This window comes from Pseudophryne corroboree, chromosome 1 (assembly GCF_028390025.1).
Source record: "Pseudophryne corroboree isolate aPseCor3 chromosome 1, aPseCor3.hap2, whole genome shotgun sequence".
NCBI lineage: Eukaryota > Metazoa > Chordata > Amphibia > Anura > Myobatrachidae > Pseudophryne > Pseudophryne corroboree.
The window spans coordinates 979,364,184-979,436,272 of NC_086444.1; the positions used below are offsets into that span (position 1 = coordinate 979,364,184).

General features: G+C 44.8%; 1 long non-coding RNA gene and 3 pseudogenes across 1 annotated transcript; 2 read left to right on the plus strand and 2 right to left on the minus strand.

Annotated features, from left to right (window-relative positions):
* Positions 1–34,217: 34,217 nt before the first annotated feature.
* Positions 34,218–34,335, minus strand: LOC134945549 (5S ribosomal RNA; annotated as a pseudogene).
* Positions 34,336–34,983: 648 nt separating this feature from the next.
* On the plus strand, positions 34,984–35,101 carry LOC134945556 (5S ribosomal RNA; annotated as a pseudogene).
* Positions 35,102–40,830: 5,729 nt separating this feature from the next.
* On the minus strand, positions 40,831–44,331 carry LOC134980436 (uncharacterized). Its single transcript, XR_010190400.1, has 3 exons — positions 44,061–44,331; positions 42,247–42,268; positions 40,831–41,245 (listed from the first exon to the last, which is right to left on the minus strand). It is a non-coding gene; the product is annotated as an uncharacterized LOC134980436 (long non-coding RNA).
* LOC134947287 (5S ribosomal RNA) lies at positions 43,093–43,213 on the plus strand (annotated as a pseudogene).
* Positions 44,332–72,089: the final 27,758 nt, after the last annotated feature.

Genomic DNA, 72,089 nt, shown 5'->3' on the forward strand with positions numbered 1-72,089 from the left:
ATAAATTTTAATTCAACAAGTTCATAATTTGCCAATTCCACCATATTTTATTACAATATCATTAGTTAACATTATCACTCATTTGGATTAAAAGAGAATAAATTGCTAGACAAATTCCCAATGCACAGTAAATCTATCAGTTTGCCTAAATATTTATATTTGAACGTATGTTTATATTGCTAATTCAGGCATAGAAGTACATTTCGATGTCTAATGATGCAAAAAAAAAAAATAAAAAAAAAGGGGGGGGGGTTAATAAAGAGTTATACTTACAGAGTGCATATACTGACAAAAGTTTTTTGCCTGCCCCTGGTAGGAACGTGTACACATTGTATCTTAATTTACTTTTGCCCATTGGGCATTTGATAGAGGCACTGCCAGTACTAAACATGCATTTCTCATGGTGGAGTCATACTCATTATCCTTAGTTCTGCTCCAACTTAAACTTCTAGTTCAGACAGCACCATGAGAAGGTGAAGGGAGAGAACATCAATGTGGTCGTGAGTGCAAGCCTATCATGTAAATACAACATGCATTATTGAATGCATCTCATTGTATCATCATCATCAGATAATTGAGCACCAGTATTATGGAACTGAATTCTATTGGCATGTGAGGGTAACACTGGTACTACCAAATGACTGAACTGTTCTCTAATATGGTGCTTGATATGGTCATGGACACCGGCAATGCTTGAGGTAGATCTATAGATGCCAATTACTTTAAATTAGGATAGAATGCCCAGACCATAAAACATGCTGAGGAAGTTCTGTTTCTGAAGAAATCTAGTTAATGTGGTTTTACTGCCATGGATCAGTAGGAACAACAAGCAGCTAGCAGCTGGGGCAACAGGGTGGCGTGAAGTTATTGATAATGGCAGGGCACTTCACTATATCATGCTTTCTCTGCTGGGGCATCAGAGAACAGTGGGAGGTAATCATTTCCCCAAATTCTAAGTTCATATTAATTATTGAACTGATGAGTAACATTAATCATCACTAGGCTAATCAAATTAACATCAAAATCTTCCCTTCAGTTCACACAAACAGGGGATTCTTTATTCATCTGACCAGTCCTTAGCTGACAAATGGACCATGTCTCCATTTCTGCAATTTCCAACATGTACGTTTTCACCATGTTTGCTTTAGAGATGAGCAGGCTCAGTTTTCTGAAAACCAAGCCCACCTGAACTTCCAGGATTCGAAGCAATCCGAACCATGGATCGTGATTTCCTGCCAGGCTCGGATTCCAAATTGAGGCAAAACATCATCATCCCAGCATCGGAACGCAAGTATACAATATAAATCCATACACAGTGATTAGGGCGCCATTTCACATAGAACAACAGGAGAATTGTGGGCTGACGGCATTTGCTGGGGATTTTATGACTGCAGAGCTGACCTACAGAGTCAGTCCACTCCAGTCCCTCAGGCTACACTAAATACAGTAAACGTTAGGCAGTTAGCAAATCATTGTTTTTGATTTTTTATAGTGCAAGAATTTGGAAGTTACAACTATTGTCTAAGTGTGTCGCACTGGTGCTGTATTTTTCTAAGGGTCACACTGGTGCTGAGCATTAATCTTTGGTGCAACTGCACACTTTTGTCACTGCCCACAGTACAGCTGCAGCTCAGAGCTCCATATAGGACAGCATTAACCCTTAGTTCACATCAAATGAGTGTATTTTTGTCATTGCCTGCACTGCAGCCCAGAGCTAATATAATACAGGTGCAGCTTTAACCCTTGGTGCATACTGGTGTTTTTTTTGTCACTGCCTAGTATACAGCCCAGAGCTACTAATACAGGACAGCAGCATTAACTCTTTTTGGGTGCATTGTGCAAGCTGGTGCCTGCAAACATTTTTGGTGAAAAGTTAAAAAAATATTAAAAAAGTCAACAAATAGTTAATTTTTTTTCACAACTCGGGTGTTCTGTGGGTATTGTTTCCCACTGCGTTCATATTAATATAAGCACTGTGACTCTACAGTGTGAGTTGTGACAAAAGTTTTTTTTTAAATTGTTGTTTTTTGTGCAACTTGTGTGTGTTTATCTATATGGATCACGATCAGTTGGGAAAAGAGCAGGAGCAGCAATCAACTACTAGCGCTGCAGCAGCTGCCACCAGTCTTGACAATACTAGTCCTACAATGTGATCTACTAAAGCCAATGCTCAAGGGCATAAAAAAAACAACAATATTTTACATTAATAAAGAAAACCCCCCCACCTCTTATAAAGGGAAAGTTTACTGCAGAAAAACATGCCACACAGTGGCAAGCAAAGGCTCAGCCCTTGGCCTTTATGTCTTAGTGGTGGTTCTGCAACTGTCAGTGAGGCATCTTCTTTTGCCTTTCATGACGATGCAAGACCTTCTTACTCAGAGTGTAGCCTCTGTAGGAACATGGGAGTACAGTGCATGCATTAAGACACACGGTACGAGGACACAATTGAGGCTCCCCATACATGTGCCATCACTTCACACTCCACAGTAATGTATGTATTTGAGGGTCCCATCCAGCAGCCACGTCCCCCTAGCAAATATGTGGCTAAAGCTTCTATGTATTCAGACAATGCAGCATTAAACAATTTCTTGTATTTAACTTCATTTTAAAACTGTTATTTTACCATGAATTCACCTACTGTATATTACATTTATTTACTAACTATAAAATGTTCCTGTGTTGTGTTATTTTGATATACTATAATGTTTCTTGTGTTAGTTTGCCATATTCGAAACTTAATTTCTGAGACTATTCTTCTGGATCTAATGCATATTTATTATAATACTTATTTGGTATAATCTATTCTAAATAGAGAGCTGAAATTTAATGAGACAATTATTCTGATGGTATTTATTAGAAGACTTTTATGAAAATGTGGATAAATGATTTTCTTGCCGTGCACATTTTGACTTATTTATTTATTGATATGTATTTATATAGCACCAACATACTCTGCAGCACTTTAAAATTAGGAACAAACATAGTAATAAAACAAGGCTGGATACTATCAAACAGACTTAGGGGTATATTCAATTGAGGTCGGATCCATTCCGACATTCATTTGTCGGAATGGATCGACTTGGGCTATTCGAAAAAGTCGAATTGAGATGCAGGAGCTAGACAGGAGAGAGCCGCGGGCAGACTGGGGAGAGCAGCGCTGCCACTGGTGCAGTGCTGCCCTCCCCAGTTTGCCCGCAGCTCTCCACCCCCCCGCCCCCCGTCTATTTGCCTCACATGTTTATCCGCTCCCCGTCCCCGCATCACAGTCACCGCTCACGGCAGCATCCACCCGGCTCCAGCAAGCAAGGTCTCGCTTGCTGGAGCCGGGTGGACGTTGCTGTGAGCGGCGGCTGTGACATCCTCCAGCACTGCTCTCCCCCCGTCTGGCTGCCCGCGGCTCTCCCGGTCTGGCTGCCCGCGGCTTTCTCCCGTCTCGCCGCAACTCCCCCCCCCCTCTCCTCCACAGTCCCTCATCACAGTCCGACATTTTTTTATGTCGGACTGAGATGGTCGGAAACGGGGCCAAATCCTGTCGAATTTGGCCCAGTTTCCCTCAAAAGTACGTGAATCGGCAGCTATACCGCCGATTCACGTACTATTCGACAAGGCGAAATCCCAGACTTGTCGAATAAAAACAGCTGACCCAATAGGTCGAATCACGATTCGACCTGAAAAAGTCGAAAACTGCTGTCTTTTCGACAGACGGCAGTTTTTGACCCTAATTGAATATACCCCTTAAAGATGAGAAAGCCCTGCTCATAAGCATAGAATCGATATGCAGTTTGTAATGAAGAAAGTATTTAAATTATGCCAACAAAAAGAGTCAACACTTATTTGGAGTCATTCCCCATGATTATGCCTAAACTGTAAGTAGAAGTAATAATCATAATTAATAAGATTTGCTATGTAATAGGTTTCTATCTATCTATCTATCTATCTATCTATCTATCTATCTATCTATCTATCTATCTATCTATCTATCTATCTATCTATCTATCTATCAGTCTGTCTGTCTGTCTGTCTGTCTGTCTGTCTGTCTGTCTATCTATCTATCTATCTATCTATCTATCTATCTATCTATCTATCTATCTATCTATCTATCTATCTACCAATGCATACAAGGTCCCTGGCACTCCGGACTTACGTACACCTTGCTCCGGTGCCCTCCCTGCAGATCACCATCTGTACATATATCCTTTGTATGGGCGGCACTCAGAGACTTTCACCAGGCAAGTTAAGTGCAAAAAAGACCCCACTGGGCCAATTTAATGGTGACGTTTCGGGGTATTATCCCCTTCCTCAGACAATTAAACAAGAAGCAAACAGTGATATTTATAAGAAAACAAACCTGTGACCCTCCTGTGCAAACCAGTGTGTGTCCCACGCTCCCGTCCGGCATCCCGCAGTGGCACTTCCTGTAGGAGGTGGTCATAATAATGTTACTCAACACTGTGTGTGTGTGTGTGTGTATATATATATATATATATATATATATAAAACAGCCAGTCAGGCGGCACTCCAATTACAACCAGGAATAAAGGTAAGCTGCCGGTGCCTTCCAATGGAGAGAAGAATAACACCTCCCCCAAGAATACAGCGTCTGTGCAGGCGGCACTCACGGCGAATGAAATGGGACAAGAGCCAAAGATGCTGTCAACGTTTCAATGTAAGTGATTACATTTTCATCAGGACAATTAAAACATACAAACATACATACCTACCTATATAGCCTCCTCTGATTGTGCATGAGGCCGCCCGCCCGCCGCGTCCGCCCGTCACTTCCCGCCCGGTCTAATGACGTCATCCACAGGCGCCGGCGTCCGGCGTCATGACAACCTGAACGAAGCACACCATAAACAAAAAAACAAAAAAACAAAGTGAACGAGTGCTACCACATGCAGAATACAAAAGAATACACATATTGCACTCCTGTAAAGAGAATAAAAGCTGTTTTACATATCAAACATTATAAATCCTATGCTGTTAAAGTACTTTATATTTAAGCGAACCTCATACTGAATGTATGAAACAAAAAATATAAAAAAAAATAAAAATGACAGCTCAGAGGGACAGTGTCCTGTAGGTGATGGCTAGCATAAAGGAATCACTAAGGTAAGGTGCAAATATCCTAACAAACGGCACAGCTTAATAGAAAGCATAAGAAATTGACTCATGATGATGCGGAGACCATACAAACTCCACACCAGCCCAAGTAATAACAACCAATGTAAATCAATATAAATCAAATTTTACAAGATACACACATCCCGTATTAGCAGTAGATACAGATAATCATAGAGCAATAGACCATAAGTAAAACAGGTGTGGAGAGCATACAGACTCCACACCAACCTGAGAACTACCAGCAGACATCTACCAAAGTATACTCGGTACAGACGTCCCCTTAGATAAAGCAATTGAGGCCCTGATGTTCATTGAATCCTCTCGGGGACAATGTGTCAAGCAAATGAATCCCCTTAGCTTCCCTTTTTAACAAAAGAAGACCTCTATCACCCCCCCCCCACGTCTTAATGGGGGAATATGGTCTATAATACGATATCGTAATTGTGCCAAGGAGTGGCGGGCTGTCACAAAATGCCTAGATATCGGTTGATCACTTCTTCCTGAACTGAGCGCAGCTCTAATAACGGATCTATGCGCCGCCATACGTTCTTTAAAGGCGCATTCCGTTTTGCCCACATAATGCAGGCCGCAGGGGCAACTCAGCAGATACACCACAAATTTGGTTGTGCAGGTCACCCGGTGGAGAATTTTAAATTTCTTTCCAGTGTAAGGGTGACAAAAACTGTCACCAGCAATCATATGGCTGCAGGTCGTGCAGCCTAAGCATTTGAAACAGCCCAAACGTGTCGGGTTAAGAAAACCCAATGATTTAACCTAGAGATGAGCGGGTTCGGTTTCTCGGAAACCGAACCCCCCCGAACTTCACCCATTTTACACGGGTCCGAGGCAGGTTCGAACCTTCCCGCCTTGCTCGGCTAACCCGAGCGCGCCCGAACGTCATCATCCCGCTGTCGGATTCTCGCAAGATTCGGATTCTATATAAGCAGCCGCGCGTCGCCGCCATTTTCACTCGTGCATTGGAGATGATAGGGAGAGGACGTGGCTGGCGTCCTCTCCGTTTATTGTTAAACTTGATTGCTTTATTGCTTAATTGTGCGGAGAAAGGAAGAAGAAAGAATGTCTCTTTGTTGGCCAACAAAGAGACATTCTTTCTTCTTCCTTTTTCGTGCATAACATATTTGTCTCTGGGTGCACCCTCGTATATCCAATAATTGGTTATTTTTGTACTGATGGATATTAATCGAGGTTTCTTTCTTGTAATTTGATACTATTCACTTTTCAGCTAGTGCAGAGCATATCCCATCTCCCCCATCCCTCTAATGCTTTAATTGTGGGGAGGACTGGGGAGCAGCTGTTAGGAGGAGTACAGTGCAGAGTTTTGCTGATAAGTGACCACCAGTTTTATCCGTTCTCTGCCTGAAAAAAACGCTCCATACCATATCTGTGCTCAGTGTGCTGCATAATATATCTGTGCTCACACTGCTTAATTGTGGGGACTGGGGAGCAGCTGTATTATATAGCAGGAGTACAGTGCAGAGTTTTGCTGACAGTGACCACCAGTATACGTTGTCTGCCTGAAAAACACTCCATATCTGTGCTCAGTGTGCTGCTTTATTGTGGGGACTGGGGACCACCAGTATAATTAATAAGATCAATTAAGATCTCTGCCCGTGGAGTGGACCAGGTATCGTCCAAGGAGGGGTATGAATCCCCAGGCTCTTACAGCAAATCGGGATCTCTCTGCTATACTGGGTGCCTGTGAAGATCCCTGTTCCCTAGTCCGTTATTATAATAGGGATGTTATGGCTGCAATTGATATTATCGCCCCTGTGCGTTTAAGACCTCGTAAACCACAACGTCAATGTTAGGGTCTCCTGCTCTGTGCTGCCACGTCGTCATGGCAACCGGGAGACAAGTGCTAGCGGAGTAACCTGAGCGTAGCTGATACTCCGGTTCGGGTCTTTTGCTGTGCAGTGGTTACAGGCTCTGTGCACGGCAGGGGATCCGGTGCTGGTTTTTGTGCTCACAGTCTGTGAGGTCTGAGTGGGGCGTGGACAGCACCTGCTATATAAACCCTCTTCTCATGTTAGGCAGATGCTGCTGAATCTTTGTTGGTTAGTCAGTTCCTGAAAGCTAGCTAGTACTGTGTAAACTTTGTATTTGTTTGTTGCTTACTGCAAATAGGCCTTGGGATTTGGTATTACACTCTGCCAATCCAGACCTAGCAGTAAGACTGGAGTCAGTCGTTTAACCTGCTGGGGTTCTTTTGCTACTCTGTGAACCTAGCAAGTTTGCGGCTGTATTCTCAGACTTGCCTGCCAAAATCCTTTCTCACTGTGCAAGGTGTTCAGGTGTCAGTTTAGTGTCAGTAAGCTGAACAAGTGCACTGCAAGTGAGGACTAGGATTGTGGAGACTCTCCTTGTGTCTATTATTCCATCTCTGACCAAGGAGTTTACTGCCACACCCGTTGGTAACCCTTTAGGGTTTTGCTGTTGCCCTTAGCAACAGCATTTCGGGTTCTCTACGTATTAAATCACAACATCTCGCTTCTTTCCATCTGAGCATTCCTAATACTAGGGAGACACCCAGTTTCTTAGCCTTTGGGCTTCTCTGTTCACTTTGTGTTTATTTTGTTACCCTATCACCTTCTATGTATGTAATGTCATATTCCCCAGTCTGTCTATGAGTTCATTTGTTTTGCATCCCTCTCCGTTCAGACACTAGTACATTCCTGCTGGCACTGGTGTGCATAACATATTCAGCAGCCCAATACTCCTGTTGAAATTTTGTGGGAATATGGCACATACCCCTCAAAATACTTTGCAACAGGTGGTCGATCAGGTGCAGGTCCTGACTCGACAATTTAATGATTTGTCCATTAAAATGCACACCTCGCAGGCCGCTGGCGGAGCTCCCGCAGCAGCAGTGCCTTCAGGGGTTAAGGAGCCGAAAGTAAATCTCCCGGATCGTTTTTCTGGAGATCGCTCGCAGTTCTTTTGTTTCAAGGAGAGCTGCAAGCTATATTTCCAGCTTAGGCCTCAGTCTTCTGGGTCGGAGATTCAGCGGGTGGGCATAGTGATTTCCTTGCTACAAGGAGACCCACAGGTCTGGGCATATGGGTTGCAGCCTGACTGTCTGTCGCTTAAAAGTGTTGATGCTTTTTTTACGGCACTGGGCATGTTGTATGATGACCCTGACAAGACGGCCTCAGCTGAGGCTCAGATTTCGATCCTTAAGCAAGGGCGAAGGCCAGTTGAGGTTTATTGTACGGAGTTTCGGAGGTTGGCCCATGATACCCAGTGGAATGACCCAGCCCTGAGACACCAGTACCGAAGAGGTCTTTCTAACCAGTTAAAAGACCAACTGGTACAATATCCCTTGCCTGATAGCTTGGATCAGCTCATGCAGTTATCCATTCGGGTGGATAGACAGCTGAGAGAGCGCAGGCTTGAAAGGGAGACCGAGGTTTCCTTCTTTCCCAAGGGAACCTCAGACTCTGAGGAATTTTCCGAGGAGCCTATGCAGATTGGGGCTACCCGCCTCTCCTCGCGTGAGAAGACGCGGAGGAGACAGCAGGGGTTATGTTTCTACTGTTGGAATAAAGGTCATGTGGTAGTATCATGCCTGAGGGTGATGGGAAATATCCTGTCAGGCCAGAAGTCAGAATTTCCCAAGAAGACTTTTATCATTCCGGTGACCTTGAAGATCCTCGGTCAAACTGTCAAGACTGAGGCCTTTGTGGACAGTGGGGCCGACGGGGTTTTTATGGACCGCCAATTCGCCCTGAAACACTCTGTTCCCTTAGTACCCTTGGCATCGGAAATTGAGATTTGTGGATTAAACGGGGAACCATTATCCCAGGGTAAAATTACCTCTTGCACTAGCCAGATTTCTTTGTTTATTGGAGCCACACACTCTGAAAAATTGTCCTTTTATGTGACTGTCTGTACTTTTGCCCCATTGGTGTTGGGGTTACCCTGGTTAAGGGCACACAATCCTCAATTTGACTGGGTCTCTGGGGAGATTCTTAGTTGGGGTACTGATTGTTTCAGGAGTTGCTTGAGCCTTCCAGTCAGGCTTTCGCAGCTAAGTTTGCCAGGATTGCCAGGATGTTATGCAGATTTTGCGGACGTGTTCTCCAAAAGAGTTGCAGAGGTACTACCTTCCCATCGCCCCTATGACTGTGCCATTGATTTGTTGCCGAATGCTAAGCTTCCCAAGAGCAGGTTGTACTCCCTGTCACGTCCTGAGACTCAGGCTATGGCAGAGTACATTCAGGAGAACTTGGCTAAGGGATTTATCAGACCTTCACAGTCTCCAGTTGGGTCGGGGTTCTTCTTCGTGGGTAAAAAGGACGGTTCGTTGCGACCCTGCATCGACTTCAGGGAATTGAACCGTATCACGATTAAAAACTCATACCCACTGCCTCTCATTTCGGTTTTGTTTGACCAGCTTCGTACTGCCACCATTTTTTCTAAGATTGACCTACGCGGTGCGCACAATCTAATCCGAATAAGAGAGGGGGATGAATGGAACACTGCCTTTAATACCCACTCAGGGCATTATGAATATTTGGTGATGCCTTTTGGGCTCTGTAATGCCCCGGCAGTCTTCCAGGACTTCATGAACGATGTGCTCAGGGAATATTTGGATAGATTCTTAGTTGTATACTTAGATGACATCCTAATCTTCTCCCATTCCCTGGAGGAACATCGGAAGCATGTACGCTTAGTCCTCCAGAAACTCAGAGACCACCGGCTTGGGGCGAAGCTGGAGAAGTGCGAATTTGAAGTTCAGCAAATCGCATTTCTAGGATATATTATCTCCCCAGAAGGTTTCCAAATGGAGGGTTCCAAGGTACAGGCAGTCCTGGATTGGGTGCAGCCCACTAGTTTGAAGGCGCTTCAGCGTTTTCTGGGCTTTGCGAATTTTTATAGACGATTTATCGCTGGATTTTCGTCTATAGAGGCGCCCTTGGTGGCACTCACTAAGAAAGGGGCGGATGTTGCTCACTGGTCTTGTGAGGCCAAAGCGGCTTTTGCCCGTATCAAAAGGGCATTTGTCTCGGCCAAGATGCTGCGACACCCAGATCCAGAGCGTCCTTTTGTGGTGGAGGTGGATGCCTCTGAGATGGGTATTGGGGCAGTGCTCTCTCAGATGGGGGTGTCTGATAATCGCCTTCATCCCTGTGCTTACTTTTCCCGTAAATTTTCGCCTGCCGAGATGAATTATGACGTGGGTAACCGGGAATTGTTGGCTATTAAGGATGCACTCGAGGAGTGGAGACACTGGCTTGAGGGGGCTAAGTTTGTGGTCTCAATTCTCACCGACCATAAGAATTTGGCATATTTAGAGTCAGCGAAGCGCCTCAATGCCAGGCAGGCACGATGGGCTTTGTTTTTTGCTCGCTTTAATTTTTTGATAACATATCGCCCTGGGTCAAAAAACATCAAGGCTGAAGTTTTGCTCCAATCCAGGAGACCACCGAGGAGCCATTGCCCATTGTGTCCCCATCATGTATTAAAGTGGGCATTACCCAGGACCTCTTGTCATTAGTCCTTAGAGCACAGGAGCAGGCTCCTCCAGACCTTCCGGTAGGTCTTTTGTTTGTGCCTCCTAGGTTAAGACAGCGAGTGTTCCTGGAATTCCATGCCAAGAAGTCGGCAGGTCACCCGGGTATTGCCAGAACTCGGGAGTTGCTATCTAGGGCGGTGTGGTGGCCCTCGGTGGCTAGGGATGTGGATCAGTGGGTTCGGGCATGTGACATCTGTGCCCGAAATAAGACTCCTAGAGGGGTTCCTGTTGGCCCATTACATCCACTCTCTATTCCATCTAAGCCATGGACCCACATTTCAATGGATTTTGTGGTGAACTTGCCCAGCCATCTGGGTTGTCGTTGACAGGTTTTCGAAGATGGCGCACTTCGTTCCATTGGTTGGGCTGCCATCGGCCAGACGCCTGTCTGAATTATTTATGCTGCATGTTGTGCGCCTCCACGGGTTGCCACTTGATGTGGTCTCTGACCGCGGATCCCAGTTTGTGGCCAAATTCTGGAGGGCATTTTGTTCCGATCTCCAGATTTCTGTCAGCTTGTCGTCAGGCTACCATCCGCAGTCTAATGGGCAGACTGAAAGGGTGAACCAGTCCTTGGAGCAGTTCCTCAGGTGTTATGTCTCCAAGTGTCAGACTGACTGGGTTGCTCATCTGTCCATGGCGGAGTTTGCCTATAACAACGCGGCTCACTCTGCTACAGGGATCTCTCCCTTCCTTTGTGTGTATGGGCATCATCCTAAGGCCAATTCTTTTGACCCCCAGGACTCCACGCCTGGTGGTTCCTCTGTGGTTTCGGTCCTTAGAGGTATTTGGAGGAAAGTGAAGAAAGCCCTTGTGTCTGTGTCATTAGTGACCAAAAGGGTTTTTGATAAGCGGAAAAGACCCTGCAGCTTCAAATTAGGAGACTTCGTCTGGTTGTCTACCAAGAATTTGAAGTTGAGACAGCCATCTCATAAGTTAGGCCCCCGGTTCATCGGTCCTTATAAGATCACTAGGGTTATCAATCCGGTGGCATTTCAGTTAGATCTACCCCGTTCTTTGGGTATCAATAAAACATTTCATTGTTCCCTTTTAAAACGGGCGATTTGTAATCCTTCTTCCAGTGGAAGACCTTCCCCTCTTCTGATACGTGGCCAGAGGGAGTTTGTTGTTGAAAGGATTCTTGACTCCAAGATGGTTCGGGGTCGGCTGTCATTTTTGGTGCACTGGAAGGGGTATGGCCCGGAGGAGCGGTCGTAGGTGCGCAGTTGTGATCTTCATCCTCCCAGACTGTTACGCTCTTTCTTCGCCGATAAACCCGGTGGTAGGGGTTCTTTGACCCCTCGTCAGAGGGGGGGTACTGTTAGGGTCTCCTGCTCTGTGCTGCCACGTCGTCATGGCAACCGGGAGACAAGTGCTAGCGGAGTAACCTGAGCGTAGCTGATACTCCGGTTCGGGTCTTTTGCTGTGCAGTGGTTACAGGCTTTGTGCACGGCAGGGGATCCGGTGCTGGTTTTTGTGCTCACAGTCTGTGAGGTCTGAGTGGGGCGTGGACAGCACCTGCTATATAAACCCTCTTCTCAGGTTAGGCAGATGCTGCTGAATCTTTGTTGGTTAGTCAGTTCCTGAAAGCTAGCTAGTACTGTGTAAACTTTGTATTTGTTTGTTGCTTACTGCAAATAGGCCTTGGGATTTGGTATTGCACTCTGCCAATCCAGACCTAGCAGTAAGACTGGAGTCAGTCGTTTAACCTGCTGGGGTTCTTTTGCTACTCTGTGAACCTAGCAAGTTTGCGGCTGTATTCTCAGACTTGCCTGCCAAAATCCTTTCTCACTGTGCAAGGTGTTCAGGTGTCAGTTTAGTGTCAGTAAGCTGAACAAGTGCACTGCAAGTGAGGACTAGGATTGTGGAGACTCTCCTTGTGTCTATTATTCCATCTCTGACCAAGGAGTTTACTGCCACACCCGTTGGTAACCCTTTAGGGTTTTGCTGTTGCCCTTAGCAACAGCATTTCGGGTTCTCTACGTATTAAATCACAACATCTCGCTTCTTTCCATCTGAGCATTCCTAATACTAGGGAGACACCCAGTTTCTTAGCCTTTGGGCTTCTCTGTTCACTTTGTGTTTATTTTGTTACCCTATCACCTTCTATGTATGTAATGTCATATTCCCCAGTCTGTCGGTGAGTTCATTTGTTTTGCATCCCTCTCCGTTCAGACACCAGTACATTCCTGCTGGCACTGGTGTGCATAACAGTCAAGCTCCATGGTTCGACAACAGTGTTAGTGAGCTCAAGAAAAGGGGGCGTAGACTGGAAAGACGATGGAGGAAGACTAACCTAGTGGATGACAAAATAAAACTAATAAAGCATAACGTAGAATATCAATCGACAATCACTCGTAAGAAAGCACAGTTCCTGTCAAATAAGATCACAGCAGCAAACAATAGGCCAGCTCAACTTTTCCGCACAGTGGAGATGCTTTGCAAGCCAGCATGCCTGCAGACTGATGAGACCCTCTCCCAGGCAAGATGCAACGAGTTTGCAAACTTCTTTGCAGATAAAATATCCACCATCCGGGCAGGAATCTCCACAGTGCCATCAAAGGATTGCCAAACTACAAAGCCTGCCAATATAAGCTACCTGCCTTCATGGACCAGCTTTGATCCAGTGGATGTAAAGGACACTGCTGAAATTGCTCGGATATTGCGTCCCACCACCTGTGATCTGGACCCAGCCTCAACCAAGCTTCTAATAGGTTGTATGGATATAATTGGTCCTGTCTTTACAAAAATTGTTCAATGCTCTTTGCAGACAGGCATTTTTCCTGGACCCCTAAAGGAAGCAATTGTTAGACCGCTTCTTAAAAAACCCAATTTAGATCCCGACTGCATGACAAACTACAGACCGGTATCAAACCTTCCTTTCCTAGGAAAGGTTATTGAGAAAGTCGTTGCAAATCAACTGGAAACCCGCCTGACAACCCATGATATTTATGATCCATTTCAATCAGGATTCAGGAGAAGACATAGCACTGAAACAGCCCTGGTGTGTGTGTTAAATGATCTTCTGATGGCAAAAGACAGAGGTGACTGTTCAATATTAATCCTTCTGGATCTCTGGGCAGCATTTGATACCGTGGACCATGGGCTTCTGATTGAACGACTGATACATTTCTGTGGTCTGGATGGCACAGTCCTAAGCTGGTTCAAATCATTTCTCACAGGCAGGTCACAGAGAGTATCATCTGGATTATACTCATCACCACCAGTGCCATTGCCATGTGGTGACCCACAAGGTTCTATACTATCCCCCATGCTTTTTGCAGTATACATGCTCCCATTGGGTGAAATAATCAGGCGCCAGGGCCTGGTCTACCACTGCTATGCAGATGATACACAACTGTACTTGTCCTTTGCTCCGGGCACTGATAACCCAATAGCAACCCTAAATGGCTGTCTAGCTGAACTACTGGAGTGGATGAGCGCCAGTTGGCTGCGACTGAACCCGAATAAAACAGAGGTCCTTATGATATGACTGCAACATCAAAGGACAAGACTGCAGCATAGCCAACCAACTGGACTTACACTCGGGGATTCAGAATTACAGACCAGTGATCGTGTGCGGAATCTTGGCGTTGTCCTGGATGGTGGCTTGACACTTAAACATCAGATATCAGCCACAAGCAAATCCTCATTCTTTCACCTGAGGAACATAGCCAGAATCAAGCACTTAATTCCCTCAGATGATATGCCAAAAGTCATACATGCATTTGTATCATCTCGTTTAGACTACTGTAATGCCCTCTACCTTGGTCTACCAGCAAAAGAATTGCAGCGCTTACAGCTGTTGCAAAACACAGCTGCCAGGCTATTAACCAACCAGCCCCGTTCTAGCCACATAACACCCATCCTCTACTCCCTTCACTGGCTGCCTGTACGATGGTGAATCATCTTCAAGATTGGCTTACTGAGTTTCAAAGCATTACATGACCAAGGTCCAAGGTACCTGAAACAGCTTCTGACCCCATACTGCCCCACTAAATTACTGCGATCTGTAGATGAAGGACTTTTAGCAGTACCTAGAATCTACCGTAATTCATCTGGGGTTCGAGCTTTTAGTCATGCGGCTCCGACTCTATGGAACTCACTTCCCCGCACAGTGCGAGAGGCCCCAACTATAGAATCCTTCAAAAGTAGACTCAAGACTTTTCTGTTTACTCAAGCATTTCCATAATGTCCCTTTTAGTATCTTCATGCTTCTGTATTTTATGAAAATGCACTTCATTATTTTCTGTACTATATTATGCTATGTATCTGTTAAGCGCCTTGGGTCCTATTGGAGAAAGAGCGCTATATAAATAAAATTATTATTATTAATATTATATAGGAGGAGTACAGTGCAGAGTTTTGCTGACCAGTGACCACCAGTATACTATATATAGCAGTACGGTACGGAAGGCCACTGCTGTACCTACCTCTGTGTCGTCATTCATTAAGTATACTATCCATCTACATTCTATACCTGTGGTGCATTTTAGTTTTGCAGTTTGCTGACACAGTGACCACCAGTATGCTATATGTAGCAGTACGGAAGGCCACTGCTGTACCTACCTCTGTGTCGTAATTCATTAAGTATACTATCCATCTACATTCTATACCTGTGGTGCATTTTAGTTTTGCAGTTTGCTGACATAGTGACCACCAGTATATTATATATAGCAGTACGGTAGGCCACTGCTGTACCTACCTCTGTGTCGTCATTCATTAAGTATACTATCCATCTACATTCTATACCTGTGGTGCATTTTAGTTTTGCAGTTTGCTGACACAGTGACCACCAGTATACTATATATAGCAGTACGGTAGGCCACTGCTGTACCTACCTCTGTGTCGTCATTCATTAAGTATACTATCCATCTACATTCTATACCTGTGGTGCATTTTAGTTTTGCAGTTTGCTGACTCAGTGACCACCAGTATACTATATATAGCAGTACGGTAGGCCACTGCTGTACCTACCTCTGTGTCGTCATTCATTAAGTATACTATCCATCTACATTCTATACCTGTGGTGCATTTTAGTTTTGCAGTTTGCTGACACAGTGACCACCAGTATACTATATATAGCAGTACGGAAGGCCACTGCTGTACCTACCTCTGTGTCGTCATTAAGTATACTATCCATCCATACCTGTGGTGCATTTCAGTTGTGCGCAGTAAATATAGTAGTAGGCAATTGCTATTGATACTGGCATATAATTCCACACGTTAAAAAATGGAGAACAAAAATGTGGAGGTTAAAATAGGGAAAGATCAAGATCCACTTCCACCTCGTGCTGAAGCTGCTGCCACTAGTCATGGCCGAGACGATGAAATGCCATCAACGTCGTCTGCCAAGGCCGATGCCCAATGTCATAGTAGAGAGCATGTAAAATGACATAATGAATCAGATTCACCAGTAAAGTTTACCTACAGCTTTGACCATAGGAGCATTAACTTTTTGGATGTATGCATTCAGATTGTTGATGGTAAAATTGATACTAAGCTTTTTGTCAAGCCCACAGACAGGAATAACATGTTGTTAGCTTCTAGTCATCAGCCAGTACCTCTCAAAAAAGGCCTCCCGTACTCTCAAATGCTGCGGGTGCGCAGGATTGTAAGTGATGAGAGGGCGGTAGAACAAGCATTAGATTCCATGGTTACTAGATTCCAACAGAGAGGTTACCCACTGGATGATCTAATTGCCACCAAGCTAAAAGTATTGACTACTCCTAGATCTGTTGCGCTTACTGCAGCAGTGAAAAAACCACAAGATCATTTAATTTGGACTAACAAATTTCACTGTTTCAGCAACCAGATAAATAGGTTAACCAAGTCCCTGTGGCCAGTGGTTCAGTCTGATAAACACTTCAAAAGCCTAGCCCATACTAGAATAATGCCAGCTTATAGGAGGGGCAAAAACATTAGAGATTATGTGGTGAAAACGGATATACAATTTCCGTTACCACATGAGGTTAAATCATTGGGTTTTCTTAACCCGACACGTTTGGGCTGTTTCAAATGCTTAGGCTGCACGACCTGCAGCCATATGATTGCTGGTGACAGTTTTTGTCACCCTTACACTGGAAAGAAATTTAAAATTCTCCACCGGGTGACCTGCACAACCAAATTTGTGGTGTATCTGCTGAGTTGCCCCTGCGGCCTGCATTATGTGGGCAAAACGGAATGCGCCTTTAAAGAACGTATGGCGGCGCATAGATCCATTATTAGAGCTGCGCTCAGTTCAGGAAGAAGTGATCAACCGATATCTAGGCATTTTGTGACAGCCCGCCACTCCTTGGCACAATTACGATATCGTATTATAGACCATCTTCCCCCATTAAGACGGGGGGGGGGGGGGGGTGATAGAGGTCTTCTTTTGTTAAAAAGGGAAGCTATATGGATTAATTTGCTTGACACATTGTCCCCGAGAGGACTCAATGAACATCAGGGCCTCAATTGCTTTATCTAATGGGACGTCTGTACTGAGTATACTTTGGTAGATGTCTGCTGGTAGTTCTCAGGTTGGTGTGGAGTCTGTAACCTCTCCACACCTGTTTTACTTATGGTCTATTGCTCTATGATTATCTGTATCTACTGCTAATACGGGATGTGTGTATCTTGTAAAATTTGATTTATATTGATTTACATTGGTTGTTATTACTTGGGCTGGTGTGGAGTTTGTATGGTCTCCGCATCATCATGAGTCAATTTCTTATGCTTTCTATTAAGCTGTGCAGTTTGTTAGGATATTTGCACCTTACCTTAGTGATTCCTTTATGCTAGCCATCACCTACAGGACACTGTCCCTCTGAGCTGTCATTTTTATTTTATTTTATATTTTTTTGTTTCATACATTCAGTATGAGGTTCGCTTAAATATAAAGTACTTTAACAGCATAGGATTTATAATGTTTGATATGTAAAACAGCTTTTATTCTCTTTACAGGAGTGCAATATGTGTATTCTTTTGTATTCTGCATGTGGTAGCACTCGTTCACTTTGTTTTTTTGTTTATGGTGTGCTTCGTTCAGGTTGTCATGACGCCGGACGCCGGCGCCTGTGGATGACGTCATTAGACCGGGCGGGAAGTGACGGGCGGACGCGGCGGGCGGGCGGCCTCATGCACAATCAGAGGAGGCTATATAGGTAGGTATGTATGTTTGTATGTTTTAATTGTCCTGATGAAAATGTAATCACTTACATTGAAACGTTGACAGCATCTTTGGCTCTTGTCCCATTTCATTCGCCGTGAGTGCCGCCTGCACAGATGATATATATATATATATATATATATATAAAAACTATACTCTTGCCATGAGTATAGTCTCGTAAAACATACCCACAACATAGTGTGGCCCCACTGGCGTTTCTATAATGGGTGCTGTGTGTGCAGTGCACATGGGCCCCTGAGTCCTGAGGGGGCCCCCACCGCACACACTGTGCCCATTTTCAAAATACTCACCCCCTCAGAGTCCCGCGCCGAAGTCCACGGTGGTGTTAAAACTCCATGAAAGTGGCACAGTAGAAAAATCACTGGGAAAATGTCCGCTGCGCCATTCCCGGAGATCTGCGCATGAGCAGTATAGTCTGAGCGCTGTAGTGCTCAGGCTCTAAGTCCTGCCGGCAGAGAGGAGGGGCCCGAACGGAGGAGGCTGCACCCGGGCCTCCTCTTCTCTTAAAGTGCCCCTGTGTGGCACACATTCTCAAACACAAAAATAGTTTAACGTACGTCTTTTCACTGCAATACAACACGCAATCAGCCCTCCAACATTTAATAGATTTATTATTATATCAGAATTGAGCTGTATTTCCCTGCAAGAAGTGACCTAAAGCATCCTCATCTGCAGCTGCAGTCTTCAAACAGCTAAATTACACATTTGTTATCCATCCAAACAATTATGCAATTATTAAAGTGATGTATGGCTTCACAGGATAGCATTTTATACATAGATACTAGTTATCTTCTTGTCTGTAATCTACAAGCTCCTTGTTGTGATTTATTTGCTTCATTAAGATCCAGCTTTCATTTCCTTCCTCAATATATCACGCTTTGCATACTAATTTCATACTTTATTTGCCATTTATCATGACGCACCACCATTCTCTGTCTGTTCCACATGCGCTATATTTTCAGTGAGGAAAGATAGATAAAAATGTTGTAACATATAATACAAATGCATTAACTTAATAATTTGTATATTAATTATGTATTCTTAAAGGGGAAAGCCAGGCATATCTATTACATTGCATTACGCATTGAGCTGCGGCACATGTGCACTGATAATGATGACAGCTATATAATCAAGCAAATGGTGGTTGGTGGACCTGCTGTAGAGATCTGTACAACTTAGCTTATGGGGGAATATAAGCATTTAATTCTGTGTGCGCAAAGTGGGAGCAAATATTGCCGACTTACTTACAGCTCTCCTTCAGTCCAATACCTTGATTTGATGTAGTACAGTTTTCTCAATATATATTTTAGCACAGGGCAGTCATGTAAACATACTAAACATGTGTATCCATTGGCGTTTCTATAATAGGTGCAATGTGTGAAGTGCACACGGGCCCCTAGGTCTAGAGGGGCCCACACCGCACACACTGCACCCATATTTTAAGATTTTCCTTTTCCGGAGTCCCCATCGGGCGCTGCAGCCAGAGCAAAAATTACAGCCAAGATGGCCGCAGCAAATGTGCAGTAATGACATTAGTCTCCGGAATATGGCAGGCACCAAGTTTACGGAGACCGGTGCATGAGCAGTAGACTGTGGCACAATGCCGGAGTCTACTGTGCCATGGAGAGGAGGGGCACACCCGGAGTCTGCACACAGACGCCCACCTCTAATAAAATGCCCCTGTGTGTATCACTGTATATTGGGGGTCATTCCAAGTTGATAGCTCGCTAGCAGTTTTTAGTAGCCGTGCAAACGCTATGCCGCTGCCCACTGGGAGTGTATTTTAGCTTAGCAGAAGTGCGAACGTTTTTATCGCAGAGCGCCTGCAAATTTTTTTTGTGTAGTTTCAGAGTAGCTCAAAACCTACTCAGCGCTTGCCATCACTTCAGACTATTCAGTTCCGGATTTTATGTCACACACCCTCCCAGCGTTCGCCCAGCCATGCCTGCATTTTCCCTGGCACGCCTGCGTTTTTCCGAACACTCCCTGAAAATGGTCAGTTGCCACCCAGAAACACCCACTTCATGTCAATCACTCTGCGGCAACCCGTGCAACTGAAATGCATCGCTAGACCCCGTGCAAATTTGCATCATTTGTTGTGCCCGTACGTCACGCGTGCGCATTGCGCTACATATGCATGCGCAGAACTGCAGTTTTTTAGCCTGATCGCTGCGCTAAGAACAAATACAGATAGCGATCAACTCGGAATGACCACCATTGTGCTCAGTGATCTCCCTTTTATTCTTGCATTGAAATTGTGATTGGAGACTGACGTATTGTTTGATCCATCAAATTCCACCACAATACCTAAAGGTTTCCATAGGAAGCCTTAATCATATCACTGGCATGATTAAAATCAAGCATACATACCTACATTTCAAGTCCATCCATTCTAAAAGGTGGTGACAGTGGGGTAAATTTACTAACATTTACTGGAAACTGATTGGTTGCTATGGGCAACATCCCATCTTAAATAGAACTCCCATCATAGTAAATTCATACATTTTTTTCCCCCACTTAATGAACACAACTACACATTTATTAAACAACATAATCAACAGTAGTCAAAAACAAGTTAAATGTACTCACTTTCAGGTACCTTTCCTCACTGTTCTGCTTTTGGAGGAGATGCTCCCTCACTATTCCTTCTTAGTAATATTCATGTCAGTGACAGATAATTAACTACTTTCTGCTGCATCAACACACATGCTGAAATACTTAGTACTGATGTGAACATGAATACTAACCATAATAAATTCATGCCATGTGAAGAATAAGCTTCTGCGGATTGGGCATGAGGTTGAAGCTGGGACATGTGTGGTACAAAGGTGGGCATGTAAAGAATAAGCTGTTGCGGAGAGGGCTTATGAGGGAGATGCTGAGGGCATGTGGGGCACAAAGTGTGAAATATGAGGAATAAGCTGGTAATGTCAGGGAGACAATGGGGGTGGTGGGGAGACAGGAATGTGAGGGTGAACAACCCAGATGGTCATATTCAGGGGAAGATTGGGATGGAAAACCAGCCCGGGAATTTTACAGAAGTAGGGTGGGGGTGCTGTATGTTGAGGGAGGACGTTATTCCTCCTCATAGGGCCTGATTTTACGTAGTTGCTGTCTTCTTGCGTATCAAGGGCCATATTGGGAAGTAAAAGTGGTCCTGTAAAATTCTGTATTACTGTGGGCAGCACAAGAGGTATAACATATCGTGTAGCCATGGCAGCATCACTGGATGGCAGAGTTGCTGTACTGCACAGATGGAATAACAGAATTAATGGGGACAATGCAGTGTACTGAGTGCGGTGGGTTTCCTGTCATGTGGGAGGTGGGGCCACATGACAACACACAAAACAGGCCTGGCAGACACGTCAGTATAACAGGAATCTTCCTGGTGAATCCTATGGCCAATCCACCCCTGGTCATATTTGTGGTCTCAACTGGTTCTCTTGCTTGGTTGCTGACTGTTCCAGCAAAAGCCTTTAATGTAGATAGGGGGTCATTCCGAGTTGTTCGCTCGCTAGCAGATTTTAGCAGCATTGCACACGCTAGGCCTCCGCCCTCTGGGAGTGTATTTTAGCTTATCAGAATTGCGAACGAAAGATTAGCAGAATTGCGAATAGAAAACTCTTAGCAGTTTCTGAGTAGCTCGAGACTTACTCCTACACTGCGATCAGCTCAGCCTGTTTCGTTCCTGGTTTGACGTCACAAACACGCCCTGCGTTCGGCCAGCCACTCCCCCGTTTCTCCAGACACTCCCGCGTTTTATCCTGGCATGCCTGCGTTTTTCCGCATACTCCCAGAAAACAGTCAGTTTCCGCCCAGAAACACCCACTTTCTGTCAATCACACTCCGATCACTTCAACGATGAAAATTCTTCGTTCGGACGTGAGTAAATCTACTAAGTTTTGTGCTAAAATACTTAGCGCATGCGCACTGCGTACCATGCGCATGCGCATTTTTGCCTTAAACGCTCCGTTGCGAAAATCGGCAACGAGCGAACAACTCGGAATGACCCCCATAGTTCCTTAAATTTGATTGCTAAGTATTACAATGTACTTAGGCCCTCATTCCGAGTTGTTCGCTCGCAAGCTGCTTTTAGCAGCTTTGCACACGCTAAGCCGCCGCCTACTGGGAGTGAATCTTAGCTTATCAAAATTGCGAACGAAAGATTCGCAATATTGCGAAAAGACTTCTCTTTGCAGTTTCTGAGTAGCTCGAGACTTACTCTTCCAGTGCGATCAGTTCAGTGCTTGTCGTTCCTGGTTTGACGTCACAAACACACCCAGCGTTCGCCCAGACACTCCTCCGTTTCTCCAGCCACTCCCGCGTTTTTCCCAGAAACGGTAGCGTTTTTTCAAACACTCCCATAAAACGGCCTGTTTCCGCCCAGAAATACCCACTTCCTGTCAATCACATTACGATCACCAGAACGAAGAAAAAACCTCGTAATGCCGTGAGTAAAATATCTAATTGCATAGCAAATTTACTTGGCGCAGTCGCAGTGCGAACATTGCGCATGCGCAGTTAGCGGAAAATCGCTGCGATGCGAAGAAAATTACAGAGCGAACAACTCGGAATGACCACCTTAGACTGTGTAGATTGCTGTGTATTATAAGGTACTTGGACTACACTGACTACTGTATATTATAATTTACCTGAACTGTGCTGATTAACATGTATATTATTGATTAAAGACTGAAGCATGATTGGAGGGATCAATGTTCTGGCATAAGAGCACATGATGAGAGGGCTCTCTCTGATCTGATGGCATAAAAATGGGCATAGCAGGAGAAAGCTTTGGAATATAAAGTATGGCCATGGGGGTCTCTTAAGGAATATGAAGGGGCTCTTATGTCATATAAAGTGGTATAAGGGGGATCTGGCATATAAAGCCATCCTTACCTATGACACAGGAGTCTGTGGCATGGGTAGATAGATAGCTAGCAGTTGGCACCAGTGGCTATGGGGTGGGCAGGCCGGTTGGACTGATGATCCATCGCTGATGTCCTGTCTGCTGCTGGTGCACCCGGCTGCTGATTCTCTGTGGCTTCCTGCTGACAGTGAGTACCGGCTGGCGATGTTGCAACGTTTGAGGGTGCAGTTGGTCTAGCTCTCCTATTTCAGTTTTGGACTATGCTGCAGATCTACCACCATCACAACTCAAGACCCCAAACAGTTAATGTTTTCCATGTCACCCAGCAGATGCACAGGTGTATCCATTACTCACTGACACATTTAAAAGATCCACAGGTAGAGCTAATTATTTCATTTGTGATTTTGTGAGGAGACCTGGAGAACATGAACTGTGTGGGGTAATGAGGATCGAGTATAAGAACCTGTGAACTAGAGAAAAGCATTTGTTCAGCATAGAGAAATATACTGTATAGTATTATAGTAGAGATGAGCGGGTTCGGTTAGTTGAGATCCGAACCCCCCCGAACTTCACCTATTTTACACGGGTCCGAGGCAGCCTCGGATCTTCCCGCCTTGCTCGGTTAACCCGAACGCGGCCGAACGTCATCATCCCACTGTCGGATTCTCGCGAGATTCATATTCTATATAAAGAGCCGCGCTTCGCCGCCATTTTCACTTGTGCATTGGAGATTGAACGGAGAGGACGTGGCTACGTTCTCTGCCTGAAAAGCTCCATATCTGTAATCAGTGTGCTGCAAATATCTGTGCTCAGTGTGCTGCAAATATCTACGTTCTCTGCCTGAAAAGCTCCATATCTGTGCTCAGTGTGCTGCAAATATCTGTGCTCAGTGTGCTGCATTTTGGTGACCAACAGTATATAGTTGTACAGTACAGTAGGCCATTGCTGTATCTTGCAGCTCCGTGTCACTGCAAGTCAGTGACGTGCGGTGAGGTCACTGGTTGGGGAGGCACTGGCAGCTAAGAAGCCCCCCCCCCCCCACCTGGAAAAAAAAAAAGTGTGGTCCCCCAACACACCAGTAAAACCAGCACTAGGCAGAACCAGCTAGGGGGAGTAATGCCATAGCAGGGGAGACACTCAGTGTGGGGTCCCCCTGCCATTACATTAATCTGCCCCCCAGCCAGTCAGCCCAGGGTTGGAATTACTCGGAAAGTGGGAACCCCAAAAAATAAAAATGGGGTCCCCCCTCCCGAGCAGTAACCAGCACTGGGCTGATAGCCCAGTGCTATGCCCCGCACCCCTGGTGGCGGTGGGTGCGGGGTTCATTGTGTGTTAATATTGTTCTTTACAGGTGGCCTACAGGTCCCAGCAAGCCTGCCCCAGCATGCTGGCACTTGGAGAACCACAAGTGCCAGCATGCCCGGACACAAAGGGCCTGCTGGCACCTGTAGTCCACCTGCAAAGAATAGTAATATTGTTCTTTACAGGTAGCCTACAGGTCCCAGCAAGCCTGCCCCAGCATGCTGGCACTTGGAGAACCACAAGTGCCAGCATGCCCGGACATAAAGTGCCCGCTGGCACCTGTAGTCCACCTGTAAAGAAAATATTAAAATAAAAACACCACACTATCTTGAAAATAAACTTTATTAAACTGGGTCTTCACCTGGGGGCGGCGGCCTTTAAGCTCTTTTGCGTGGCCGCCGCCTTCCCAGGGCTTCCGGCGTCTTCACCTGGGGGGGCGCCACCCCCCCAGGGCTTCCAGCGTCTTCACCTGGTGGGCGGCGGCTGCTAAGCTCTTTTGCATAGCCGCCGCCCAGCCAGGACTTCCGGCGTCTTCATTCTTCAGGAGCTCTTCACTGCTCCTCCTCCGCCGTCGGACTGACTCTCCTCCGCCTCGCGCTGACTTATATAAGTCAGCCGGCGGGGGCGGGGCGATGACGCGGCGAGCCGTGATTGGCTCACGGCAGCCATCTTGAATTTCAAAAATGACGCTGAGGCGCCATTTTTGAAACTGGAACCGCTCCGCTGCCAAACTCTGCAGAATAAAGGTAATTTCCGCCGCCGCACCACCGCCGCAACCCGCACCGCCGACGCCCACTCCACCGCCGCATCCCGCCGCCCGCACCATCGCCGCATCCAGCCGCCCGCACCTCCTCCCCAGCGTCGCCCACACAGTGATTGACAGCGGATCCAGGGACGGATCCGCTGGCCAATCACTGTGGCCTCACTGACAGGGACGGGCTTTCATAGGTTGAAAGCACGTCCCTGTATGAAAGCGGCACCACTAATGGTGCCGCTTTCCCATATATTTACAGTGGGCTTTTACAGCCCAAGGCTAGTCCCCGCCCGTGCCCGCCCCCCGCTCCCCATACTTTCCGCAGTGACAACGGGAGGCACCACGATCGGTGCCTCCCAAATACATAGAGAGGGGAGAAATGTAAAGAATAATATAAAGAAGATACATATGACACAGAATATGTGTCATATGCATCTTCTTAGTATTATCTTAATCATTATGACAGGGGAGGCACTGCCTCCCCTGCCTCCCCTGACTGCACGTCCCTGCTGCAAGTATCCATTCCATATCTGTGCTGCATTTTTGTGAGCAGAATATATAGTAGTACAGTGCAGCATTTTGGTGACCAACAGTATATAGTTGTACAGTACAGTAGGCCATTGTTGTATTTTGCAGCTCCGTGTCACTGCAAGTATCCATATCTGTGCTGCATTGTTGTGAGCAGTATATATAGTAGTACAGTGCAGCATTGTGGTGACCAGTATACTACAGTACAATAGTCCAGTGCTGTTCTCGCTGCTCAGTGTCAGTTCTCCGTAGTATCATCAGTGCTCAGTAAAATCAGTGCTCAGTATAATCAGTGATTGATCAGTATAATCAGTTCTCAGTATAATCAGTGCGCTGTTAGACGTGCGCCCGTTTTCCGCCATTAGTGCATTGGGATTTAGACAATTGATGAAGTTATTGTGTCCCCGGTACAAATTCCCATCTAGATTCCACTTCACTAGGCAGGCGATAGCGAGATTTTACCAATTAATATCAGTGATGTATAATTAATTATTAATTACAGTGATCTTGCCAAATGATTCCAGTGATTTTTTCATTTTCTTCCAGTGATTTGGATCTATAATACCATTGCTTAGAACGAATAATTCCTGTGATTTTGTCATTTTCTTCCAGTGATTTGGACAAATAATACCATTGATTAGAACGAATAATTCCTGTGATTTTGTCATTTTCTTCCATTGATTTGGGCCAATCATACCATTGATTAGAACGAATAATTCCTGTGATTTTGTCATTTTCTTCCAGTGATTTGGACCAATAATACCATTGATTAGAACGAATAATTCCTGTGATTTTGTCATTTTCTTCCAGTGATTTGGACCAATAATACCATTGATTACAACGAATAATTCCTGTGATATTAAGGTGTTTGTGTCGCTTAGCTTAGCCGTCCAGCGACCACAGTGCACCTCTTTTTCTCTTTTCTTTGCATCATGTGCTGTTTGGGGACAATTTTTTTAAGTGCCATTCTGTCTGACACTGCAGTGCCATTGCTAGATGGGCCAGGTGTTTGTGCCGCCCTCTTGGGTCGCTTAGCTTAGTCATCCAGCGACCTTGGTGCAAATTTTAGGACTAAAAATAATATTGTGAGGTGTGAGGTGTTCAGAATAGACTGGAAATGAGTGGAAATTATGGTTATTGAGGTTAATAATACTATAGGATCAAAATTACCCCCAAATTCTATGATTTAAGCTGTTTTTGAGGGTTTTAAAAAAACAACAAACACCCGAATCCAAAACACACCAGAATCCGACAAAAAAATTTCAGGGAGGTTTTGCCAAAACGCGTCCGAATCCAAAACACAGCCGCGGAACCGAATCCAAAACCAAAACCCGAAAAATTTCCAGTGCACATCTCTATAGTAGCAGAAAATGAGAAGTCTCCTTTCTGTCAGCAGACAGGGTGATAAGCAGTCAGGGAGCTCTCAGAATCAGCAAATAGAGACAGCATGCAAATTGGTCAGCTCTTACAGTGTACAAATCCTCTCCTTTATTACACACATCCGAATCTAGTAATGTGTCATCTGCTTAACTAAATCAATATGTTACATCTCAGCATCTTATTAATGTTCTCAGATGAGAAACAAATTCACACCTTTCTAAATCTCTATTACGCTTAAGCTAAGGATAAACTGCCTAGAATTTGAAGACAAAATTCACAAGAGACTGTGAGGTGTGAGAAAATAAAAAGGTACACATTTCCTATTGTAAAAATATCTTGCTTTCTCAAGCCATAAATAAGGCTAAACTGAACTGTATTTTAGTAGAAAAACAGAAATGTATACAAATTAAATTGGTGGTACTAAAGGGGTAGGACTTTGATATGAGATTTACATGTGCTCCCTGGAGCCTACATGTTTCACAACCAGAGCGTTGGCGGAACTAGTGGAGGTTTAGCCGTTGTATTGCACCGGGGCTCGCCACAGTGAGCGCAGTGAAAGTCCAGCCAGAGGGAGAGGAGGGGCTGCAATCCCCTCTCCTCCCAGCTCCTCTTCTCTCCCTATTGCTTCCTACAGAGAAACTGACTATACCACTGGCGCCGGGGATCTTGTGGCTGTCCCGGGCGTAAATACCAGTTCTCCCTGGCTATGAGTCACACACTGCTTCTTCTTGTAACACACTACCAGTCACCCTCTCCCTGGCATCACCCACTGCATCTCTCAGTCACCCTCTCCTTGGCACCCACTATCAGTCACCCACTACCAGTCACCCACTGCTTCTCCCTTTCATCCACTACCAGTCACCCTCTCCCTGTCATGACCCATTGCCTCTCTTAGTCCACCCTCTCCCTCTCACCTACTACCAGTCATCCCTTTCATCCACTACCAGTCACCCTCTCCCTGTCATGACCCAGTGCCTCTCTTAGTCCACCCTCTCCCTCTCACCTACTACCAGTCACTCTCCCTGGTTTCACCCACTACAAGTCACCCATTGCTTCTCCCTGTCACCGAATACCAGTTACCCTCTCCCTGGCATCACCCACTGTCTCTCCATCACCCACTGCCTGTCATCCACTGCTTCTCTCCATCACCTACTCTCTGTCACCCACTACCAGTCACCCTCTGCCTTGCATCACCCACTGCGTCTCTCTGTTACCCTCTCCCTGCCACCCACTGCCAGTAACCCTCTGATGTCTCCTTGGCGTCACCCACTACTTGTCTTCGTCATTCTCTTCCTGCCACCCACTGCCAGTCACCCTGTCCATTGCGTCACCCACTGCATCTCTCCATCATACTCTCTGTCACCCTCTCACTGTCATCCAATGTCAGTAACCATCTTCCTGGCGTCACCCTCTGCATCTCCCTGTCACCCACTGCCTCTCCCTGTCTTCCTCTCCCTGTTATGCTCTGCCATATGCATATTATGCACTTGGGGTAAGGCGAAGGAGGGGGCCCAAAGAATATTTTTGCACCTGGGCCCACCACTCACAAGTTCTGCCAGTGTAAAGTAAAGTAATCACATGCTACAGCACATATCTATCTATCTATCTATCTATCTATCTATCTATCTATCTATCTATCTGGCTGGCACTTTACATGTTTTGTGTTTTGGTTTTGGTTCTAATTCCACTTTTGTGTTTTGGTTTTGGCTTCGTTTTGCCAAAACCACCCTTTCGTGTTTTGGTTTTGGATCTGGGTGATTTTTGAAAAAACATAAAAACAGCTAAAATAACAGAATTTGGGGGTAATCTTGCTCTTACGGTATAATTAACGTTAATAACATTCATTTCCACTCATTTCCAGTCTATTCTGAACACCTCACACCTCACAATATTGTTTTTAGGCCTAAAAGTTGCACCGAGGTGGCTGTATGACTAAGCTAAGCGACACAAGTGTGTGGCACAAACACCTGGCCCATCTAGGAGTGGCACCGCAGTTGCAGACAAGATGGCACTATTCAAAAACTAGTCCCCAAACAGCACATGATGCAAAGAAGAAAAAGAGGTGCAAATAGGTAGCTGGATGGCAAGCTAAGCGACACAAGTGTGCGGCACAAACACCTGGCCCATCTAGGAGTGGAAGTAAAAAACCACCGCACCAGGCGTTTATAGAAACTTTGGATTCAATTAATCAAATATCAATAATATTATATATATCTGTAATAATTATACAAGCTGCAGGAGAGCTATTGACTTGGGGTTAACAAGTCAAATAAATTTTAACACTGGAATACCAAGTGTAAAAGATCAAGCACACTTAAACAAATCCCTCTTGCGCTATACTAAAATATAAAATGGCTGAATATTCAACAAATCAAACTTAATTTTTTTAAAATATAAAATTTTTAATATATAGAAATTCAATATTTCACAAAAATGACTAGACCGGTCTTATGTATAACAACATAAAAACAAATATCATATGTTAAGCATTCTAAAGGAGGTGGATCCTAAAGTGTTTCTGTGCACAGAATACTGCTGAACTCCAGTTGTAACTCAGTCCATAAGAACAGGTCCACTGATATAATAAATCCCAGCTGTAATAGGAACCTGTATAGCACTCAAAAGTCCTGAAACTTTACTAGAGATCTAAAGTTCCAGTTTAACTTGCCACTTAGTAATAATAGTTGTAATGAATATCAACGCTTCACAGCGGAGCCTTACATGCGGCTTTAAACAGCAATGACGGCACGGAGAGTCCCGGTATCCAACGAGGCGGTCTCTGGCTACGGGACCAGGCACTAATGCTGGCGCCTGTTTGGAAGCACCCGATCTCCAGGCTCTGTGAGACCTCACCTCTGTATGCCTCGTGCAGGCACCGTATCACAGTCTCTCTCCTCTCCGGTCCTTAATTGGCTGATGTATTAAACGGACAGCAGTGGCAAGGTGTGCGGTCAATAATGAGTGCAGGGGTCATTATTGACCGCACACCTTGCCACTGCTGTCCGTTTAATACATCAGCCAATTAAGGACCGGAGAGGAGAGAGACTGTGATACGGTGCCTGCACGAGGCATACAGAGGTGAGGTCTCACAGAGCCTGGAGATCGGGTGCTTCCAAACAGGCGCCAGCATTAGTGCCTGGTCCCGTAGCCAGAGACCGCCTCGTTGGATACCGGGACTCTCCGTGCCGTCATTGCTGTTGAAAGCCGCATGTAAGGCTCCGCTGTGGAGCGTTGATATTCATTACAACTATTATTACTAAGTGGCAAGTTAAACTGGAACTTCAGCTCTCTACTAAAGTTTCAGGACTTTTGAGTGCTATACAGGTTCCTATTACAGCTGGGATTTATTATATCAGTGGACCTGTTCTTATGGACTGAGTTACAACTGGAATTCAGCAGTATTCTGTGCACAGAAACACTTTAGGATCCACCTCCTTTAGAATGCTTAATATATGATATTTGTTTTTATGTTGTTATACATAAGACCGGTCTAGTCATTTTTGTGAAATATTGAATTTCTATATATTAAAAATGTTATATTTAAAAAAAATTAAGTTTGATTTGTTGAATATTCAGCCATTTTATATTTTAGTATAGCGCAAGAGGGATTTGTTTGTGTGCTCCATATAGGAGTGGCACTGCAGTGTACAGCAGGATTGCACTTTTCTAAAACTAGGCCCCAAACAGCACCTCATGCAAAGATGTAGAAGAGGTGCAATGAGGTAGCTGTATGACTAAGCCAAGCAACACAAATAAATGACCCATCTAGGAGTGGCACTGCAGTGGCAGACAGGAGGGCAGAAATCAAAAAGAGGCCCCAAACACCACATGATGCAAAGAAGAAAAAAAGGTGCACCGAGGTAGCTATATGACTAAGCTAAGCGACACAACCACCTGGTCCATCTAGTAGTGTCACGCAGTGGCTGAATATCGAGAGTGGGCCGCAATTGTTCGGTCCACTGAAAGCATCTCCAGCACGCCCCTGTCATTTCTTAGAAATTCTGCAATTGGTGGACTTATACGGCAGTACCCCAGGACTAATACAGCAGTACCCCTGGACTCATACGGCAGTGTCAGACAGGATGGCACTTTGCAAAAACTAGGCCCCAAACAGCACCTCATGCATAGATGTCGAAGAGGTGCAATGAGGAAGCTGTATGACTAAGCCAAGAGACACAAACAATTCTTACTGGAATTATACGTCCAAATCACTGGAATTAAACGGCAAAATCACTGGAACTATACGTTCAAATCACTGGAATTACACGTCCAAATCGCTGGAATTAAATGGCAAAATCACTGGAATTAAATGGCAGTACCAATGGACATATACGGAAGTGTCAGACAGGATGGCACTTTAAAAAAATAGTCCCCAAACAGCACATGATGCAAAGAAGAAAAAAAGGTGCAAGATGGAATTGTCCTTGGGCTCTCCCACCCACCCTTATGTTGTATAAACAGGACATGTACACTTTAACAAACCAATCATTTCAGCGACAGGGTCTGCCACACGACTGTGGCTGAAATGAGTGGTATGTTTGGGCCCCCACTAAAAAAGAAGCAATCAATCACTCCTTGCACAAACTGGCTCTACAGAGCCAAGATGTCTATCTCATCCTCATCCTCCGATTCCTTACCCCTTTCACTGTGTACATCCTCCTCCTCCTCGAAGAGTATTAATTTGTCCCCACTGGAATCCACCATCACAGATCCCTCTGTACTTTCTGGAGGCAATTGCTGGTAAAGGTTTTCCCGGAGGAATTTATAATTCATTTTGATGAACATCATCTTCTCCATATTTTGTAAAAGTAGTGATAAAGATGGAAACCATCTTTGTTCATAGACTCCATATTGCTAAGCTGTTTATAATTGTTTATCAGATCAGAGTTGATATTGGAAAGAACTGCAAGGCGTTGCACTTTGAGTGAACTATATTGAAACCTTCTTATGATCTATTTTTATTACTTTTCTGAGTAAAATATAAATGTCAGCAGCTAGACATATAGGCTTCACAGGTGTCCAGTAGTTTGCGGTATGGAAGGTGTGAAAACATAACTAGACATAGCGTGTCTCACTTTTAGCAAAATTCCCCTAACTAACCCATTTAAAAGCACATACAGTATAAAAAAATATAGACGTTGGCAACTATATTACGTATAAGATAGGAGTATTATTAGCCAATAGGATTAAGCTTCGTGTCAGGAATCGACGACACCATATATTAATTTGTATCCTTTATAATGTACTGCTTGTAGGAAATAAAGCGCTCTCTGCTCTATTACTTTCCACTTTACACACGTGTGGCTAGTTATTACAAAGGTTATTTTGTTGACTGGTCACTGGCTGCAGCCGTGTATGAACCTGATGCTGACTGACTGAATGCATGCTTGAACTTGGTTAAGCAAAGGGTGCCCTTTCCTGGGGTTACCTTTATCAGTAGCCTCCTACGCCGATCGCTGACAAGGTTACCGGCTGCACTAAACACTCTTTCGGAGTACACACTGGAGGGGGGCAACTTAGGTAAAATAAAGCCAGTTTGTGCAAGGGCATCCAAATTGCCTTTTTTTCCTGCCATTATACATACGGACTGTCTGACATGCCTACTTGGATGATGTCACTCATATAATCCTCCACCATTCTTTCAATGGTGACAGAATCATATGCAGTGACAGTAGACATGTCAGTAACCGTTGGCAGGTCCTTCAGTCCGGACCAGATGTCAGTTTTCGCTCCTGACTGCCCTGCATCACCGCCAGCGGGGAGCTAGGAAATCTTAACCTTTTCCTTGCAGCCCCAGTGGTGGGAGAAATTGAAGGAGGAGCTGTTGATGGGTCACGTTCCGCTTGAGTTGACAATTTTCTCACCAGCAGGTCTTTGTACCTCTGCACACTTGTGTCTGCCGGAAAGAGAGATACAACGTTGGCTTTAAACCTAGGATCGAGTACGGTGGCCAAAATGTAGTGCTCTGATTTCAACAGATTGACCACCCTTGAATCCTGGCAAAGCGAGTGAAAGGCTACATCCACAAGTCCCACATACTTAGCAGAATCGCTCCGTCTTAGCTCCTCCTTCAATTTCTCCAGCTGCTCCTGCAAAAGCCTGATGAGGGGAATGACCGGACTCAAGCTGGCAGTGTCTGAACTAACTTCACGTGTGGCAAGTTCGAAGGGTTGGAGAACCTTGTACAAGACAGAAATCATTCTCCACTGCGCTTGAGTCAGGTGCATTCCCCCTCCTTTGCCTATATCGTAGGTGGATGTATAGGCTTTAATTGCCTTTTGCTGCTCCTCCATCCTCTGAAGCATATAGAGCAGGGCTGGCCAAACCAGTCCTCAAGATCTACCAACAGTTCACATTTTCCAGACCACCTAGCTAGTATGCAGGTGTAGTCGTTACCAATTAAGATGTGCTGCATTCATTCCTAACTGACAAGCCTACAGATCTCTAGGATGCTTGGAAAACATGACCTGTTGGTAGATCTCGAGGACTGATTTGGCCAGCTCTGATATAGAGTGTTGAATTCCACCTCGTTACCACCTCTTGCTTCAGTTGATGGCAGGGCAGGTTCAGGAGTGTTTGCTGTCGCTCCAGTCTTCAGCACGCGGTGGCAGAATGTCGAAAGTGGCCCGCAATTTTTCAGGCCACCGACAGCATCTCCTGTACACCCCATTTCATTTTACAATAAATTCTGCACCACCAAATTAATTGTATGTGCAAAACATGGGACGTGCTGGAATTTGCCCAGATGTAATGCACGCACAATATTGGTGGCTTTGTCCGATATCACAAATCACAAAAAAGGGGTTTGGTAGAGTCTGCACAGGATCACTCAATTAAAGTGTTAAATATTACAAAATGATATCATTAAAGCAAAAGCTCTAATATATAAACCAACATTTGGCCAATATACACCACAAAAAATTAGTATTAGGCGCTGGGTTGGTGGTGCTCCCAGAGATAGTTCAGTAAACTAATGCTCAAAAAAGGGGGGAATGGTTCCCGTATAGTACCAAAAGAGAAAAAGAAAGACTATGTCTTTTCTGGGGCACACTTTTGATGAGAATGAAAAGATGAGTTCTATTTAAAATATAACTTTTATTGTCAACCTTCATAAAATATTGACTATAGGGCAAAAGGAAGGGGGGAGAAAACAAGGAAAGGTACTGATAGTCACAATTTATTAAATTAATATGCTATGATCAAAAAATGAATAGATAAAATGTTATCTGAATAAATCGCTGATATAATAATAAAGATAACAATTTGGCTTAATGCTTCTGTGAGCGAAAATATGTATGTCTCCAAAAAATCGTTACTCTAAAATTCTTAAGTATTGGCGTGAAATTTTCTTCCTGGAATTGTAACAATTTGTCTTGTAGTGAAAATATCACCGGAAGAAAAAAAATCATCAAAACAAATAAACAAACAAACAAACAATTGGTTGAACCTGGCTCAACTCTATGATCTGAGTGTAACGGGGATTTATGAACACAAGGGGAAAACAGAAGGAGAAAAATGATTCTAAGTACTGTGTCCTGGGTTTGGATAAAAATACCTGCAGTACCCGGTATTCCCTGGTGGTCTCCCAACCAGGTACTGACCTGGCCCACAGTGCTTGGCTTCCAAGATCAGACGAGGTTGGGCATACTCAGTATGGTCTGACCGCAGGTAGATATATCCCACACCAAATGACACCAGGAACTCTGTATCCTAGATTCTGAGAGAATTTCCCAGGGTTTTCTTGTGGAGGCCCATGGTCCCGTAATGATGTTAGTAAAACTCCCGAATCTGGAAACAAGTTGTGTGAAAAATTCTCTGATTATTCTCCCACACTTGAAGAATAGCGTGAGGTCTGCCGGTTATCAGCTTCAGGAATGAACTGTTTAGGTGCCACCTCTTTTCAAAGGTGAGTCTTAGATCCCTTGTACTGAAGGCTGAAAGTCATATAAGCACCAAGGCAGTCACAGGTTTTAGATGGCAAAAAAAGTGAGATATATATATATTTTTTTGACATCTAAAACCTGTGACTGCCTTGGTGCTTATATGACTTTCAGCCTTCAGTACAAGGGATCTAAGACTCACCTTTGAAAAGAGGTGGCACCTAAACAGTTCATTCCTGAAGCTGATAACCGGCAGACCTCACGCTATTCTTCAAGTGTGGGAGAATAATCAGAGAATTTTTCACACAACTTGTTTCCAGATTCGGGAGTTTTACTAACATCATTACGGGACCATGGGCCTCCACAAGAAAACCCTGGGAAATTCTCTCAGAATCTAGGATACAGAGTTCCTGGTGTCATTTGGTGTGGGATATATCTACCTGCGGTCAGACCATACTGAGTATGCCCAACCTCGTCTGATCTTGGAAGCCAAGCACTGTGGGCCAGGTCAGTACCTGGTTGGGAGACCACCAGGGAATACCGGGTACTGCAGGTATTTTTATCCAAACCCAGGACACAGGACTTAGAATCATTTTTCTCCTTCTGTTTTCCCCTTCTGTTCATAAATCCCCGTTACACTCAGATCATAGAGTTGAGCCAGGTTCAACCAATTGTTTGTTTGTTTATTTGTTTTGATGATTTTTTTCTTCCGGTGATATTTTCACTACAAGACAAATTGTTACAATTCGAGGAGGAAAATTTCACGCCAATACATAAGAATTTTAGAGTACCGTATATACTCGAGTATAAGTCGACCCGAATATAAGCCGAGGCACCTAATTTTCCCCAAAAAAACTGGGAAAACTTATTGACTCGAGTATAAGCCTAGGGTGGGAAATGCAGCTCTAGCCGTACACAGCCCTCATACTGCCAGATATGCCCCCCAGTGCCAGATATACCCCCACAGTGCTAAATATGCCCCCATGGTGCCAGATATTTGCCCTCATAGTGCCAGATATGCCCCCACATTGCCAGATACACATATTCCCCCACGGTGCCAGATATGCTCCCACAGTGCCAGATATGCCCTCATATCCAGATATGCCCCCATAGTGCCACATATGCCCTCATACTGCCAGATAATCCCCCACAGTGCCAGATATGCCCTCATAGTGCCAGATATGCCCCCACAGTGCCAGATAATCCCCCACAGTGCCACATATGCCCTCATAGTACCAGATATGCCCCCACAGTGCCAGATATGCCCCACAGTGCCACATATGCCCTCATACTGCCAGATAATCCCCCATAGTGCCACATATGCCCTCATACTGCCAGATAATCCCCCATAGTGCCACATATGCCCTCATACTGCCAGATAATCCCCCATAGTGCCACATATGCCCTCATAGTGCCAGATCTGCCCCCCACAGTGCTACATATGCCCCCAGATACCGTATGCCCTCAGTGCCAGATATGCCCAGCCCCCAACTACCCCGCGACCCCCCCCCCCCGACACACCCGCGCTCCCACCCATAGCCTGTCTCTACTCACCATCAATGACGGGGCACGGGAGTGCAGGCAGCGGCAGGCGGTGCGGGCAGCGGTGGCCGGCCTTGGAACAGAACGCAGCGGCTGAGGAGGCGGGCGGCGCGGCGGTGCTTCAGCGAGCATGGAGAAGGAGAAGAATGGCTGCAGCAGCGTCACTGGTTGATGCACCAATTACAGTGCGCTGCTGCGGCTCCCGAGCCCCCCTCCCTCCCTCCTCCTCCTACTTCCCTCATGGCTGCTCCCTGCGCTCTGCTCCTGCACAGGACTCCGGGAGCATCACTCGAGTATAAGCCGAGGGGGAGCTTTTTCAGCACAAAAAATGTGCTGAAAAACTCGGCTTATACTCGAGTATATACGGTAACAATTTTTTGGAGACATACATATTTTCGCTCACAGAAGCATTAAGCCAAATTGTTATCTTTATTATTATATCAGCGATTTATTCAGATAACATTTTATCTATTCATTTTTTGATCATAGCATATTAATTTAATAAATTGTGACTATCAGTACCTTTCCTTGTTTTCTCCCCCCTTCCTTTTGCCCTATAGTCAATATTTTATGAAGGTTGACAATAAAAGTTATATTTTAAATAGAACTCATCTTTTCATTCTCATCAAAAGTGTGCCCCAGAAAAGACATAGTCTTTCTTTTTCTCTTTTGGCTCCGGTACTATACGGGAACCATTCCCCCCTTTTTTGAGCGATATCACAAATCCCCAGGAGAGTCTGATTGGGGTAAGCCATTCTGCGATGATGTCCCTCAGTTTCCGTAAGAGGTTTTCAGCTGTGTGCCTCTTACGGAAAGCTGTGATACATAGCGTAGCCTGCCTAGGAACGAGTTGGCGTTTGCGAGATGCTGCTACTGTTGCCGCTGCGGGAGGCCATACATCTACCCAGTGGGCTGTCACAGTCATATAGTCCTTAGTCTGCCCTGTTTAACTTGTCCACATGTCCGTGGTTAAGTGGACACTGGATACAACCGCATTTTGTAGGACACTGGTGATTCTTTTTCTGACGTCTTTGTACATTCTTGGTATTGCCTGCCTAGTGAAGTGGAACCTAGATGGGATTTGGTATCGGGGAAACAATACCTCCATCAATTGTCTAAATCCCACTGCACTAATGGCGGATACCGGACGCACGTCTAACACCAACAGAAGTGTCAAGGCCTCAGTTATCTGCTTTGTAACAGGATGACTGCTGTCATATTTCATCTTCCTTACAAAGGACTGTTGGACAGTCAATTGCTTACTGGAAGTAGTACAAGTGGTCTTCCGACTTCCCCTCTGGGATGACGATCGACTCCCAGCAGCAACAACAGCAACGTCAGCAACAGCAGGCGTACCACTCAAGGATCTTCCGGAGGAATCCCGGTTAGGAGAGGACTCCTCAGTCTTGACAGAGACATGGCCTGCAGGACTACTGATGTTTTTGGCTGAGGAGGAAGTTGACATTGAGTGAGTTGGTGGAGTGGCTTGCAGGAGCTTGGGTACAGGAGGAAGAAGGGATTTAGGTGTCATTGGACTGCTTACGCTCTTATCCAAAGTTTCACAACTTGACACTGACTTATGATGAATGCGCTGCAGGTGACGTATAAGGGAGGATATTCCTAGATTGTTAACATCCTTACCCCTACTTATTACAGATTGACAGAGGTAACACACGGCTTGACACCTGTTGTCCGGATTTGTGGAGAAATAATTCCACACCGAAGAGGTGGCTTTTTTGGTAGTTTGCCTAGGCATCACAATGGGCTTCTTCATCCCACAGACAACAGGTGTCTCCCCCGGTGCCTGACTTAAACAAACCACATCACCGTCAGAATCCTCATCGTCAGCTTCCTCCTCAGCGCCAGCAAAACCCATATGCTCGTCCTGTTGTACTTCAACAGTGACATCTTCAATTTCAATATCAGGAACTGGACTGTGGGTGCTCCTTCGAGCACTTGCAGGGGGCATGCAAATGGTGGAAGGAGCCACCTCTTCCCGTCCAGTGTTGGGAAGGTCAAGCATCGCAACAGCCGACACACTTGGACTCTCCTTGGTGATTTGTGATACCATCTCAGAACGCACAGTTCTTTTTTGTGCTTTTTCCAGCTTAACTCTTTTAATTTTTCTAGCGGGAGGATGAGGGCTTCCATCGTCATGTGAAGCTGAACCATTAGTCATGAACATAGGCCAGGGCCTCAGCCGTTCCTTGCCACTCCGTTTCGTAAATGGCATATTGGCAAGTTTACGTTTCTCCTCAGGCCATTTTAATTTCTTTTTTTGGGTCTTTTTACTGAACTTTGACTTTTTGGATTTTACATGCCCTCTGCTATCACATTGGGCATCGCCTTGGCAGACGACGATGGCATTTCATCGTCTATGTCATGGCTAGTGGCAGCAGCTTCAGCATTAGGAGGAAGTGGTTCTTGATCTTTCCCTATTTTATCCTCAAAATTTTTGTTCTCCATTATTTTTCTGTAGTTATATAACACAATGGGCCTAATTATGAGTTGATAGCAGCAGCAATTTTGTTAGCAATTGGGCAAAACCAGGGAGGTCATTCCGAGTTGGTCGCTAAGTTTTTCGTTCGCACAACATATTCGCAAAGTTGCGTTAATGTAGTAAATTTGCGAACATCCGCCCCCAACGTATTTTTGCACATTCGTACGCAGTATTACACAAAGTGGGCGTACGCCAAATGACATCGCAGTAATGCGAAACCATCGCAGCAATGCGAAACCATCGCATTAACACATACTTCATCGTAAAAATACTAAGTTGTAGTAGATTTACACATTTTTCCTTAAAAGTGCACACTTTAAAGGAAAAACGCACCACAATGGTTTTTTTCCCTATTAACTGGAATAACACCTTTCAATTAAAAGTCCACAAGCCCTCCTCAATTACGAATCCAATTAGTGAAATGATTTGTAATGTTCATGATCAATTAAGTATTTTTCAAATACCTGAAAAGCACTTTGTAGCCATAATTGGACATCAACATTTAATATTTTTAACTATAAATATAGATGTTTGAAATGTGCCTGGTCTAATGTTTTATGTTTATTTTGGGTGTAGAGTTTTAGTATGTGAATGAAGGTGTTTGCATGTTTATTTAGACAATACCAACATATGTTTTTTTAATGTTTTAAACAAACTTACGTTAGATGTATGAAATGTTTAAGGTAATAAATGTCTGATAGGCAATCTGCTGTTCCTTTATTGCATTAATAAATAATAAACACCCGCTTAACTTGAAATATATATTTTTTTATTTATTTGTCATATTTTTTATAATAATAAAAATAGAAAATGTAAAATGAATTTTAACAGTAATTAAGCAAATTTTTGTAGCTGGTCAACATGATCCAGCAAGGCAAGAAGATTTTGGCGCATGTTGGCCAGAATTCCCGCAAAAGTTGTGGGATCTCCAACGGCAACATCTGAAATTAAGAGGTAACATAAACATTAATAACTTACTCACATTACTTATTATACAAGCAAGGCACAAAGCATACTTTAATGCAGGCATGTCCAAACTGCATCCCTCCAGCTGTTGTGAAACTACATATACCAGCATGCCTTGACACAGTTTTGTGGTCAGGGAATGCAAAAGCTGTGTCAGGGCATGCTGGGATGTGTAGTTTCTCAACAGTTGGAGGGCCGCAGTTTGGACAGGCCTGCTTTAATGGCAAAGTTACTACATCATGGCTGTTTTATGGTACAATCATTAGCAGAACAACACACAAGCCTGCTCAGCCTTTTTTTTTAATTTAAAAGTGTACCAGACCATGGGGTACATTTACTACTATGTGAGTTCTATTTAAGATGGAACGTTGCCCATAGCAAACAAGCAAAAATAAGAATATTATCTTGTAGAAGTGGTTCCAAAATTTTATAGTATAATCTTATTGGTTGCTATGGGCGACAGCCCATGTTAAAGATAACTACCATCTTCGTCAATGTTACACCATGTTGGCATTCATTCACATCTGGAGTGACATTTTTTTTTTTTTAGGGGGTTGGTCCTGCATCATCACACTGCATATCAACATCTTCAGAAGGACAACATATCCTAGCATGACCACACTCCCTGAAAGCTGCCCTTACTAAATAAGGTCAAACAGGTTTGACTTTATCCAATAATCATTTTGTGAGTGTATCTTTCACACCACAAATCATTGTGTCGTTAGGCTGCCTAACAAAGTGAAGCATGTGATTTGTAAGTGCAAATATTAAGAATACACAGGCACAAGTGTAAAACACCAACAACATACTAAACTCCACTCAGGTCTAACTGTTTACCAGAAAACCTAACCCATATAAACCCTGTTGTCCTGGCAACCCTGTCGACCTAATGAGTGTCGACCTAGAGTGGACACAAAAAACATTGCACACATAAACACTGTACATATAATGACACTCACAAAAATGTAAATGCAACATGTAGACCATGAAGAATAACTCAAATATTTTTCCTTGGTACAAGAATTCCAACAGTACAACACTGCATGTTTTGTCATTGTAAGTGTAAGTAGGTAATCATTTTTTTTAAAATGTTAAAACACTTACTTTCCTCTGCAACATGATGACTCCCAGAAATGTCTTCAGGGGCTTCTTCTGCCCATTCACTGGGTGGGGAAGGCGGCTGGATGGGGGAAGGCGGCTGGATGGGGGAAGGAGGAGGGATTGGGGAAGGAGGAGGGATGGGGGAAGGAGGCTGGATGGGGGAATGAGGAGGGATTGGGGATGTTATTTCAGAGGGTGGGTCTGATTGAGAGGGCGAGGGGGGCGGAGAGAATGTTAGGCCAATAGAGGGTGAGGGGGGCTGAGAAGGTGATTTGGAAGTAGAAGGAGAAGGGGTATGGGAAGGAGGAGAAGGGGTCACAGAAAGAGAAGGAGAGGTGGGCTGAGAAGGGGAGTGGAAAGTGGAGTGGGCCTGGGAAGCTGAGGGTGACTGGGAAGCTGAGGGGGATTGGGAAGCTGAGGGGGACTGGGAAGCAGAGGGGGATTGGGAAGCTGAGGGGGACTGGGAAGCTGAGGGGGATTGGGAAGGGGAGGGGGAGTGAGAAGGGGAGGGGGACTGGGAAGTGGAGGGGGAGTGAGAAGGGGAAGGGGGCTGAGATGGTGCCTCATGTGTTGCTTGCCGTTGTGGTCGTCCTATAATGATATTTGTGTTAAAATTTAATTTGCATGTTAAATTACATACTAAACAATTTTAAATTTCACTGTTCTGTTCCATGTAAAAGACACAGTGTTTTTTTTTTAACAAAAAAAAACATTTTCAAAACCTCTTCATGTTGCCCACAGCAAACTAAACGAGTCCAAACAATTATTTGGACGCTCATTCCTTAATCTATTCCATTGAGTCATATTGATTGGTCTAGGCAACATCACCAGATCACTATTCAAGCCACCTTATTATATAGACAGCACTGATCAAGTTTTTGGGTACAGTTTCCTGCCTGGTTTTTTTTTCTGGAAAACATGCACTTGTTTGGTGACATTTTGCTACAGTCAGTACTGTTTGCCCTAACCACACACACTGTCCTATTGTAAAAAAATGTTCACTCAGTGTTGCAATTAGCCTAACACTTAGTGTAAATTTGCACAATTTATGCTAATAATCTTATGTAATGTAACTTACTGCGTGCATGCATTGCGCGGATTTGCTGCCGGATCTCCGCCAACAGCTCTGGAGTCCTCCTGCGGAGATCACTCCATCTCCTCTCCAACTGTATTATTGTCCGCCTGCTGCGGACGCGAGAACGCAGCAGGCGGCGGACCTCCGCGTAGGCCTCGCGCTTAACCCGATTTGGGATGAAGCGCCCAACGCGGCCTACGCGGCGGTCCATCACCGCAACCAGGACGCGGAGCTCCCGCCTGGTGAAAGGTGCCGCACGCATCATGGCAATGGCGTTTTCCTTATTTGGGCATATATTTATAGTGTCTGCTAGCATGTGATTGGTCCAAAATATATGCTGTAATTTCTAATAACTTTATTGATCTTTGCAATGCTGGGAAGAGCAGAGTGTTAATTAGCACGAGCGGAAATACGCATTCGCAGAAGGAATTTTTAAAAAATTAAAACATAAAACAAAACAAACAGACACAGACACACACAGTTTTGGGTAAATTTAGATACATATCTGTGTACTCACCACAGTTTGTGTGATCATTCAGCTGGACAGTCACAAAGTGGACAACATTAAGTTTCATTTGTTTGTGTGTTTGTTGAAATAAACAGGATTTTAGGATAGAAAACAAATAAGGACACTATTTAGCAACATCACAGTATTGTTTTTGAAAATAACACATGCTCTCTTTTTTTGAAAACACCCAATTGATTATATATATGGTACACTTACTGTTCGTGTTGTTCCCCCGCTACCTGAAGGTGATTCATGGTGGGGCATTAGAGTCAGAGATATTACTGTTCAAGATATATCCCACTGCATAATCCATTAGTGTTTGTGTGATGCATCCAATTTAGGATTCTATCAAACACATGAATATATTCTTAATGTGTGTTATGCAGAATTCCGTGCTCTTCTAAAAAACACTCAATTGATGATATATGTGGCATAAATTCTTTTGTGCTGTTTCCCCGCTGCTTGAAGGTTAATTATGGTGGGGCATTGGAGCTGGAATATCACTAATTTGATATACCTTACTGCATAATCCTGAGTATATGTGGGATACATCTATTTTGAGGTCTTGGAGTCCAAATTTGGAGGCCTCCTTTACTGCTTAATCTAGAAGTAGACGTTATAGACATTCTTAATTATCTGTGCAGAATAGGTGTGTTTTTCTACTTGTATTTGCGACCACCTCTACCGTAAATATCTAGATGGGTATCTGATTTTTGTGTCTTTGTTTATATCCTTGAGAAATAACTCCTTATTCTTTTTCATCAGCTACTTAGACACCTGTGGTCTACACAATATCACAAATTGGCTCTTACCTGTGCCCAATTAAGGACACAGTGTGACAAGGGTAAGCATAAGGTCTGCGGTCATACCCCACTGGAGATGCCCAATCTCATCTGATCTTGGAAGCCAAGCAGTGGAGGGCCGGTTCAAGTACTTGGCTGGGAGACCACCAAGGAACACCCTGGTACTGCAAGTATTTGCTACCCTTTCTGTCACTGGAATAGAGCATTGATTCACTTATCGGTCATGACCTATGATTTAACTACCTGCTAGGATTCAATTCCCAGTTGGGATATACAGCAGTCTTCAAATGATGGTCATATATATATATATTGAATAAACATATTTTTGACCACAGGTTGTCCCATAGCTGGTGTTTTTTATTTCACAAAATCACAAAGCTACCCATCTCGGCTTACATTAGGTATTTGTACCTTATTAATTACAAATATTTTCTTCATATTTTCGCAATGTCACTATTTAAACAGATATTGGCGCTTATTGAACTCCTCAGTAATTAATTTTTTTAACGAAAATCATTAAAGTATTGAATTTTAGTTAGTTATTGTGGCAATCAGCCATACATTATTATCTGTATAAGAGTGCTTCCCAAAAAGAGTCTCCTTTCTTCTCTTGTTTCTGTGTTTACAATATATTTTTGACTCGTGGGAGCACCGCTGATGGGCAGTCTTTTTGACACATAAAAATAAGGAGTGTATTACCTTAAGTGTCTGCTTCCCTGAATGAGGATTTATACCTTGAATTCTATTATCAGCTAATTACAGATAGTTTATCATTTCACACATACACTTACTACACCAGTGCGGTTTCCAATCCTTTTGTTTTTCAAATACCTGAAAATAACACATTGTAAGCTTAACGTGTTAACGGATTTAGTGGCAAATAAATATTACATATTCCAACGCCAAAAAATAATTACACAATGGCCTTACAATAGCAAACAAAATGACAAAATTATTCAAAAAACAAAAGCATACTGTGGTTTTATTTTGATTAAAAAAGAGAATCTTAAAACACTATACCTGAAATATTCCGCAACAATGCTTGCCCTGACTTGGCTCCCCCTCCGTGTAACACTCCCCCCACCGAAGTGTCGGACAACCCCTGGCTCCTCATCAGGCAATTCCTCTGTCTGAGGAAGCTCTACGCTACTCCTTACCGCGTTGTTGTGTAGTATAGCGCACAGGACCACTAGTTTACTTGCCATCTCCGGCGAATACATGATGTCGCCACCAGTGCGGTGGAGCACACGAAACCGCCCTTTAAGGACCCCAATTGTGCGCTCCACCAGCTGCCTAGTGGCAGTAAGCGCGGAGTTAAATGCCGTCTGTGGTCCTGGCCTAGGATTACGGTAAGGAGTCATGAGCCAGGGGGTGCAAGGATATCCACGGTCTCCTGTTTGATGAGAATAACAAATTAGAAAGAGTATATTTTTTTTAAATTAGTAATTTCAGGCCAAAAATAGTGGCCCAACTCACCCAATAACCACATGTCTTCTCGTTGCCTTGATCTTAATCTGTGCCATATCCCTGATTGTCTAATGACATACGCATCATGGGAGTTTCCGGGAAACTTTGCATTCAGGGAAAGGATCTGGAGGGATGGCCCACAAACAACCATTACATTCAGAGAATGAAACAGTTTCCTGTTTCTAAAAATTTCTTCATTATGTCTTGGTGGCTGAATAGCTACATGTGTGCCATCCACAACCCCAATAACATGTGGGAAGCGACTACCACCTTCCTCAAATTGCCGCTTCACCACATCTAGGGCACCAACATCCAAAGGCATAGCAATAAATTGCTTCACACGCTTTAGGAAAGCACGGCAGACACGCCGCAGGACCTTACTGAACTGGCCCTGCGACATGCCAGCCAGGTCTCCAACCACATGCTGATAAGAGCCTGTAGCCAAAAAATGTAACACAGCAAGGAATTGTGTCAATGGTGGTATTGCTGTAGGATACCGAATTGAAGACTCCAGATCACTCTCTATTATGGAGAGAGTGTCTAGGATTAGATGTGGTGGCAGCCTGTATCTACGCACAACAACATCATCTGGCATCCCAAAAAGTAGGACACGGGGTTGGAAAATTGGTGGCCTAGCACGCCTCCGTTGCCTTGGTTGATGAGGAGCCGGTTGTGGGGCTGGCGGTTGGGGTGGGAGTGCTGCCGTGGGTTGGGGAGGTAGGGCTTCTGCTGCGATAAACACTGCCATCACACACTTTAAAAAAATATAACAGATATGTTGAATAAGACAAAAGCAAACCTCAAAAAATATACAACAAAACATTTTGTAAAAAAGGGAGTGTCAACTTACTGCAGGAGCATAAGACATATTTTCTGTGTTCAATTCCAGATCAAAATGAAAATGTTAACAAAAAGGGTATAAAAAATCTAAAAGTTAGAAAGCTACATATTTTAAAAACATTTTAATATAAATTTCAAAAAACAATATACTCAGAGCATCAAACACATCACAAACACCTTCAAACAAATAAAGCAAAGTAGGCAAAAAAAACATTATAACACAACAACCAAAGTTATCCCTTTAGTAGCTAGTACAGGCAAGAACAGCACTACTTTGCCAAACAATCCTTGAAATATATTTAACATTTCTTATCAAGATGGCAGACAAACATAAGCAAAACACTTTGAACAAACACAAACAGGCACCAACACAGGCCAAGGGCACTTACCTGTTCCAAAGAAAACAACAGTCAAATTTGTGTTCTAAATCACACTCTTTGTAAACAAAAATAAAGGGGTTACTTCACCCAGATAAATACACCTACAAGAGAACAAAAATGACATTAAAGACAACATAGAGACCATTAACACAAACAGGCACCAACACAGGCCAAGGGCACTTACCTGCTCCAAAGAAAACAACAGTCAAATTTGTGTTCTAAATCACACTCTTTGTAAACAAAAATAAAGGGGTTACTTCACCCAGATAAATACACCTACAAGAGAACAAAAATGACATTAAAGACAACATACTAACATTAGTCCACACAACAGCAACACTGAAGCACAGGTTTAGTTTAAAAAATGGAGAAACCAAATATATATGTGTAAAAAATATTTACAAATAATCTTCAAAAATATAATTTGTAAAAAACATTAGGAACCAGACGAATGCACGAATACTCACAAACGGATTTTCGCAAAAATACTGCTATACCGTCTATATTCTAAACGCGAACAAACGGACAAATGTATGCTTGACAATTACTCACTCTGAAAAGCACAATAGCACCTTAACGCGCAGCACAACAAACTCCAAAATGACAAATAAACTCCAAACTACCAACACTCACAGCGTGCAAAGTAGGCCCTTAAATAAGCAGTGCAATCATTACCAAGATTAACACTGTACACCTGTGTGAATGAACGCCCCGCCCGTAGGTATAAATAAGCACACACCTCGGCGTACACACGTCATCGCAAACATGGCTTCTCGTGAGGAAATAGCAGCAGAGATTGCCAGCATTGCAGAGCAGCAGATGGCATTGGCGAAAAAACGCCTAGAGTGCCAGAAAAGGATGATGGAATACGCCTCTGCGGATTGTGAAGAGGCAGGACCTAGTACTCTGCAGATGTCTGCTTCTGAGCCCCAACAATTGAGTGGGGATACCCTGCCACACACACATACTGGACAAACTGAGGAGGAATCAGCATTAGCCACACAAACACAACAGACAGAAGCTGCTAGTGAGGAGGAAGATGGTGAGGAGCAGCAGGAAGAAACCTCACAGGCTACCTCCAGACGTAAGAAAAGACAGCCAGCATTCACTAAGAGGGAGTTGCGTGTCTTGGTCACGCAAGCCATGTCCAAAGTACATAGAGGCCCCAAAAACATGGGTGCTGCTACAAAAGATCGCATCTGGAGGGACATCACACATTCTGTGAATGAAGTTGGCTCTGTCGTCAGAACCTCGCAGGAAGTTAGACGACGGTAAGTGCATCTTGCCAGCCCTTTTTCGGTGCTAAGTTGTCTTAAAAATGTAGTGACATGTGATGTTATGTATAGCAAACAGAAGCAGAACATGTGTCCTAGATATTTACATACACAAATAATAATACTCTACTTTGCCCCTCTTTCACAATACATATGTAGGTGGGCCGACTTCAAATCCCGCCTGAAGGCAAAGAGGTCTGCGGAGTGGAATGCCTCAAGGGCTACAGGGGGAGGACCATCTGTCGCTGTGGAGTTTACAGACTTGGAGGAGATGGCGATGGCCTGTGTCAGTTATGAGGAGGGCCAAGGGGTGTCTAATATGGACACGGACCTGCCTGAGATCCTGACGGGACATGACTTGCCAGGTAAGTTTACAGATGTATTTGTCTGCAATTTAAACAGTATTTATAAACTTAAATCTAATTTTTTATTGTACTCTTTTCCCACACATTCTTCTATTTGCTTGCCACTAAACACAGCACAGGGGGATGATCAGTTTGAGTCACAGGAGGGTTATGTGGCTGAGGCTGAGGTGGAGGGACCTAGTGGGTCTGGCAGTGTGGGGACACAAATCCCACCTCTGCAGGTTCCTACTGGCCCCCCCACCCAACCCTCTGCTATCCCGGAGATCCTGCTTGAAATCGCTAGGTATGGTGAGAGCCTAAATGCGTTTCAAGACGGGATCCTCCGGGAGGTAAGCCAGATAGCTGTCCGGCTCACTGAGCACCGAACCAGTGTTGAGCAAGGTGTTGCTCAACTCTGCCAAGGTCTGGCAGAGATCAGGCAGGGCCAAGAACAACTTGCCTCCTCATTCCAAACCCTTGCAAATAACATCTTGCAAGGGCTCCAGGCCATCGCTGTCTCCCTTGCCCACAGTGGCAGAGAGCCACCCACATCGGCTCCCTCCCCTGCCCCTGCCCAGGAAGAACAGGCCACTGGGCAGGCCCAACGAAGGTCGCTCCGCAGACCAAGTCAAGAAGAACAGCCTCAGGCGGGGAGAAAAAAAAGAAAGTGATGTCTCTCCAGATGGCCAGCACCCATGTTTTTGATGTTGCCTCTATGTTATTTTGGAGTTGGCTTGTGTGGCCAGAATGGATAACTCCCTCTTAGTGAAATGTATTATTTATGTTTGGAGGTATTGTAGCCTGTGAGTTTTTGGGTATAAACACCTGAGCCATCTTCCTCTTACTAGTGTGCTATGTATTGTTGTGTTTGTGTGGTGGATCCTAATTCTTTCTCAGTTGTGTCAAAATGTTTGTGTGGCAGGGTGTGTAATATGTATTATTTATGATTACAAATTATAATTTAGTCAGAAGCTGATTTTTGCAGAGTACTAAGTTCTGCTCTATCATTTGTGTCAGTGCCATATGCTTGCTGCTTGGTCCATCTCTGCCTGTGAGACTCACGTGTATCCATGTTTTCATGTTGTTAAATCTTACTACATTAATAAAAAAAAAAAAAATTATAATTGTGCTATTTCTTCAAGGTAATGCATCAGGTAAATGTTAGTTCCAGAAAAATTAGGTCAGCATATAGACACTTGTGGACCAATCTGCAATTTCGCCAACAAAATTGCATCATCCAACAAATACAGGTATGCTTTGCACCACACTTTAATGTCCATATTAAGTAAACTGACACAACACTTTTTAGATTTATGTATTGATCAACAGGACATCATTTAAAACATTGTCAAATATTATAAACCCAAAATAATGTTACATTTCTGACAAAATGAAAGAGTATGCTGCATTATTTGGTTGTCGGTTTCTTTAGCAAAAATGTTGCAGCTTTACATTTAAATTTTTATTTCACTTGTTTGTATTTGTTATTCTTACAAACATTTTTAAGAAAAAAAAAAAAGGTTACACACCAACAATAACACTACAAACAACCTTATTTGGCAGTGTGTGTGATTTATATGTGAGTAGAATAAACATGTAATGTGGGTTCAGACAATTGCTATTTGCTAACTTTCATCTGCGCAGTAATTAGCTAGTAATTGTCCATCAGATGAATGTGCTCTCCAATTAACAGATAATTACTGCATACACACTTGGTAACAGTACTTCGCAAATGTAGAGTAACTGCAGACCTACTCGGCTGCTGCGTGAAGGTTGCTACGGTTTCCTATGTTAGATTTAACAGCGACAAGGTATAATTGCGAAAAACACGCCCATTGCGAGTTGCATACTCCCACACTGTACGCCCACTTTCACGCCCATGTCGGAGCATTGCGAAGTCTCGCCTCCGCCACGCCTCCGCCACTCCTCGTTTTCGTTTGCCAGTTACGTGTTGGTTTAAAATTGGCAGTTTTGCACTAATGTCGTACGTATGTACTCGCGCATGCGTATTTACGCTTTTGCGCATGTGCAGACACTTAGTTTTCGTACATTTGCGATGCGATGAATCTTAGCGATCAACTCGGAATGAGGGCCCATGTGCACTGCAGGAGGGGCAGATATAACATGTGCAGAGAGAGTTAAATTTGGGTGGGCTGTATTCAAACTGAAATCTAAATTGCAGTGTAAAAATAAAGCAGCCAGTATTTACCCTGCACAGAAACAACATAACCCACCCAAATCTAACTCTCTCTGGCAATGTTATATCTGCCACACCTGCAGTGCACATGGTTTTGCCCAATTGCTAACAAACTTGCTGCTGCGATCAACTCAGAATTACCGCCAATATGCGGCACAGGAATGACTGATGGCTGATGGCCAGGACACTACCACTGGTCTGATGCAGGACAACACAGCAACACTGTAAGGTAATTGTTGTTGTTATTATTATTATTATTATATGGCAGCATTACACATATAGCAGCAGCGTATACCACTGTTACTGTCTGGTCACTGGAATGACTGATGGCCATGACACTAACACTGGTCTGATGCAGCACAACACAGCAACACTGTAAGGGGCTTGTTGTTGTTGTTGATATTATTATTATTATTATTATTATATGGCAGCAGTGGACATATAGCAGCAGCGTATGCCACTGTGACTGCCTGGTCACTGGAATGACTGATGGCCAGGTCACTACCACTGGTCTGATGCAGCACAACACAGCAACACTGTAAGGGACTTGTTGTTATTATTATTATTATTATAATACAGCAGCAGTGGACATATAGCAGCAGCGTACACCCAGTGCCATAACTAGGTATTTTAGCGCTGTGTGCAAGAAACGGCATTGGCGCCCCCCCATGCAAGACAGGGGCAGTGTAAAATATATAGGGGTCGTGGCTTCATGGGGAAGGGGCGTGGCCACAAAATAATACCAATTCATACTACGGTGCATAGTAGTCTCCATTATTCAAATTAAGCTGCACAGTAAAGCCACTACACCAGGTAGAGCCCCTTTTTACACATTACGGCAGACAGCATCCCCCTTTTTACACATTACGGCAGACAGCATTCCCTTTTTACACATTACGGCAGGCAGCGTCCCCCTTTTTACACATTACGGCAGGCAGCGTTCCCTTTTTACACATTACGGCAGACAGCATCCCCTTTTTACACATTATGGCAGACAGCGTTCCTTTTTACACAATACGGCAGGCAACGTCCCCTTTTTACATATTACGGCAGACAGCATCCTTTTTACACATTACAGCAGACAGCATGTCTTTTTACACATTACGACAGCCAGTGTCCCCCTTTTTACACATTACGGCAGACAGCGTCCCCTTTTTACACATTACGGCAGACAGCGTTCCCTTTTTAACACATTACGGCAGGCAGCGTCCCCCTTTTTACACATTACGGCAGACAGCGTCCCCTTTTTACACATTACGGCAGACAGCGTTCCCTTTTTAACACATTACGGCAGGCAGCGTCCCCCTTTTTACACATTTCGGCAGGCAGCGTCTCCCTTTTTACACATTACGGCAGACAGTGTGCCTTTTTACACATTACGACAGCCAGTGTCCCCCTTTTTACACATTACGGCAAACTGAGTCCCCCTTTTTACACATTGCGGCAGACTGAGTCCCCCTTTTTACACATTGCGGCAGACACGAGAGAGAGAGAGAGAGAGAGAAAGAAAGAAAGAAAGAAAGAAAGAAAGAAAGAAAGAAAGAGAGAGATATACTTACCATCTCTCCCCGCTGGCAATCAGGCTCTTCGTGCTGGCAGAGATCCCGGGCAGCCGCAGGGGAGAAGGAGGAGGAGGGAGGGGGACTGGAGCCACAGCAGTGCTATGTCGTTGGTAGTAGCGCTACTGCAGCAGCCCCCTCTCCTTCCGCATTGCGGTTCCTTCATCCCAGCATTCACAGCAGCGCCAGGCAGCCAATACAGAAGGAGAGAGGACTGCTGCAGCAGCGCTACTACCAATGACATAGTGCTGCTGCGGCTCCAGTCCCCCTCCCTCCTCCTCCTTCCCTGCCTCCGGCGCTGCTCTCCTCAACAGCGAAGCGCACGGCACACAACAGGCGGCTTGTAATGAGTCAATTTGACTCATTACAAGCCGCTGGCCGTGCACCCTCAGGGTAACTCAGCTGTGTGCTAGGCACACCTGGCACATAGGTAGTTACGGCGCTGCATATACCAATGTGACTGCCTGGTCACTGGAATGACTGATGGCCAGGACATTAACACTGGTCTGATGCAGCACAACACAGCAACACTGTAAGGGACTTGTTGTTGTTGTTGTTATTATTGTTATTATTATTATAATACAGCAGCAGTGGACATATAGCAGCAGCGTATACCACTGTGAATGTCTAGTCACTGGAATGACTGATGGCCAGTACACTACCACTGGTCTGATGCAGCATAACACAGCAACACTGTAAGGGACTTGTTGTTATTATTATTATTATTATTATTATAATACGGCAGCGGTGGACATATAGCAGCAGCGTATACCACTGTGACTGCCTGGTCACTAGAATGACTGATGGCCAGGACACTACCACTGGTCTGATGCAGCACAACACAGCAACACTGTAAGGGACTTATTATACAGCAGCACTGGACATATGGCAGCAGAGGACACCACCACTGTGACTGATGCAGCACAACACACCACCACTGAACTGATGCAGCACAACACAGCCCCCTGTAGTAGTGATACACGCTCCCTGCCCAGTGCTCAGCAGCATCCCCGGCCATGCGGCCTCTCTCTGTACCTATGTCCCTGCTGCCTTTCTCTGTCCCTATGTCCCTACTGCCTCTGTCCATCCCTATGTCCCTGCTGCCTCTTTCTGTTCGTCCCTACGTCCCTGCTGCCTCTCTCTGTCCCTACGTCACTGCTGCCTCTCTCTGTCCCTACGTCCCTGCTGCCTTTCTCTGTTCCTATGTACCTGTTGCCTCTTTCTGTCAGTCCCTACATTCCTGCTGCCTGTCTCTGTCCCTAATGTCCCTGCTGCCTATCTATCTGTCATTACGTCCCTGCTGCCTCTTTCTCTGTTTCTATGTCCCTGCTGCTTCTTTCTGTCCTGAAGTCCCTGCTGCCTCTCTCTGTTTGTCCCTACGTCCCTGCTGGTTCTCTGTCCCTACTTTTCTGCTGCCTATCTCTCTGTCCCTACATCCCTGCTGCCTCTCTATCCCTTTTTCTATGCCTCTGCTGCCTCGTTCTGTTCTCAAGTTCCAGCTGCCTATCTCTCTCTATGTCTTTGCCGGCTCTCTCTCTCTCTCTGTACCTTTCACCACTCTCTGTCTCTATATCCCTTCCACCACTCTCTCTGTCCCTATGTCCCTGCTGCCTTTCTCTGTCCCTACATCCCTGCTGCCTCTGACCGTCCCTGTTGCCTCTTTCTGTCCGTCCCTACGTCTCTGCTGCCTCTCTCTGTCTGTACGTCCCTGCTGCCTGTCTCTGTCCCTACGTCCATGCTGCCTTTCTATCTGTCCTTACGTCGCTGCTGCCTCTTTCTGTTTCTATGCCCCTGCTGCCTCTTTCTGTCCCAAAGTTCCTGCTGCCTCTATCTGTCCATCCCTACATTCCTGCTGGTTCTATGTCCCTACTTCCCTACTGCCTCTCTCTCTGTCCCTATGTCCCTACTGCCTCTCTATCTGTCCCTATGTCCCTGCTGTCTCTCTCTGTCCCCACATCCCTGCTGCCACTCTCCCTTTTTCTATGCCCCTGTTGCCTCTTTCTGTCCTCAAGTTCCAGCTGCCTATCTCTGTCTCTATATTTTTGCCGGCACGCTCTCTCTCTCTCTGTACCTTTCGCCACTCTCTCTCTATAACCCTTCCACCACTCTCTCTATCTCTATGTCCCTGCTGTTTATCTCTTTTTGAAGGCCTGAGTTGGGCTGGCCCCTTAAAATTTTTGCTATGGGGCCCACAAAGTTCTCGTTACGTCCCTGATGACAGGTGTCTACAATCATGCTTGCTGTTGCTCAGACGTAATCAAACTTAATACCTGGACTGGATTACACCCCCCCCTGTTCCACATGCATGTCAGACATTTTTAGGCCTACCTGCTGTATGGAGGGGTTGTATCTATTTCTGAAAAGAGCTAGGTTGCCCCTTATTCTTCTCCCGTTGATCATAGTCACTTTTTCACTACTGCACCTGTGAAATAGAGCTCGGCAACCAATTGCTGCTGCTTTGATATACTGTGATTAGGTCATACCTTCCACCTGCTGGGCAGATGGGAACAATGCAGTACCAATCATGATGGCAGCACAAAGCTCTCAAATCTGGACTGTCCCATCAACATTGGGATGGTTGGGAGGGTTGGTATCTCATCTGCTCTAGAACTCATTTGCTAGAACTATCACATTTTTAAATGAAAAATTATCACGCAATAAAATTTGCTTAGACCATCAAATCAACTCCATGCTTTAAATTGGTTTATAAGTAATGTCAAATCATTGAAGTGACCTGTTTCTGCTGTTTGGTTTGACTGTAGCTGGGAGCATGAATTATGATAAAATGAGTATTGTGAGTATAATATATTTTTATAAAAAGAAGCTGACATTAATAGGAGTCCTTGTATAACTATTATATACAGTACCAGTGGGCCTATAGTGAAAACAGCTAATCTATTATTGTTTGTTAATGTGTATTACTACTTTACTATGAAGATTGGGATTGACGCAAGACCAGTTAATACTAGGAGGACTTCAGAGCAGGATCCTCATAGTGGAAAGTGGGGCAGCTATATAATGCTGTAATTCCTGGCCACTCCTGTGCAAGAGAAAGTATTTTAGACCGCAAGAAAACATGTGGTCACTAAGTAAAATATTTGAATGACTGAAAGCTGCTTGTCTGATGAGATTGGAATCCATCAGAAGAGTATATACGCAGCTCAGTACAAGCCACCTTGTGTGTATTGAGAGACTGGTATAGGCAGTATTTAGTGTTAAGATCGAGTTAAACTAGCTATAAACCTTGCTCAAACTTTGAGCACCAAAACTCAGAGCATTGATCTTCTGGAGATATCCAAGGTATAGGTGAGGACTCCATGAAGTTGTATTTTACTTTTGGTGTGGTCAAAATACCGAAAAAGATGGAAATATTTGCATGAAGATGGGTTGGGGCAGAGATTGGGATAAGTGCTGAATTACCCCTCAAGCTGATTCACTGCTCGGTCACGCCAAGGTCACATAAAATGTGTTACTGGCTTTTTATTGGTCAACACTGGTAACATATCAGAAACCAACAGTGCCAGGAGCATAAGACTGTGGTCGCTGAATAACCATTGTGTGTTTTATTATTCATGTTTCTGACATTCTTGATGCATATCAAATGTTCTCTCTCAGTAATGAGACATTTCTCTGCTTCTCACTAACCTCAAGGCTATTTTTCAGTCCAAAAAGCTGAATACTTTGTGAAAGCATGAATTGGGCATAAAACTGCATATGTTGTTGGTAGTATAGTATATATTAGTCTTTATATTAGTTGGCATTTTACATCCATTTGGGGTACAACATCTTACTGGGAGCAGTGTTGGACAGCAGTGTCATGCAATATGTGTGTATGTTTTATTTTCAATTATCAAAATGGCTGAAGGGGTCCAACAGTCAATTTGAATTGGGACAGACCTGAGAAGATTTAACTAGTTGTTACTTGTGTACAATAGGCCTGATTCAGAGATGTATGTAAATGTCATCGCAGTTGCGAGTTAGCACTCAGTCAGTGGCGTAACTAGAAAGCCAAAAAAATCCTTCGGCGCCCCCCCCCCCCCCATACCCCCTGTAATTGGCACTAGCAAAGGTAGAAAAATGCGCGCGCCGCAGGCAAAAAGGGGGTGTGGCTTTGTCGAAATGGGCGTGGCTTTGCGTGGAGGGCGTGGCATTGCAGGAAAAGACTACCTTATACCCCAGTTTTGCAACCTGCACGCCCAGACGTTAGCCACCACAGGAAAGAAATATAATCCTGATTCATGCCCCTTACATTATTTGTCATTTTTCCTCCTTATAGTAATGCCCAGTATACGTTATTCCACATACTGCAATGGCCCTTAGACATTATTCCACACACAATAATGCACATGACACAATATGCACACACTGTAATGCCCCAGACACATTATGCCACACACCGTAATGCCTGTGACACATTATGACAGGAATCGCAATGCCCGTTATACATTATGCTACACACTGCAATGCCCCTGATACATTATAGCACATACAATGTCTGTGACACAGTATGACACACACCACAATGACCCTGAGACATTATACCACATACCACAATGCCCGTGATATAGTATACAACACACCGTAATGCCTGATACATTATGACACACACCGTAATGCCCATTACACATTAAGTTCTACAGTAAGGCTTCTAATTACTTTTAAATTACCTGCTCGTTGCCAGGGGTTTCATGCTCTTGGTTCCATGCACGGTGCCAGGGGTTTTCATGCTCAGGGTGTCATGCTCGTTGCCAGGGGTTTCATGCACTGGGTGTCATGCTCGTTGCTAGGGGGTAGTGCTTGTTGCTAGGGCCATGCTCCCAGTGCCACATATGCCCCCAGTGCCAGATATTCCCCCACAGTGCCAGGTATATGCCCCTAGTGCCAGATATTCCCCCACAGTGCCAGGTACATGCCCCCAGTGCCAGATATACCCCCCCCCAGTGCCACATATGCCCCCTCAGTGCCTGCTCCCCCCAGTGCCAAATATATTCCCCCACAGTGCCACATATGCCCCCTCAGTGCCTGCTCCCCCCAGTGCCAAATATTCCCCCACAGTGCCAGGTATATGCCCCCAGTGCCAGATATTCCCACACAGTGCCAGGTATATGCCTCCAGTGCCAGATCTTCCCCCCACAGTGCCAGGTATATGCCCCCAGTGCCAGATCTGCCCCCACAGTGCCAGGTATATGCCCCCAGTGCCAGATCTGCCCCCACAGTGCCAGGTATATGCCCCCAGTGCCATATCTGCCCCCACAGTGCCAGGTATATGCCTCCAGTGCCAGATCTTCCCCCACAGTGCCAGGTATATGCCCCCAGTGCCAGATCTGCCCCCACAGTGCCAGGTATATGCCCCCAGTGCCAGATCTGCCCCCACAGTGCCAGGTATATGCCCCCAGTGCCAGATCTTCCCCCCACAGTGCCAGGTATATGCCCCCAGTGCCAGATCTGCCCCCACAGTGCGAGGTATATGCCCCCAGTGCCAGATCTGCCCCCACAGTGCCAGGTATATGCCCCCAGTGCCAGATCTGCCCCCACAGTGCCAGGTATATGCCCCCAGTGCCAGATCTTCCCCCCACAGTGCCAGGTATATGCCCCCAGTGCCAGATCTTCCCCCCCACAGTGCCAGGTATATGCCCCCAGTGCCAGATCTGCCCCCCACAGTGCCAGGTATATGCCCCCAGTGCCAGATCTGCCCCCCACAGTGCCAGGTATATGCCCCAAGTGCCAGATCTTCCCCCCACAGTGCCAGGTATATGCTCCCAGTGCCAGGTATATGCCCACAGTGCCAGGTATATGCCCCCAGTGCCAGATCTGCCCCCACAGTGCCAGGTATATGCCCCCAGTGCCAGATCTGCCCCCACAGTGCCAGGTATATGCCCCCAGTGCCAGATCTGCCCCCACAGTGCCAGGTATATGCCCCCAGTGCCAGATCTTCCCCCCACAGTGCCAGGTATATGCCCCCAGTGCCAGATCTGCCCCCCACAGTGCCAGGTATATGCCCCCAGTGCCAGATCTTCCCCCCCACAGTGCCAGGTATATGCCCCCAGTGCCAGATCTGCCCCCCACACTGCCAGGTATATGCCCCCAGTGCCAGATCTGCCCCCCACAGTGCCAGGTATATGCCCCAAGTGCCAGATCTTCCCCCCACAGTGCCAGGTATATGCCCCCAGTGCCAGGTATATGCCCACAGTGCCAGGTATATGCCCCAAGTGCCGGCCCCCCCATGTGTTGGAGGGACACGGAGCGCATCGCGCGTCTCTCCTGCGTCCCTCCTGGCTCTCCCCCGGGCTGGTCTAATAAAGGAAGTGCCGTTTCGTGAGCCAATCAGAGCTCACGAACGGCACTTCCTTAGACCGGCCGGGGGAGAGCCAGGGAGGGACACAGGAGAGACGCGCGATGTGCGTTCCGTGTCCCTCCAACACAGCAGGGAGGGAGAGGAGACCGCAGATTGACATGCGGACGCTCGTCCGCATGTCAATCTGTTCTAAGTCAGTGGCGCCCCCGCAGCCCCTCTCCCCCAAGCCACCGCGAGGACTGCGGGGGCAGTAGTTACGCCACTGCACTCAGTGGCTGTGTGAAAATATGAAAAATGCTGCAGCTGCTGGGGTCTGTATTGAGATGACTACTGGTTATGTCTCAGATCCACTGCTTGTGTGCAAAGAAGCAGACATCGATCCAGGGGTATTTTAACAGAGGAGGGGGCCTTTGTGCACCTTTGGGTGGGCCCCCTCCTCTGCATGGCGCAGTAGTCTCTGGTATTGTGGCGGAGTCTACTGCACATGCGCAGGTCTCTGGGAACATGCCACCTGCCATGTTCCGGAGTCCAGTTTGACTACTGTGTAAGCATGGCAGCCATTTTGGCTGCGAATTTCACCATGACTGCAGCACCCGACGCTGGACTCTGGAAAGTTAAATATTAAAATATGAGTGCAGTGTGTGTGGTGTGCACCGCACACGTTGCACCCGTTATAGAAATGCCAATGCATCGGACGTACATGGGTCAATAATCCTATGGTTGTGCAGCATGGGTGCCGGAGCTATCTTTACTGCATACTGATGGAAAATACCAAGAACGGTGCTCGGGCGCAATATGGGCTGTTGTTCTAATGCTGCTGCTATATAACAGGATTAGTCAATCCTGATACCTAAGCATACACAAAAAGAAAACCAATAATAGCAGCGCTGAATTCAATTTATACTAAAAATTAAAAAATGAGATGGATTGAATGAAAACAGATTAAAACATTTATTAATAACTCTGATTAATAACCAATTAAAAGTCAATGTGACCACCGGCAGAATAAGTGAACCAGAAATGTCCGTTCCTTTTAAATAACTGGACACCAGTTTAGGCAGAATATACAGGCTTAGGAGCTGATTGTACAGTCCCGAAAAGGGGTTATTACCGCTTCTTAGGCCGCTAGAGGGAGAAATATCCCATAGATGATCCTTCAATTGGGAGTTGGTAGCATATTCTCAATCCTCACCAGTATGCGGAGCTTGACTTGCGGGATGGTCCTAAGTACGCCTGTTAAAATCCACCAAATAGCAAACTCTGGGCATCCAGTATGGTCCGGGCACTGGTTCAGCAACAAAGCAACGGTGATCAGGGTGGCACCTGACGCGTTTTGCTGCAGGTCCTGCAGCTTTTTCAAAGGTGATCTATCTTGTGTGGAGGCAGAGTATTTATACCTGTGGTGATCATTGATGAATCCACACCTGTTCTCACAATCCATCTCAATTAACCATAATTTTCATAAAAACACTTCGTTATTCATATATTTATTATCTCAATTTCATAAATATTAGACTCAGCAGGGCAAAAAACCTTTTTACTTGTTCCTAATTCAAATAAAAACAATTTACAATATTATTCCTCATATTTTACTTCCGGGTAAATGACCATGTGACCATGATATGTATGCAGTTGCTAGGCAACTGCATAATAACTTCCGGGTTATGTGGACACTATTTCCTGTTTCATATTTTACTTTCGGGTTAATTGGTTATTAATTAATCAGAGTTATTAATAAATGTTTTAATCTGTTTTCATTCAATCCATCTCATTTTTTAATTTTTAGTATAAATTGAATTCAGCGCTGCTATTATTGGTTTTCTTTTACTTCATACTGGCTTGCAATTGCAAGCTGTGATATCACCTGAAATGGGTGTGACACGCATGCGTTTGAGTTGGCACTCCCCTATTACCTGCCACAAACGCTCAATGTCTGTCACTCAGTTTGAGAAAAAAAAAACTACCTGCGACCGCCACCTCAAGACCATTACAGCGCATGTGCAGTGCGTCTTATACTCATGCGCAACACTCCAAGAATGTGCAGCATCAACACTGCTTCCATCTCTGAATCAGCCCTGTATGTTACTATCATATGGAATTAATAGTCATAGTTTTTGTTTACAGTCTGGATAGATCAATTCTTTTTTTACATAAAAGTAAATACATAAAACGATGAACATTCAGTTCTTGTGTGAATCCTTGGCACATGAACATTTTAATAATGACAGCTTCCAAATTGCCAGAATTGAGTAGTATCAGGAAGACTCTAGGGTTCAAAAGACTGGACAACACAACGAGCGACAGAAGGAAAATTAACACATCAAAGGCATCTGTGGATTAGAAGGTAGACTTTCACAGACTGAAATGTGCCTGCAAACACACTGTTGTGTTATGTGAGTCCAATAGTCTCTACAGCAGAATCATTAATCACATTTTCCTACAGTATAAATGATAATATATTACAAAAATATTGATGAGTTTATTAGCATCACTAACATAATAATCATAGTCGTGCACAGGACATTTGATTAGGGGTTGCACTGTCGGAGGGGTGTGTTTAGCACCACCTACTGGGAGTGTCTAGCACCACCTTCTGGGTGTGTCTACCACCGCCTATTGTCTCTCAATGCAATATAAATCACATACCACAAGGGACGTGGTCACTGCAAATAGGGGGTGTCAACATCCTTTTCCGATCACTCTGGAAGCGTTCCTTTCCATTCCATATGCACCTTACTTATGTGGTGGTTTCTTGCAAAGGGGAACCTCTGAAGAAATGTCCTGCCTGGGCAGACAGCGTCTTCACTATTCATGTAGGAAATTACATGTTCCAGAAGATGCCTGGTTGTGTAGGAATATAATCAAGATCATCATCATGCAACAGAGGTTCAACCAGACTTGTGTCACCTCCTGCTCCTTGCGTTTCTCAGCCACACCATCGGGTGTGGTTCATCAAATCGACAGTATCTAGATCGACAATGTTTAGGTCGACCACTATAGGTCGACAGTCACTAGGTCAACATGGATGGAAGGTCGACAGGGTTTCTAAGTCGACATGTGCTAGGTCAACAGGTCTAAAGGTCGACATGATGATTTTTTGTGTGTCGTTTTCTTCGTAGAGTGACCGGGATCCCAAATTAGTGCACCGCGTCCACTCGCATGGCTCGCTTCGCTCGCCATGCTTCGGGCATGGTGCCTTCGCTCCGCTACCGCTCCGCTCGGCACAGATTACCGTTCCAATCGTAGTCCACGTGGATCGTTAAGTATGAAAAAATTCAAAAAAGAAAAAAAATGTGAAAAACTCATGTCGACCTTTAGACCTGTCGACCTAGCACATGTCGACCTAGAAACCCTGTCGACCTTCCATCCATGTCGACCTAGTGACTGTCGACCTATAGTGGTCAACCTAAACATTGTCGACCTAGACAGTGTCGATCTTCAGACCGGATCCCACACCATCATCCCTTCCCATCTGTCTCTTAGCCACACCATCATTTCCCACCTGTGCTTTTCAGCCACACCATCTCCTTCCCTCCCTGAGTCATCTCTCACCCCACCATCATTCCCTCCCTGCTCCATCTCTCATCCACACCATCATCTCCTGCCTGCATCTCTCTGTCACGCATCTCTCACAATCCACCTCACTTTGTGCCTCTTAGCCTGCCCCCTTCAATCTGTCTTTCAGCCTCCACCTTACTTCATTCTGTGTCTAGTGCCACTTACAGACATTGCCCACAGTAGTAGGGTCCCTTTCACAATGCCTTTAGCAGTTGTGCCCCTTACACAATGCCCACCAACAAAGCACAGTACTTACTTGAGCCACACTCCAGTGCTGGGCACCATCCAAAGCTCCTCACGCTTCACACACTGCGAAAGCCAGAAGGCGGAGCTCAGGAGTTTGCTCCAGCCTCCGGCTGCAGTGCATGGGGGTGGGCATGCATTACTGCAGCTGCAGGTGCGTGCCATCCACAGACAATTCAATAATAGCAATAGAAGTAGAGACGGCACTCAAATGGAAAGAAAAAGCAACTTACAAATCATCTGGTAAATATATTGTCATGTTATTTATTTCTAGTCACTCAGCTCTTAACTGTCATGTTATAGGCTATGTTGAAAAATTACAGTTAGGAGTTGGTTGGTAGTTTATCTCTCACCACTTTATCACTCTCCAAGGCTTGATAGATCTGCCCCGAAGACCATTGGGGCTGCCATTGTGTGCTTTCATGGAATGTCTGGACACAGAAGTCATAATTTTTTTATTTTTTTTTGTGTAAATCATAATTTCATTTAGTAAATAAAACAATAATATCAGGAGACAAATGCAAAACTGAATAGAGATAATTTATATAATAACATTTATTGGTGATTAAAATTATTTCATCACATTGGAACGTAATGACCGTTAGCCTGAATGCTGACCCGTCCCCACCAACCTTTGTCAGATATGCACAGAAGAGAATGAGGAAGTTTGCACTGTTGGCTTATTTCAAGCAGATAGGTGACTGAAGCCTTTGCTTAAATAGCAGCACTATTCCTGTAGTGAAACTGTGCTGCTTGTGTGTACACATTAAAATGGAACCTGTGTAAGTGGGTAATATGTAAATTGCATGGGTCTGGCAAAATAGCTGTTATTAGGGTCTTTCAAATATGCATAATAGCAGAAATATGAATAGTGCCAATATCATTCCAAAAATCTTAGTCTAGTCTGAGTTCCGTTCTACATGCAAATGTGGCACCCTGGGAAATTGTGTGTGCCCCTACAAAAATCAACAGAACAGTGTTTACAACCTGGACAATGTTCTGCTGGTACATTAGGGGTAAAGGACGGACCAAAGTCCGGTCATGTGTCCTGTACTGGTGATGTGACAAAGGCCCTCATTCCGAGTTGTTCGCTCGCTAGCTGCTTTTAGCAGCATTGCACACGCTAGGCCGCCGTCCTCTGGGAGTGTATCTTAGCTTAGCAGAATTGCGAACGAAAGATTAGCAGAATTGCTACTAAAAATTTTCATGCAGTTTCTGAGTAGCTCCAGACCTACTCCTAGATTGTGATCAGCTCAGTCCGTTTAGTTCCTGGTTTGATGTCGCAAACACGCCCTGCGTTCGGCCAGCCACTCCCCTGTTTCTCCAGACACTCCCGTGTTTTTCCCTGACACGCCTGCGTTTTTTAGCACACTCCCGGAAAACGCTCAGTTACCACCCAGTAACGCCCCTTTCCTGTCAATCATTCACCGATCAGCAGTGCGACTGAAAATCGTCTCTCGAACACCAGCAAATCTACTAAGTTTTGTGTTAAATAACTTAGCGCATGCGCTCTGCGTACCATGCTCATGCGCAGTTAGCAACAAATCGCAGCATGGCGAAAATTGGCAACGAGCGAACAACTCGGAATGACCACCAAAAGCCGATTTCACAGAGAGAGCAAGAGCAAGCAAAAACTTGTGGGCAGAAGAAGGAGGAGTTGGAGAGAAGCCATTGAAGGAGCTGGACGTGTTAAGAGGAGTGGAGCGGGAGAAACTCAGTCGGAGCAAACCAGGTGGTCATGGAGGGCAGATTTGCAGTGCTTCAGCAGTTGGGTACATCTGTGAGTGCAGAGAACTGGGAGAGCAGGCGTGAGATGTCTCAGTCGGGGGCCGTACACTGCCAGGCCTATGCAGAGGCGCAGACACCGCGGCCATCTGGAGAAGCTGGAAACCACTGAGACTGGTCCAGAAAGGGAGCAGAATACACTGAGAGGTTCAGAGTGAGTTAACAAAGACTGTTGGTATTGTGGACTGCAAATGGGCGAGTGCTAAATCCAATTGTTCATTTAATACACCGCTTACTGCTCACAACCACATAGAGAGAAGGGGTGCTAATAGGCCCTTAATAGCAAATACCACAGTAGCCCCTGCTTGAACACAGTTACTTGGACAGAGGCATTACTTGTGAGAGGAACTTAGAGAGAGAGAGAGAGAGAGAGAGAGAGAGAGAGAGAGAGACTGAGTTGCTTTAGAAGAGTAAAGACTGAGTTATTTGTTCCAGGAATAATTACTACAGAGAAAGTTGCTTTGCAAGAGATCCCAAAATACTAAAGAACAGTGACATTTCTGCTAATAAAACCCGGGGTTAATATTGCTTCACAAGTGCCTTTACCCCACTGCAATACTGTGGTACTGTAGGATTCCCATCCCTTGTGCTACAAGGACAGTTACACCACAGCCCCATTGTAATACTGTGGCACTGTTGGATCTAAGAGCTCCCCTCTTCCTGTAAATTCTCCACTCCATTGGTCTGTGACACATCACTCTTGTGGTTCTTTCTATAAGACAAGACCTTTCTACCAGCCAGTGTCCCTCTCTGCCACCCACCTCCGACTGCAAACCTTGCTGCTCCCAATACTTCTAGGAGTAGGCTTTTCTTACCCTGAAAGCTACAAAAGTTCCCATAAACACCCTTTACATTGTCGGTATATGGAGTGTGCCACTGCCATGATTCTCCATTACTGAAGCATCTGCTCCTTTATCAAGATGGCCACTGTTGACTAGTCTGGGCATGTGCAGCGACATCTTGCCACTGTATTTGAGAGCGACAGCAGTGTTGTAGTCAGCAACATGGAGGGTCCTGCATAGTCCTGCTGGTCCACTGTTGTCTGTGTAACAGGCTGTACAATACCTGTGCACTGCAATAAATTCAAGCTCCTGGTTAAGTCTATCAAGCTGGTGTGTCTTTAACACTTTTTTACAGTGGTGTCTACTATTTACTAGCTGTGTACAGCACAAAGTAATAAACATACAGTATATCAACAGTCATTACCCCACTGACTGCAACCTTCTCCTCACCATTTTAACAATTTCCCAGCATGCCACTCTTCTCTATACCCAACATTGCCGCTCATCTAATTTTTCTCTCTCATCGCTTGACCTCTACTGTCCCACCATTTCCACACACATTCCCTTCTGCTTACTGCACTTTGCCAATGACTGCCGTCTCACTTTCTCCCTCATCAACTCTTCCCACACCTGTCACAAACAATATTAACATTACCACAGCAACCAACAATGGTAAGTATAATCTGCAAACTCGGGTGTATTTCTTATGTATTGGACAGAGTTACAGTGGATGTAGATAAAGTACCAGCCAAGCAGCTCCTAACTGTCATTTTTAAAACCCAGCCTGTGACATGACAATTAGGTGCTGATTGGCTGGTACTTTATCTCCAGCCACTTTAACTCCTTCCAAGGCTTAGTAAATTGACCCCTGTATACACACAATCTTACAAACATTCAAAGTACAACTTGTAATTTTACATCTAAGATTAATCTTAATCTAAGGGTATCCTAATGCAGTAAACAAACAATAAAATTAAGCACAAGCAAATGTCCTGCATTTATAACCCACATCTAGCAGTGTTATAACCTTGCCTAGACCCTAAGTAGCAAACAAAATTATACCATCAGGCTATATAGATTTAAAATGAAAGCAAAACAAAAAATGAAATTTCTAATTGTAGTTGCAAAATGACCACAGTGCAGTACATTATAATTACATACCTCCCAACTGTCCCGATTTCAGCGGGAAAGTCCCGCGGGTGCGGGAGGGGGGCAGTTGGGGAGGCTGTGATCACCCGCTGCTCTGCTCTGCAAAGCAGCAAGTGATCTCTGAATAGATGCCATGCGCACATCTTTTCAATGCTGGGAGGGGAGCAGGGGGTTGCCCAGCTGCTTGGGGAGCGCTGGGCACGCCCCCAAAATGCCTAAAAATGGGTTTGTGACACTCGACCACGCCCACTCTGCTGAGGCCACGCCCCTTTTACGGGTCGCGCATGAGCGTCCCAACCCTGGCATCTACAAAGTTGGGAGGTATGTAATTACACCTAGGTTACATCCTACTATGATTAATATTGTGTGATAGCGTGGAAGCTATTCTTTATAGAAACAGAAACAGGTGCTGGATGTAATGAAGTTCGATTTGGCCAGAGTCAGAGCTGGCCCTAACCAATTTGATGCTCTAGGCAAGATTTTGGCTGGTGCCCCCTAGCACCACCGCTAGTTCTGCCCCTGATCCTGCACCCCTTCCCAGCACCATCACCCATCACCCATAGCAGTCATCATTTTGGTGCTCCTTCCTCCTATATTTTAAATGGGAAGAGTGCGGACAATCAGCGCACAGCCCAAAAAGGGGCGTTTTCTTGCTTGGAAGGGGCGAGGCCACACAATAGTACCCCCAATTCAAATTATGCCAAACAGTAGTGCAATTTTATTCACATTTTATCATGCAATAGTGTCCCTTATCCATGTTACATCACACAGTAGTACCACTTTACCTTATATATATATATATATATTACTCCTCACAGTAGTGCCCCTTATTCACATTACATTACACTGAATTGCTCCTTATTCACATTACAAGATGCCATATTAATCTTTATTCACATTAGACCACACTGTATGCCCTTTTTATATGTTATGCCACACAGTAGGGCACCTTATATACATAATGCCAAACATTAGTAATGCATTAATACGCATAATACCAAAAGTAATGCCCCTTACACATATGACACACATTATTAATGTCCATATAAACATAATGCACCTTACGCAATATGCCAACCTTTATTAATGCCCTTATAAACATAATGTAGCTTACACCTATGCCGCACATTATTAATGCATTTATACACATGACACACATAATGCCCACACATATGCCGAACACTATTGCACAACCAACCCGCCCACACACAGCACTCACATGGCCGCTAACACTGTGACCTCTGCTTCTGCCTGGATACAGATGTGTCTCATACATCTTGCCTCAATACGCCATGCAGCTGGAGATTCCTGGCGTGAGTCAGCTGGCAGCTCTGCTTATGCTGCATGCATTTTTTTTGCAGAAAATACATCTTTTTTGCATTGCTATGTGGCTAAGATGCACAAGCATCTTCTGCTGATTAAAATGATATGCGGCATGCCTATATTCTGTGTGCGACTTTGCTGGATCTGCATATGAAATGCTACGTTACAGTGATTTCCAGGAATACACTGTAACGTAGCATTTTGCATGCAGCTGCAGTCACACACAGAAAATAGGCATGCCGCATATCATTTTAATCAGCCTAACCTGCTTAGGCATTTGCCTAGTTTGCCTATGCCTAAGGTCGGCTATGGCCATGTCAAAGTCGAAAAATATTGCAGAACACACATCACGTACAAACGTACACACTACACACACATGCCCGCTGCGCGGGCACTTGTTCTGCCATGCGTGCAAATATCCGCAATTTGCGTATGGTCGCTCCTGCGGTCCTGCGCGTGGTATGGGTATTTACGGCAGAGTTTGTGAACTCATGGAGAGCTATCAAAACATTACATATTTAATCCAAATAGTGCACATTGGCCCTCATTCCGAGTTGATCGGTCGCAAGGCGAATTTAGCAGAGTTACACACGCTAAGCCGCCGCCTACTGGGAGTGAATCTTAGCTTCTTAAAATTGCGACCGATGTATTCGCAATATTGCGATTACTAACTACTTAGCAGTTTCAGAGTAGCTCCAGACTTACTCTGCCTGTGCGATCAGTTCAGTGCTTGTCGTTCCTGGTTGACGTCACAAACACACCCAGCGTTCGCCCAGGCACTCCCACCGTTTCTCCAGCCACTCCTGCGTTTTTTCCGGAAACGGTAGCGTTTTCAGCCACACGCCCCTGAAACGCCGTGTTTCCGCCCAGTAACACCCATTTCCTGTCAATCACATTACGTTCGCCGGAGCGATGAAAAAGCCGTGAGTAAAAATACTTTCTACATAGCAAAGTTACTTGGCGCAGTCGCAGTGCGAACATTGCGCATGCGTACTAAGCGGATTTTCATTGCGATGCGATGAAAAATACCGAGCGAACAACTCGGAATGAGGGCCCTTGTACACATAGTCCCCCTGCACCATATCAGAAAGTATCAACAGTTAAAATGATTCCAGAACAAGCGTATTCACCTTTACAGTATAAGAGGGGGCAGACTAAGGTTATAAGGTGGTGTTTGGTATCCAGCTGCAGGGTATTTTAAGGGTAACATTCCGGTGTTGGTTTGCGGAAGATTGCATGTTCCTGCGGATAGTTAGGTGCAGAAGCAGAATATAGATATAAACTGTATTTACTGTATATTATGTATGCGGCGGGAATCCAGAGGAGACCACCCACAAGAGCAGTTGGGAAAGACATCGCCTACCTTTTCAAATCGACCTATGACCTCTCCTGTACTGTAAAGGTGCATTCCTGTGTCCAATGGACAAAGGGATTACAGTATCCATTGTATTGCTTTTGGAAGAATTGTATAAATAAAGCCTGTTGCAGCCTGGCCGGGCACAAGACTCTCAATGTTATCAACCTGATAGTGGAGGACCGGACCGGGAGGCGCATGCGAATATACTCACATATGTACATTGACTGTAGCCATTTACTCTGTTGTATTGTAGTGCATTTATTGTATTGTTAACCCCCTTTCAGAAATATTACTCTGTGGTGTCGGAACCCAGTGATTAACTACAAATCGGTGTTGTGTCTTCCTTTTCCTGCTAAGGTTTAAGAGTGTATTAGTAACGCATCACATTGCTGTATAAGGTTTAAAGTGTATCTCTGGGTGTGTGCGCGCTGTGTGTACTTTGTACCCCCAGCGCGGCGTTTGTACGCTAAGTCTGTACAGTGATACGGGACTCCATATGCAAACAGTGTATAAAGTATGTAGCATGTGTATTAAGTATAGCAGCCGCAGTGGCTAAAGGTTTAAAGTGTATTTAAGGTGTGTTTAAAGTATAGCTTTATGTTTTAATATAAAATTGACATTATCAATTGGGGGCATCGTCCGGTTTTTCCACATACCCGCAGCCTAGCAGGTTAAAGCAGACTTCATCTATCAGCAAAGGGCGGACAGGTATCTTACGTAAACCTTTTTCTGGCCGGTGGATACACTGGAAACCCTATTTTATTGCTGATTAGATGGCGTCTGCTCTGCATGGTTTGTAAGGATGCTGGTAGGACCCGTAAAGTAAATACGCAAAGCTATTTAAAAAGTCTGTGAATTTCTGTTTGGCACCAAATGTGCACACAACACAAGCGTACACCTGTACTCTGTATACCCGCTCACATTGTTGCCATAAGTACTGATTACTAGATTCATTTAGACATGTGTAAAAAAACGGAGAAATTTGTTGCTATTCAGTTAAAATATAGAATAAATATTAAGGAAGTAAACGTAAAACACAAACACAGTCTGGCCTTGTTAAAAAGGTTTATACAGAAAGAAACTGTGTTGTGTTAAGTGAGCAATTATAGGTAATATCGCTTACATTTATAGAAGTGTGGGATTAGTACTATTGCGGACATACGGTTTTTGTACACGTGTCTTGGACAAAGTACGGGACTGCGTACGCAACATAAAAACATACACACGGTCGCGTGTTTATGCAACGTGCGTAAGGGTACGGCCGCTAAGTACAAATTACACAATAGTATCGTTTAGCTTAAAGGCGGGACAGTAGTCACACTACATTAGCACAAATTGCTCGGTTTCCAAGATTTAGTTTAAAATAAAACCTTTTTTACTGTATTGCCTCTGGGAGTAAAGTTGTTTATCTGAATGAAAGATAATTTTCTGTACAGAAAAACCAAAGTGTATTTGAGTGAGCGAACGTGAGTGAGCGAACGTAACAGTGAACGTAGTGGACCCCAGGAATTCGGGATCCCGTCGAGTGGTACACCGAGTGAGTGGAGGCTTGGTGGCGTGAGGCAGCTGACTCATGTTAATATAGATTGAAGTACAAAGGAGCAAGGTAGGAGAGTACCGCGGCCCAGGAGGTCAGCGAGGTTTAGAGTACCGCGGCCCAGGAGGTCAGCGAGGTTTAGAGTACCGCGGCCCAGGGGGTCAGCAAGGTTTACCCATATAGTTTTTGATACGCTCCGGCTGAGGTTTCGCAGCTTGTGATTCGATTCCAGTGGTCGTATGGCGGATAAGTAACAAGTACCTATACGCTGTGCGATTGGACCGCGCGTTCGTGGGTGCAATATTTAGTGCAACGTGATACCCTTTTTACGAGCTTTGCGTAAAATCGCGGTATCATTAGCACTGTATATAGCATACGCAAGCGTGATTTGTGTATAATAAAGGTTTAGGGAGTTTTCGCTGGCCTCTCTCAGGAAATCTCCAACGGCCTATATTTACTGGAAAGGGTAAGTTATTCCCAGAAACTTCCAGTAAATAGAGGTTACATAGGGGCCCTAGGTTGGGTACATTGTGTGCCTTCGCTATCAACAGTGTATGGTAGTACTGGCCAACGTGGGCGTGAGTGGGTGAAAGCACTCGGAGAACTTTCACCGTTGCCTTTATATTGAGTAATTTGTTTTTTTGTGGGATTAGCCGAAAGGGCAATACCTGTAAATTATGGGGGACAGTTGCTCAAGTAAAGGACGTTCAACCAGGGTTCAGGTTGACATACCGCGGCCCAGGGGGTCAGCGAGGTTCATTAATGTGTGAGAAGCATGGACCACACACAGAAGTTTTATGCAATGAATGGGAACGTATGACTGCGGAAGATAGGGAACCATTCCCTAAGGTAGGCAGTTTTGAACCAGAGGTATTGCAGAATTTAAGGATTAGGATATGTCTGATAAAATCCCGAAAACAAAGGGTCAGACACACAGATTGTTTAAACTTATGGCAGCAAGAGGGTGATATGCAAAGAGAATTAGCTCACGCAGCAGGTTTCAAACCTAGCGGGAAAATGATGGCAACCGCACCACCACCACCGTATATTGTGGGGGAGAAAGTGGCTACAGACAATGGCATATTGGTATCCGATAAGAGTATAGTTGATAAATGTACTAACGCTAACCCTTGCCAGTTGTATCCCATTTTAAATTTTCCTCAGGACTGCGAGCAAGAAGATGAGCCCAGCACAATATCGGAACTCTCTCTAGCAGCCACCATACAGAATACTCAGGTGGGCACGGCCCAACCAGCAAGAGCAGTAGTAAGGCCCCCTAGTGGAGGGATAAGTGAGGTCATGTCCACAGGTAAGTACGGTACCATACATTATGCAGAAACAATAGCACCTCACATTGTGGAGTCAACTCAGAAGGACGTCATTGAATTAAATCCTGTCAGGGTGATCGCAGTCCCCAATGGGAGGACTGACGCTCAGGGAGTCACTCCCATCAGGAACATTGCCATGCATTGTCCCTGGTCCCGGACAGAATTGAGGTCAATTATGTCAGAATTTCCCGATCCCAGAAAGGATCTAGTCGCATGCCAGAGGTTCATTAAAGAGTTAGGTAACGCCACCGAACCCACAAACAAAGATTGACGAACAGTGCTACGAGTATGTTTACCTTCCAATATTGGCCCCGCAAAATTCATTACTGATTGTAGATTAGACGCAGAAGTACCTCTCACTGATGAGTACACTCAGGAGAATGTACGACAAATCAATCTGCAATTAGGAGTATATTTCCCTACTGTTGTCGAATGGAATAAAATCTTTTCCATAAGACAAAAAGAAGGTGAAATGGCATCTGAATATTTCCATCGAGCACTGCAGGAAATGGCTAGATACACTGGGATCGAGGTTTTTTTGATGACTGGCGCCCAAGATGGCTGCCTCACCTTTTGTATGCTCCTGATCATCTCCATAAAACAGCTTAAATTCACCACAACTGACCTATGAATCATCATAAATATCCATGGACTTACCTTTAACTTGTACTACTCTACGCGGACATTTCATCAAAACCAACGGATTGCATTCCTGCGCTGAGATACACACTGGATTGAATCCTGGACTGAATCCTCTGCATATCTCCACTGAGAAATCCTTCAGTTTAGCAGCTGCTGTACTCTGCATTGGACATTACCCAGATAAGGTACTGTGGATTACAACCTATCTTTGGCTACATCCAGCCCCTCACTTAGACATCATCCACCTCTGTTCTCTGAGCAACAAATAACTGACTTATTGCATTAATCTACTAATATCAGTATATTCAGGCTCTGAATAGCTGAAGGCTCACTGTTTAAAATCAGGATCCATTTCCAGGACACGTTATCACTACTACCCCCACAAAAAAAAAAAAAAAAAAAAATCTACTTCAAAGGCCTCTCACACTGAGACTTTTCACACCTACACAGTAGGAATTGGCTTCTAACACCTTCCAAAAGACTGCCTATCCTAGGATAATTGACTAAATCAGCAGTTATTTTATTTATTACTTGCTTCAAACACACCCAATAGGTTATAGCAATAACTTTGTTCATATGCCATTATAATTTTGGATCACATACCGAATTGGGGGAAAACAAAACACAAAAAGGAAAAAAAAAAAAACAACAACACTGCTTTCTCTCCCTCTCTCATCATCATATGCAGCTCAAACTTATAGTAATCTGTCATTGATGACCAAATGTATACGTATTGCTCCAGCTTCATTCTTTCACTCCGCCCACCACGTTCTGCAGTTCCTATCACACCATCACAGGCTTCTATTCTCCAATCCCTTGGCATTTTAAAAAGAAAACACTGGCGCATTCGTGGGAAGCGAGCAGGCCGGAAATGTATTTCCCCCGGTAACCATCTAAGTTCTTTGCCCACCTGCTCACCCTCATACTCAAAGAACAATCAAATAGAAGTGATACCCAAAAGACGGCCCTGTGTTTGGAAGGACAGAACT